This window comes from Microcebus murinus, chromosome 10 (genome assembly GCF_040939455.1).
Source record: "Microcebus murinus isolate Inina chromosome 10, M.murinus_Inina_mat1.0, whole genome shotgun sequence".
Lineage (NCBI taxonomy): Eukaryota > Metazoa > Chordata > Mammalia > Primates > Cheirogaleidae > Microcebus > Microcebus murinus.
The window spans coordinates 32,812,320-32,884,408 of NC_134113.1; positions in this window are offsets into that span (position 1 = coordinate 32,812,320).

Sequence of the window (72,089 nt, forward strand, 5' to 3'; positions counted from 1 at the left end):
GTTCAAAACAAAAACTATTTTCATAATATAAAAAAGAGCCATCCTGGTCTCAGAGTAAAGGTCAAGTCAAGAACATGACTACGAAGCCTTTGTTAAGACTTCAGGATGGTATTATGTGGGTGTCATAGATCCACTCATGTAGTCAAAGACATTTTGAGGATATTAATGTAGTGCCTTGTATATCCTCTCCAGTAAATAGTGAAGCTTCCAGGAATTACATAGTGTTGCCCCGCTGCAGCTCCACAAGAAATCTAAAGTAGACAAGAATTAATTTCAAAGAGATTTCTGGGAATGACTTTCGTCTAATATAGTGGATTACAACTCAATGCATACTGAAGTGCACAAAATCTGTGAAAGAATTCTGTGCTATTTTGGACTGAAAAGGTCAGGAAGTACAAAATGAAAAAAGGACTTTGGACTCTCAAACTTCTCAAACTTCTATGGTCAGGAGCAAATTAAGAAATCTAGATAGTTAAAAAGGACTAAAAATAAGAATGACTTAGAAGAGAGAAGATCTCAGGAGATCTAGCCAAGGTCTAGGAAAAATTGGTCTTAGAGAACCTTACTGGGCCATAATCAAGGAAATGACAACATACAAGAAATGCTGTGGATTCATGTTTGCTAAATGCCTCCTTTCTACTGTCTTTTTGAATGAGAGTTTCTATTGCAGATATACTATGCCTGTTCATCCACATTTGTTGGATGTTTGTGAGATAGGCTAATAGGACTTCAAACTGATAAAAAAAAAAATGTACTCAAGGAATTAACTCTGAGGTACTTAGTCTGTTCCCTGATCACATCTAAACTGACAGTCTAGACCTCAAGGCTGAGCCTAATGCCAAAGTGATGGAAACATTCAGTGGACCTTTGGAGATCTGAATGCATTTTTCACATGAGAAGAATATAAATAGTTTGTAGCCAGAATATAGACTATACAGTGAAAAGAAATGGTTGACAAATTAGTTCATATTTTTCTAATTAAGTGGTGCTGTCTGCCCCTGTAGGCTTATATCTGCTTTAACCAATAGAGTATGAAGGAAATGATGCAATATTACTTCCAAGGCTAAGTCATAAAGGACATGCAGCTCCCCCTTGCATTTTTTGGTGTGTTCACTCTCCAGATGCTTCATTTATAAACACTTCTTCTTAGAAACCAGTCACCATACTACAGGGAGCCCAAACCACATGGAGAGGCCACATGTAGGAACTCTGGTTAACAATCCAGGTTGAGCCCAGCTTTTAAGTAATCCTATTTTGGATACTAGAAATAAAGATAAAAATAGTTCTAAATGATTGTAGACATCTGTAGTTCCCTCAACTGTTTATGTCATTTCAGCTAGGGCTCAAGACATTGAGAAACAGAGACAAGTTACCACCACTGTGGCTTGACTAAATTCCTGAACCAAAGAATATGACATTGTTATTGTTTTATACTGCTAAACTTTGGGGTTATTTGTTATATATCAACATTGGGAATTGGGCTCCCCAGCAGTCTATGAGACAGGTGGGCAGGCCCAGGAGGTCCCTTCTTTTGTCACTTACCAAATGGAGTACAGTTTTTGAAGGCTCCTGAATTTTGTATTCATACTACAAATAGTACTGCAGGTAACTTTGGTAGAATCAGGCCTGACAGAGTGTGTAGGCCCCTACAGGCATGGGGATAGGCCTTGAATCACAACCACATTGGTTATCGTGAATAAGGTCAGTATGGTGTTCTGGGAAGGGGTAGAATATGAGATTTTGTTGGTTCACAGGGGACAGCAAACTGTTCTCTCCTCTATGGACAATGAAATAGAGGGATCAAGTTTCTAACAATTGATAACATATTAGAAGTGGATGCTGAGCAATAGACTCAATATATCTAAGACTTAGTTTTTAAGTCAATAGATGGTCAATTGATCTTTCTTGAAAGGTAATAGCATGAGAAATAAGAAGAAGATAATATGAAGGCAAGCTAGGTGTAATGGAATATCAAACACCGATGTACTAGACAGTGAGTGATCTCATATTACTCCTTTTAATGGAGTCTTAGCAAGGGAAGTAATTCAACAGTGTTTTCACTTGAATGAAACTTCAAACTTAAGCAATCAAGTTCCCTTACAGAAGGCAAAATAAAATACAATTTCTTTTTCTTATTCCTGGGAACTAAAACATGTTTCTCTTTAATCTCACTCTTTAGACTTTAATAGTATTAGATTACTTTCCTTTCTCTATTGTGTGCTATCCCAGAATATTGCCTCTCTGTGTCTAAGCATAGATGGGAAATGAACACAGCCCTACAGTCAAAAGCCATCCAGAACTTCTTACATATTTGACAGGTATCCACCAATTTTCAGTCTCAGCTATGTTTGCCTTTTCAGAAACTTTTCTCAAATAAGGCATCTCATTTTTCAGCCTTCATTACACCCAGCATCTTTCATGATTGTTTGTAATACTATTAGCAAGCATTTATAGAGCCCTTACTATGTGCCAGCAGTGTATTAACTGAATTGCATCTAATATTTCATTTGTATCTCTCTAGTAATTCTCTTAAGTAGGTATTATTGACTCTCTTTTATAGATGAGGAAAGTAATCACAGAGAGATTAAACAATTTTCCCCAATATTTGAACACAGAAAATCTATTGTGAATACTCTCTTAAATACTTATTTCCCTATACAACTTACAGTTACCTGTACTTGTGTATATGTGTTTCTACTTGGTATGATTCACGCAAGATTCACTGTATGTACATAAAGTATGACAACTTATGTCATTAAGGGTTTTTATTTATTCAAAACATATAGCAAAAATAAAGAACTAAATTTAGTGTTACATATATAATCAAATTTATTAGAACCCATAAATTAATCATTTCAGTCATGGTAGAGAAACCTTAAGAAATGGGAATATTAATCCAACAGTTCCATTAAATCTATGCAATATTAAAATTTGATTTTTTTATATGTGGCTACAAACTTTGTTCTTTTGAAAGAACATTCTCTAGAGAAGGAGAGTGAATTTCTTGTACTTTCTAAAATAAATTCTAAGAAGGAGACAAGACAAGAAATAGGAGAAGGCAAAGAAACATGCTCAGTGGTTTCCAAACTATGCCACTCAAAGCCCTTGGGTTCCCCAGATGCAAAGTCAGGGGTTCAATGAGAGAATTAGAAGCTGAGAAGAACTCTCTCCTACTTTTTTAACCACCATAGGTCTCTTTCATCTATTTTATGTTTTGAGAGGATATGGACCTCTGTCCAGAGAAGAAAGAGCTATGAGTGTGAAGGTATAATTCTACTAGTTACTTGAAAGCAGAGTAACTATTAGGTCCAGGGTTGCAATTTATGAAAGAATAGAACATCCTTTAATCTGAAAGGTTGCTCTCAACAGACAGACTCTTTTAGGAGAATCTGAGAAGGGATCAATAGATAATCACCAGGTTACAATTCAATAAGAAATCAGTTACTCTGGGAACCTGCGCCTACTCTCTGTCAGGGTTCCTCTGTGAAAAAGCTCGTAAGACCCATTCCTAATTCTGCAAAGGGAGAATGGTGGTTAAATGATCCCTGTTTTTACACTTTACTGAAAACTTGGTACTTAGCACCTGACAGTTTCTCTGGGTCCAAGTCCACAATTAAATCATCTTTCAAAAGTTAAGCAATAAAAGCTTTGTACCTTTTAAAGAAATTATTTTTTTTAAATATAATTGTAGTCCTGGTAACAGAAAAAAATAAAAAGAAAGCATACTTCCTCTTCCTTATCAGTAGTGAGGTCAAGTTATCAACAAAATGATTTTATTATACACTCTTCCAGTCTTACATTGTTTTTACAGTTCACTTGGATGGAAAATGCACAATTAAGGTCTTTTCCAGAGTCATTTAAAGGAAAACCTGAAGCATAATGTTAAACTAATTAGTCATATTTTAAATGAGCAGTTTAATGATGATCCTAAATGCTTTTGATTCTCTTTTGAGAGCTAAGTGGGTGTTAAATTACACATGAAAATTACTTCTTATAAAAAATATTTTATTAAAAATCTTTTAAAAGTTGAATATATCCTCATAATTAAATTTTATAAAAGACAAATCTAACAAATAATGATTTAAGATTTCTACATTTTAGTTTTTATTTTTATTTCTTTATTTTTTTGTTTCAGAATATTATAGGGGTACTAATGTTTTGGTTACATGGATTGCTTTTGTACTGCTTGAGTCAAAATTATAAGTGTGCCCATCACCTAGATAGTGTACATTGTACCCATTAGGTATGATTTCACCCATCCTCTCCACTTCCCTCCCGTTGCATAATTTCCATTGAGTGTTACTGCTGTCTGTGCACATGAGTGCTGATCAGTTAGTTCTATTTTTATAGTGAGTACATGTGATATTTATTTTTCCATTCTCGCAATACTTCACTTAGGAGAATGGTCTCCAGTTCTATCCAGATTGTTGCAAAAGGTATTAATTCATTTTTTATGAGCGAATAGTACTCCATGGTGTACATACATCACATTTTATTAATCTATTCATGCACTGATGGGCACTTGGGTGATTGCATATCTTTGTGATTGTGAATTGTGCTGCAATAAACATTCTAGTGCAAGTATCTTTCTGATAAAATTACTTTTTTTTCCTTTGCATAAATACCCACTAGTGGAATTGCTGGATCAAATGGTAGGTCTATTTTTAGTTCTTTGAGGAATCTACAAAGTATTTTCTATATCTGTTGCACTAGTTTGCACTTCCACCAACAGCATAGAAGTATTCCTTTCTCTCCACATCTGTGCCAGCATCTATTTTGGGGGGACTTTTTGATAAAAAGCCATTCTCACTGGGCTTAGGTGATATCTCATTGTGGTTTTGATTTGCATTTCTCTGATGATTAGTGATATTGAGCATTTTTTCTTATGTTTATTGGCCATTTGTCTTTCTTCTTTTGAAAAGCTTCTGTTCATGTCTTTTGGCCACTTTTTAATAAGATTATTTTATTTTTTTTCTTGCTGATTGCTTGAATTCTTTATAGATTCTGATTAGCCAGTAATTGGATATATAGCATGCAAATATCTTCTCCCATTCGATAAGTTGTCTATTTGCTCTGTTGATTGCTTCTTTGGCTGTGCAGAAGCTTTTTAATTTAATCAAGTCCCATTTGTTTGTTTTTATTGTTGCTGTGTTTGCCCTTGGGGTCTTCTTCATAAATTATTTGCCTGGGCAGATATCTAGAAGAGTTTTTCCAGAATTTTCTTCTAGAATTCTTATGATTTTATGTCTTGGATTTAAATTTCAGATGTTGTAAACACATCGAAAAACATATCATGCTCAAGGATCCGTAGAATCAACATTGTTAAAATGTCCATACTAGCCAAAGTGATTTTCAGAGTCAATGCAATCCCCATCAGAGTACCAATATAATTTTTTTCACAGATGTAGAAAAAATAATTCTGTGCTTCATTTGAAACCAGAAAAGAGCCTGAATAACCAAAGCAATCTTAAGCAAAAGGAACAAATCTAGATGTATCACTTTATCAGACTTTAAACTATGCTACAAGGCTATCGTAACCAAAATGGCATGGACTGACACAAAAATAGAGACATACGCCAATGTAACAGAATAGAGAACCCAGATATAAAACCATCCACACATTGCCATTTGATTTTTGACAAAGTACACAGCCATATACACTGGGGAAAGAAATTCCTATTCAATAAGTGGTGCTGGGAAAATTGAAGAACCCTATGTAGAAGGCTGAAACAGGATCCATATCTCTCACCACTCACAAAAATTAATTCAAGATAGATAAAAGATTTCTAGATTTTAGAAAGAATTTTCATCAATTAACTTTTACCAGGCACAAAATTCAAATAAAATACTTGAAATAACTCTGGGGTAAAATATTTAATTTATTTGAGAAAAATATTTTTTTATATTTATAAAACAATTACAAAGAAGGATAGGGGCTTTTTAAACAAATTTTCAGACAGCTAAAGAGAAATATGACATTTCAAGGTAAATCATCCTTGAGATTGACAGGATCTGGGAAGAAAACTGGACACATTTTTGAAGCCAAATCTTGTTTAGAAGGAGTATGGTGAAAATTCTACTGTTGCATAATTTACAACTTATTGTTTTCTTCTTTAGTCATGTTTCTTCATAAATCTTTTATTCTGGAGCTAAAAATATTTAGACTAGTAAACATTTAACTTTGCAAGGGACACTTTCTAAAATGAGTAAGTTTTTTTTTCAGCTAACTGAGGTCCTTTCTCCAGTTTTTACTAGGAGGTCTGGAGTTTAGTGGGGTGATAAATGACTGACATTAATCAAATAAATAAATGTGTGTTTAATGAAGTCCACTAGTAGAGATCAGATATTTATACTATTTTACATCTTTCCCATAAATTCATTTTCCTTAACAAAAATATGTATTTTGTATTGAAGTATTAAACCTCAACTTGAGGTTTAAGAGATAAATAAGATAGAATGCCTGCTAATGCGGTTTGCAGTATAGATGGGGGGAAATGTTTTAAAGAAAAGTGGCTCTATCCTCTGTTATTACAAAAATAAGGGTAGGGAAGAGAAATATTATTTTAGGATGCATTCAAAGGAGAGGGCTAGGTGCCTTATCTCTGTTATTGCTAATTGCATGAAAACCCTGCAAAATAAATATTAGATTTCATGATTAGATTAGATTTCATAATTGAGAAAAATTATGATCTTAAAGAGATTAAATAATTTACTCAAAAATCACAGTTTTCCTAGAAAAGTTCTGACTTAAACCAAGGTAGATTACCCCGATCATGTGGCCCTGCTGTGCTTATCTTCCTTTGAAGCAGCATGTGACCAAATCCCTGGGAACTTGGCAGCAGAGGCAGAGTCTAAGCCTGCGCCCCTCAGGGGACTAGGTACAGAACCTTCCAAATGTCAGATTTTGTGATTGGCAGCAATTCATAACACTACACCTGGCTTAAATTTAAATTTTAAAAGAAGAAAGGTGGGAATGAGATAACCATAGAGTTTTTTTCATCTCAATGGTCTGATGAAATGACAAAGGAATGAGTTTGATTTTTGTGTGTGTGTGCATATGTATGACAAAAACAAAATCTTCACAGGGACGTATGTAAGAATGTTTTTTAATGTAGACTGCTTCAAGGTGGAATGAGTTTTGGTTCTCTTAGAGTTGATCTGAAGATCACACCTCCACACTGACTTAGGACTTACTGATAGAGAAATTACATGAAGCTTATTTTAACAATGTCCTTATAAATTAAAACTCAGTACAGATATAGGTTGTAGTGAGGTGTCATGATTAAGAGCCCTCATAGGCTTTGCCATCAAGTTAACCAGGGTTCAAATCTCAAATCTTATATTATTAGTGATCTTGAACAATTAATCTCCTTGTACATGTTTCCTCATTTGTGTAATTGAAGAATTACTAGCCATTCCACAGTGTAAGTTTTTGTGCAAATTTAACAATACATGAAAATCTTAGTGAATGCCTGAAAAGGTGTTAATAAATTATTTTTGTTATTATTGTTACTGTTGTCTTTATTACAACTAATATTATTGTTGTTATAAATACTCTAATACATGCAGTATTATTGTTGTATGAATCAGTATTGATTATGAACCTGGATAAAAGGAAATGTCAATTTTTTCTAAAAATCTAAAAAAGAGCATGGGTTAAAAGGGATTGAAAAATCAACTTCAACATTAAAGCTTTTTAATTATATTTCATTATGGATTGTATTATGTTTTTCAGAAAAATCTTAATAAAAATAAATTGAATTATAAGGTTAGAGTCAGCTACCTATTTTGGGTATAACTAGGATTCTAGATAATTAAGTATGTTGGCAGAAGTGAGAAGCTTATAGAACTGGCATACTTCATTATTCATTGTCTTATAAATCTCTGATATATATACACACAGAGAAACACACATACTTGGGAAGCTTTATTGGTACTAGTACTTTTTTAAGGTTCTATTTTCATTCCTAGAAAGTACTTTTCTACCTCCTACAAGTGTAAATCATTTTGGAAATAAATTTATTTTGGAAATACAGAAGCTGTGTAAAACGATTTGATTCCTTTCTTTTCACCAGAGTTAGCAAGATTAACCAGAAAGTTAGAAGAATTAGAGAGGGATAACATAGACAGAAGCTGCCATTTAATTAAATTAGAACTTTTGTTTATGTCATAATTTGATACTTATACCTCCATGGTATCTTTAATAAGTTAAATGCTTAAGCAAACTCTTATGTATAGGAAAAACATTGTTTTTCCAGGTGCCTGAGCATAGATTCCAGAATAATAAAAAGGTAAATATATTAAATAAATAAATGAAAGGGCTGATGTACTGGAGAAAAACTAGAGTCCATAATATGGATAAAAACCATACTATAGGAGTGAAAAGATACGAAAGGTAACCAGTCTGAAGATTCAAGTCAGACTGTTGAGTTTAATCCTGGCACATGCTCCACATGCAAAGTGGAGCCTGCAGACAAAGTCCCTGAAGTAAAGAGGAAATGGAGATTAGCGGATTCAGGAACATTAAACAATTTTGGAGTCAGAGTGTCAAAGAGGTCATCAGTACTGATGCAGACATTCTGTTGTCAATGACAGAAAAATAAGGATAAAAGAAAGATTATGGATGAAGTGTCCAAGCCATCGATGGACATGGGAGAGGGTTTTTGCTGTTGGCATATGGCTGCAGTGTGATGGGGTAGTGTTACAAGACAGAAGAGAGAAGCCATGGGCTTAATATAAAGAAGAAGTGATGATCTATCAATAATAGTTTGAATCAAAGAGCTATTTGATCCCCTCATTTTGCCCCATTGACTAAAAGAATAAGAAAAATAGATGAGAACTGCTGCCCAGCCAGGGAGTGTACTAGGTTGGATAGTGTCTTCCAACAATTCATGTCCATCAGAAGCCTCAGAAAGTGACCTTATTTGGAAATAAGATCTTTGCAGATGTAATTAGTTAAATTCAAATGAAGTCATACTATAATAGGGTGGACTCCCAATCCAATGACTGCTGTCCTCATAAGAAGAGGAGAAGGTACATAGAGATAAAGAGAAGAGAACACCACGTGAAAACAGAGGCAGAGATTGGAGCAATGTACCTACTAGCCAAGTAATACCCAGGATTGTCTAGCAACCACCAGAAGGTAGAAAGAGGATGGAACAAAAAGGAATAAACCCTGTTAACATCTTGATTTTAGAATTCCAGCTTCCTTAACTTTGAGAGAATTAAGATCTGTTCATTTAAGCATTTAAGCATTGGTTTGTAATAATTTGTTACAGCAGCCCTACTAAACAAGCAGTGCTATTAATAGTTTCCTTGAACTTGTACAAGGAAAACTGGATTTATAGCCACTCCCAAAAAAGATTAATGGAAAAGCTTAAAGATAGGCATCATAATTAATAGAGACATGGGCAGTGATAGATTTAGCCTGAAAAAGGGAGGAACTAATTTGCCTGAGTAATAATGACAGAGAAGGAAGTAATAGGAAGGTGCCTTGACCTAGATCATTAATTGTCCATAATAGGAAATTAGGAGTTAAGAGTTATAAAGAGCATGCAAAATAGCACTGGAAAAGCCAATCGAACCAATTAATCCTACTGGAGTAGAATTCTAAAAACTTTTTCTTAAACTCTTTTCTGAGAAGCATCAGGATGTAACAGAACTCAGCATTTGGAGTCAGGCAAATCTAAATAATAATCTTCATTTTTCCCACAAACAAGGTATGCATATTTGGAAAACTTCTTTACCATTCTTAAACATCATTTTCCTTATCTACAAAGTGAGAATATTAACTCTTTGATAGAGTTGTGAAGCTTTGCATATTATATTTTGAACTCATAGTGTATTGCTATCTATATAATGAAGCTAGAGGAACCACTCCATATAGTTGTTGTGAAATTGAATATATATATTAATAAAATTCATAGTAAACATTTCATATTTGTTAGTGATTATATTAGCTTTTCATCTCCCTTTTTTAATATTAGCTTTTCATCTCCCTTTCTTAGGCCTGATAATTATAAACTCTTAGACAGAAGAAGCATGAGTTGGTGTTCAGCCATAGCAGACATGCCTATCCAAGCTGTCCACTTGAGTTTTGTGACATACCAGCTGGGAAACACTAGTTTATTGTGTTTTCAAAGAAAATGTTCTGAAAACAGTATCAGAACACATTTTAGCATACACCCTTTTTGAGGTGTGGCCAGCTCAGTGAAAATATGCTGATGACACAGGAGAGAGTATGTTATTAATGACATATTCTTGGAACATTATTGTATTGTAATCACATTTTGTCATTGCATAAGTGTGTACATAAAAGTAACAATAGATTATTCATCATGAGAAATCCCAAACCATAAGCACTTGTGCACTATCTCTGATTTATATTGCTCCCAGATGTTCATGCACAGTAAAAGAGGGGAGAAGCAATGACTTTGTTCAGAGTAAAATAAATAAAACTTCTCTGATAATCTTGCATAAATGAATGACATAAGAACTGCAATTTCTTAACTATATTCCATATTGATAAACATTATCTCCAGCTCATATAGAACAGTTGATTTCTATATTGTATTTTCTAGTTTCTCTCTTAAAATTTTGATCAAATGAATAATTTTATGGCACTTTCATTGAGGCTAATTTTCACAAACACATTGAGCACTGAACGGAGTCAAATTCATTTTCTCCCTCTCTAGGATTTCTAATGTGACATGCTTGAGTCCTTTTACTCACTTGTTCAAGAAATAATTGGTAAGCAATTACCATATTCCATGCACTGTTCTAGACACAGGCTACAACTGCAAACTAGCAAATGACTTTGTTGTCCTCATGAAGATGACATTGAGTAGGGTGGACGTGGGATAGGTTGGCTGAGAAGACAGACCAAAAACAAATAAACAAATAAAATAATAAATAAATGTGCATAATGAAAGAAATATAGTATAAAGTGAGTAAGTGGTGCTGTTTAGAGGATGCCTCGTGGAAAAAGTGAAATTGGAGGAAATTCCAGCAAGCAAATATTCTAATTTTGTTTCTGTTTCTTTATCTTGCTCATCAACAGGATAACCCCGAAAATGTAAACTAAATATTCAATGTTTAATATGTGACCATTGACATTACACCATGGTGTCTTCTTTTCAGAGAAAGGAATATGTTCACATGAATATAAAATTGTATATGCTTCTTCTTCTAAGTATGCTTCCATTAGGTCCTAATATATCAAGTCTAGAAATTCCACAAAAAAAAATTCTTAAGAACATTGCTTTCAAAACATGTTTAATTTCTACCCTTGTAAAAAATGGCTATTTTATGGTAAATTTGTTCAGTTATTTTCAGTCAAACTATTATAAAATTACATAACATACTGACAGTTTCATTTCTGAAATTAAATGTAGCCTTTATTTTTGAGTGCACTCACTACTCCAATTACTCTTTGTTTTATACATTTGGATATCAGTGTTCTCTTCATACCACTTACCTAACTTTGTGTTAGCAACTATAAAATTTAGTAGAAAGAGGCTTGAATTAAAATCATACATTCTATTTCTTATTGTGTCACTGAATCAATAGGTGTTCTTGTTCTGGCAAAGTAAAGAAATGTTTGCAAAGTAATGTTACTCTTCAGACAATGGATTTTTCTTGGCCAATAGCCATTACCAACACAAGCCTCTCCACTTGTCACTTAGCGAAATTTCCAACAAAGAATATTGCCCTAGTCGTTGGTGATACGAGCTAGTTAAATGGAGTAGGAACGAAAAAAAAAATGAGTGTGTCAATAGCCTAATGACTTTACAGCTACAGAGTCATTGTGTAAGTAGAGCCAATCCTAATATCCAGTTTTCTTCACTTTTCCACTTTTTTCCTCCCTGCTTCTTCCACTGCCCCCGTCTCCTCTTTCAAATGTAACAATGTAAGATTTAGCTGTTAAGAAATGTTTAACCTATGCCTTATAACTATCATATAATTTATGGTCAAAACCAAGACACTTTTGACGGTAAAAGGTAGAGATATTAATAATTACCCAAGGACAGCTGGTGTAAACAGGACTGGCCCAAACTGAAACACATGGTTTCGCTGCCCTTGGGGTTCCTTAATGTGATGCATATTCTGCCACTTGGGCTTCAAACTCTCTAGTGCAACCCCTGATAATGTTTCAAACATCAAAGAATAAACAAAAAACAAAATAAAATAAAACAAAGAGAAAAGTTAAAAAAAAAAACATTGCATCTATTATTAATAAAATACCATGCATCTCTCAAGGTTAAATACCTCATTAGATATTATTTCCAAAAGAATGCCCAAGGTAAACCACATTTTTTTCTATTAATATAATGATACATAATTTGAAAAGCATGTAGCATATACATAATTAGTGCTTACCAAAAATCTGTTTCTTCACATTTACACATTGCAAAAAGTATTATTTACATTTGTTTTGTTTACTTTTATCAAATTCCTTATCAAAACAATGAAGATGAAAAATTAAGAATATTGTCCAAATATTAAGTTCATCTATTCACTCCTTCAATCATTGATATTTATTCTTTATTCATTTTAAAACCGTCTATTTTGTGCTGGCAACTATGCTAGCTTGCAAGGTGACTTTGAGTACCCTGCCTATAACAAATACTTTGTTTATAATACAATATTTTTCAAATTGTAAGTAATACTCTATAGTAGATTGTGTGGATAAGGAAAGGTTAAGATGTTGCAACAAAGACATCACTGAATACAATAGCTTAAACAGTCAAGTTTATTATTGTCTAGTATCACAACAAAGCAAATGGTTCAGAATCTTTGTTGTACATAACATAGGACTTCCAATATTGGGAAAAGACCAGAACAAAAATTTTTAAAGAATGATATGTGGATATGAATGTGGACCTGTCACTTCTTTTCACTTTCCATTGGACAGAAAGTTTTATGGCCACACCATATAGCAAGGAATGCTGGGAGATGTAGTCTATAGTTAAGTGGCTATCTGCTCAACTATAACAGTCCTATTAGTAAAGGGGTGAAAAAAGGAGAATCAATAATGCAGGTCACTTTGCAGCCAAACCTTAAAACAATAATAAATGCTAAGGCTTTGGTATACTTTAATGAGTTTAGAACACCCAGTCAGATATCAGAAAAGTACATCTGCATTGGTTTTTAAAAACAGAAATCATGTGTTGCAGAAAATATCTATCATGTCAAATATTAAGGGAAAATGATCAGTCTATACAGCATATAAAAAAGTATGCATAGTTTTTGAAGAAGAGAAGAACATAAATGATTTCATGTGGAATGAAAGAGGATACGGTAGTTTAAAAGATAGTCTTATTTAGTCTACCAGAAAATCATAGGTGACAGAAGGGAGAAAGGAGATGATACTTATCATTTATCTACCACATATAAGAACTCATGAAAAGTACTCTTATGCACCCCCTTTCACAGAATAGAATTCTGAGGCCCAAAGGAAATTAAAAATTTGTTCAAAATCACATAGTTAATAAAAAATGTATACGTGCATGCCAGTCTTTTTCTTTACACTCTGACATATGTTGATATTTCTAAGACTATTTCACATTATATTTAATGTTTTAATTCTTTGATAGAATTTTTAGAAAAGTAGAAAGAAATTATTTAAATATCACTAATCTCTATGTTTATCATATTTATCTCTTTAAAAAATCTTCTGTAAATTTGGTTGTATAGCATTTGTATTTGTGAAGACTACTAGTAGATTTTTTTGATAAAATATTTATATTAAAATCCTTAAAAAACTGTAGGATTTCATCTACCTTCCTTCTATTTTATTTTAAATAATGGAACTATTTAATTATAGATACTAGGATTGATCCAGTAATATATAGTGAATCATTTCTGAATTTTCTGATTAATAAAATTAATCTAATTCTTAGCCCTATTGGTGGGAGCCCTTGCAAATCATATGGTAAAACATTGTCATTAACCTAAATCATAAAGGCATACATAACAAGGAATGTAGACAATTATAATTTATCTCCCTCTTCTCTAAAAATCCATACCCATTTCATTTCAAATCTTTATATTAATATAATCAGGGCTTTTGAGCTAAATTCTACAAATTATCAACATATTTCTTCACTTGCTAATTGTGTGCAGACACATTCCTGGTAATATAACAAATACTATAAATTAGTAATTTATGCCTACTTTATTCCATAAATGATCCATAGTGGTTTATATAAAGGTATGTAGTACATAACTGATAAAATAATTAATGGGAATAGTATAGAGGATAAATATAGATAACACAATGAAACAGTATGGAGGGTCCTCAAGAAATACAACTGGAATACCATATGATCTAGCAATCCCACTACTAGGAATATATCCAAAGGAAATTAAATCAGTATGTCTAAGAGACATCTGCCCTCTGATGCTTATTGTAGCACTATTCACAATAGGCAAGAGTTGGAATTAAGCTAAGTGTCCATCAGTAGATAAATGGATAAAGAAAATGTGATATATATACATAATGAAATACTATTTGCCCATATACAAGAAGGAAATCCTGTCATTTGTGATAACATGGATGAACCAGGACATTATGTGAAGTGAAATAAGCCATGCACAGAAAGACAAACACTACATGATCTCGTTCATATGTGGAATTTAAAAACATTGATATCATAGAAATAAAGTGTACAGTGGTGTTTACCAGAGGCTGGGACTGTTGGGAGGTGGGGAAGACATTGGGCAAAGGATAAAAAATTACAGATAAATAGGAAAAATAAGTTCAAAAAATCTACTACACAGCATGGTGACTATATTAAATAATGATATATTACATTCTTGAGGAATGATATGAGAGTAAATGTTAAGTGTTTTCACCACAAAAATGATATTTATATGAGGTGATGCATATGTTAATTAGCTAGATTTAACCATCCCACAATGTATATGTGTTTTAAGGCATCATGTTGTACAGGATAAATACATACAATTTTATCTATTTAAAAAATAAAATTAGAAAAAATAGGGACACTTACATAATAAGTTAGGAAACAGCAATGTTGGACAAAGAAATTTTGAAAACTGTACTTAATCTACATGGAAGATCTTTTTCCCTGCTCAGAACTGCAGAGATACGCAAAATCTGCTAGCCCAATAATCACAGAAGCCATGTTTACATTAGAAAAGAGATATTTACATATTTCCTGTAATGTCTAGCCTACACAAATTTGTCCAATAATAATTAGGGACAGGAAAAAGAAATTGAAAGACAGCCCTAAAATCTGGGTAGTTGTAACCAAAATTCTATTTTTTTTTAAGTAGCAAGTTCAAGGATACAGCATGTGCAATATGCAGAGAGAACAATCCATAGAGAGCATATTAATTCTGGATAAAAGAGAGCTAAGCCGACAACACAGGTTGAAGGCAAGACAAAATGAAGAAAAGTGATCAAAATGGGATAAGAGATTAACCAGTTAAGAAAGATTTAAAAAAATGATCACCAACCACTTAAAACTGTTTACAATCTTACTAAGTTGCCATTTTAGTAGATTAGATGTGACCAATTTCATGATCTAGGTTTTATCTCAGTTCATCTCTAAAAGCAATATCTCAGATAGATAAACTAGCTGTATGGCCTAAGCCAAATTGCTTTTCCTATGTGTGCCTCAGTTTCCTTACTTATAAAACAGCCCAGTTTACAGTGAGAGAAGCTAGTTCCCAGGGCATGGTTTGGGGGCCGATAAGCTAATATTTGTAAAGCACTTAGAACAGCATATGGCGTGACATAAGCGTTACATAAGTGTGTGCTGTCATAATCTTTAAAACACTGGGCAAAAAGAATCTTGTGGTTAATGCATGGATGCATTAACAAATACATCAGCCAATATTTCGGTTATCTCTTAGATGTTAGTTATCATTTTAGATGCTAAGGAGGAAACAGTGACAGATATAGTTCATTTCTTCAAAGAGCTTAAAAAGTCTAGAATGGGTTAGACAGACAAGTAACAAAGAAATGTCAGTATCATGTAAGAAGTGCAACAGAATATATAGGGGAATAATGATAATACCAACTTCTAACATTGGCATGAAATTTCAATATTACTTTGAACTTCTGACCTCAAGAGATCTTCCCACCTCTGCCTCCCAGAGTGCTAGGATTATAGGTGTGAGACACCCCACCCAGCTAAATTTGTATGCTTTAAAATTACAACAAAATGTGGCAAACACAGTTGCAGTGATATTATAGCAATTAACTGTTGAAGTCTAGAGGATGGGGCAACTTTCTTTGAGGAAACCAGAGATTTCATAGGATTGATTACCTCAATCCTATGAAATTCTTAAAATGAAGGCACAAGTTTTCCAGGTAATGAGTGAGATCGAATGAATGATGTAATGAAAGGATCAGATCCATCCAGAGGTTTTAGGGAAGATTTCCAAAGGCAACAGAAAAGAAAAATGAGGGAAGGTAGCTATACATTTGAGGGCAGACATATGGTCTGGGGCCACAAGCTCTGGAGTGATTTGTACTTCAAGGTAAGAAATTTAGACCGTGTACAGAGAGCAATATGAAGCATTGGAACAATGTCCTTAACCTTGCATACTTTTTGCATTCCTCTTTCTACTTAAGCATATGTAGACTATAACCCTCATACAGTAAGCTTTGTTTTAAGGAGAACTCTGAAATATTATTGGTGCAAGGGTCTATAGGTTGATTCCTGCACCTGATGTTAAACTCCATCATTGTGCTTAAGGAACACTGTGTGCTCTGTAAACATTTGTGGAGCTAAATTGAAAGCATGGGCTTAGCCTGAGACTGTTTCTTACTGACCTCAGAATAAAAATCACTTTTCATAGAACAGTCCAGACTTGAATATATTTAAACCTGTGTCCTAACAGGAGAGCTCTATTATCTAACAACTTGATTGTTGTAATCAAGAAGGTGACTCAAATTTTTGACTGTTGTGAGGATTGACATGTGATCTTGTAATAAATGGGAACAGATTTTCCTCCATGGTAGATGAGAACTTCCTGTTAGAAGTTTTTGCTTGTTGAAAGTGTTGATGGAGAAAAATATTTTGGTCTATTTCTGTTTATTTTGATATCAAAGAAGAGAGCGATTAGGTATGCAATTGTAGAAGCTGTAGGAGTTAGAATATGTTGTTGTGAGTTTCTATATTTGTATTATGAAAGTCAATAGTGCAATCAGTTCTGAATTAATCATCAAACTAGGAAAATATAAGCCTGGAAAACTAAGATTTTAAATTTAAAAAGTGGATTTTTTCTCTTTATCACAACTATCCTAAGAATCTTTTCTAAAATATTTTCTCAAACATATAATAAATAAATTTATTATCCAGTTTTGCATGATCACACTGTATTTCTAATCCATTATTTGGCCAATGTGGGTCTGAATTTTGTAATGGGTGTGCCTTGGTATATAGTAATTAAATTATGATTAAGTCGGTTTAGATGAGTATCTCCTTGTGTTTATGTTTCATTTTGAAAGTAATAACAGTATTACTCATAGTAGATGTTAGGCACACCAAATTTCCTAATGAGGTATTTCTGTTTAAATATAGAAATATTGAAAGCTATAATTTAGTAAAATTCAATCCTAGCAAAATACATAAATCAAGTTATGATCCCTCTAAATGCAGACCACTATTTTCCATTATATATGGGGTGTTTTTTTTTCCTAAAAATCATGTGCTTCAGGTATGATTTACATATTCTTTCTACTTGCTATGACCTAAATTACCGTAGAGTTCATTTCAATTCCTAGAGCATTGAGCTCATTCACGCACATGGGTGAGGTGGGCAGGAGAGAAGCAAAAGACCAGTTGCTGATACTTTCCATTTAATTAGAAAGTAGCTCATTGTTTGTTTTCTAAATTAATGGGTTCTCTCTTTTTTGCCATTATCTATAAAGTCCAAACATACTTTTGTTGAATATAATTCATACTCAACTGGGGATTTTTATAATTGCCACAGGAGGTTTCCCTCTATGCCCTCTTAGCCACAATAATTTAAAACATTCTTATATAATATGGTACAGATAGCACATGTTTATGTATTCACACGGTTTATTATTTTTTAAATTGTTAGCATTTAGTAATGAAAATCCCCAATAATGAAATGTGCTTTTCATTAATATTATCCTCTGACTTTCTAATGCAGTTGGATATGATCATATCCATTTAGAGCTGGAGCATTTATTACACTTAATTTTCACCAGCCTGAAATAAAACAAAATGAAATAATAAAGGCATTCATTGTCTCAGTTTTTCTATGATTGGGCAGGAAAAACTCTATTTTATACTGTGACTTATATAGTTCATGTCATCAAGTGGCTAGTTCTGTAAATTAAACAATATAAAAATATACTCTATGCTTACATGAGAATAAACTGTGAAAGATATAATCAGGCAACAATAACCATTTTTCAACTCTAAAAGAAATGAATTTGATCTTATGTCACATTCTTCAAATCATAATAGGCTAATGTTCCACAGTTTGTCTCCTCACTGCTACCTACTTTCCATACTTTTGTAGGAAAAAAAACAAAACATGTTTCTCTGGACTTAAGCACTATTTAAAATTTATGTTCAGATATTCAGTATTGATAGCCATACTGAATTGTTCTGTGTGAGTAGAGCACTTCAGCAGATTTCCAGTCATTGGTATTTTGGTGCATACAAGTAGAAATGGAAGAGTTTTTTTGTTTTTGTTTTTTTTTAAAAAAACTCTTTACATAAAAGCAGCTTGGCTTTTCATACAGGCTTTTCAGAAAGATGAGACAATCTACATAAACTCTAAAAAAATAATTTTCTTACACTGAATATCACATAAGGAATGTCTTTATTCTAATCAAAATGATGTTAAACATGAGATGAACAGGAATTCTGAGGAATTAGTAATTATCCTTACAGGATCTCTTATATCATTAATCTGGACAAGTGTATAGTACAATTTACATGGAATACTTCAATTAAAATGCTGCATTTATTAGCTTTGCTTTTAAACCTCTCAAATATAAAGTGCTGGTTTTTCAAAGATCCAACAGGAAAAAAAAAATAAGATGCTCTATATTTTATCTAAAGACTCTATTTCTTTTATAGTTGAAAACCAAGTAGTACAACCTAAGAGACACAGGGTGCCTAGGAATGTGCTCTCATTCCATCATTCTCAAAAGCTATCCCATAGAACCAGGCCATTTAAGGACATATTTAAGGACATGAGGAATGGCTCAGAAATTTCTGGTAAAACAGCTCTGCCCTGAGTTTTGACAAGAATCTGGCCCTAGAGGAAATTATGTAGGCTGTTATATTACCAGTGAAACAGGTGCCCCAGATAGTTAATTCCCTTCCAGGTCCCACTGTGGGGAGAAAGGAGAGGAAGTAGAAGGCGAAACAGGGACACAGAAGCAGAACTAATTGATAATAATGACTGGCTTTTTCCTCATGAGAGAAGGATTACTCATTCCACTCCTGTTTCTTTTCTACTTGGATTTCTATAATATGTTTTTACTATCTTTTATGCTACAGTGAGCTTATACCTTTACTTTTTTAATATCCACCTTTTAAAATTTGTTGTGGTTTTAGAAAATAATGCATAGTTATGTTTCTATAATGTGCTAACACTGCCTGTTAATGTTTCTCACATGCCTCCTTCATTTTCCTAAATCCTGGACAAAATCCTCAAAGGAAATGTCAGCTACTTATAGTGTTTCCTCTTCAATAATTTTCTAACACTGAAACCTTAATAACCTGACAGAGAATTTTCTGCAAATCATAGCACAACATTTGGAAGAGTCAATAAAAATTCAATGTTTTCTAGAAATTTAGGTTTCTACTTTTCATTGCCTTTCAAAAAAAATCATCACTAGATTTATAATTCAGCTTTGTAACAATGCGTAAAATGTCCCGACCAGAAATTTGCCAGAAACCTATCCTTCAAAGGATAAGGAAAAGAAAGAGGGAAAAGAAGAGAAGTCATTTTAGACTATTGTATAGATTAGAAAACCTAATACATTTTTAAGCTACTATTCTTACTTTTCATAGATTTTATGCACAGCACACACAAGTTTGAAGGGCAAAAATTAGGAGTTTCAGAGACCAAAAAATATTTGCACAAGGTAACCGTCCCTAATGATTCTCTTAAAATCACAATAAAAGAAATACTTATATTTCTTAGGGCTTTCAGAATTCTTCCAGGTCAACAACTACGCAAAACTTGTGGAGAAAAATAGAAAAATAGAATCCTCTTTCTCCTGAAATGTTGGCTTCCCAAGAATGAAAGTAGTGGAGGATATTGGCTACACACATATTTTTCCTTCTCATTTTAATTTTCTCAGAGAGGAAATGACTTGAGTGGCATCAAACGTAGAGAGTATCACAAACCTAAAACAACTAGGATGTTCAACTCTACAGTTATTTCTGGATTTGGCATGGGCAGAATACTTTGAGGCCTCCATGCAAGTGAACAGATCATCCCAAAAAATTTTGTGTAGAGTAATGCTTTCTTGAAGTTGCTATAGAGGGTTCTGACTCATGGGCCCTCTGTAGTACCTCTTATTTTACTCATCCTTTGAGTAGTACTGGGTGTACTTTATCTTAAGAGACTCTTTAGTAAAGGCTGGGTGGTGAAGGGTAAGGTCCAGACAATACATGGGCAGAATTGGTTATTTGAGTCTGACTCTTGTGTGAACTTTTAATGTAAGGAGATTAAAAAAAAAAATAGGGGGGTTATTGACCGAGAAGCTAGTGCTAATTACTCTCAAAAAAGCTACAAAATGTGGTATATGTATATAATGGAGTTCCACTCAGCCACAAAAAACAATGGTGATCTAGCACTTCTTTTATTATCCTGGATAGAGCTAGAGCCCATTCTACTAAGTGAAGTATCACAAGAATTGAAAAGCAAGTACCATATGTACTCACCATCAAATTGATATTAATCGATCAACACTTAGGTGCACATATAGTACTAACATTCATCAGGTATCAGTTGGTGGGAGAGGGCGAGAGGATGGGTATATTCATACCTAATGGGTGCAGTGTGCATAGTTGAGCGGATGAACACACTTGTAGCTCTGACTTGGGTGGGGCAAAGGCAATATATGTAACCTAAACATTTGTACCCCCATAATATTCTGAAATTTAAAAAAGCTCTAAGTACACACATATACACACACACAAAATATATAAACACATATTTGAAGTTTCCATATAACCTATGTAGTAGGTACATTACTAATCTTATTTCACAGGTAAAGAAAAGAGGCACTTAGATATTAAATAAGTTTCCCCAGAGCTTAAAGCTAATAGCTGATCCAAGATACAAACCCAAACTGTTCCCACATTAGCATTCTTAAATATTATACTACTAAAAGGATAATACCCCTACATTAAAACTCAAATTAATAGATCATTGCTATCCAATTAAGAAATGTTCTAGGAATTTGAGTTTTCCTGGTTGCCCAGTCCTTATCAATGAGGTAGGAAAATTTGCATGAAATTTGGCGTAGGCACCCTCCCAAGGAGGACAGATATGCATTTTACATACATTTTAACTTTGTTATATTTCTTATAAATCTAAAATTTAGAGAAATAATTTATGCAAATTTGGGCTTCCTTGTTTTCAATTAAATCCTGAATGCATCAATATTTTCCAGTAAGCCCTAATACTATCGTATGCTTTATGAAAAAAAGAGGGTTTATTTTCATTAAGCAAATCTTGAGAACCAGTGGATACTCCATTCACTTGTTGGAGATTCTTAATGTATCTCAGGTGTTAAAGGCTCTGTGCTGCCCCATAATAGAGTTAAATGTTGTTTAATTCATCTTTCCCAAACTCCTTTGAACAAAGAATGTTTTGTTTCTATGTAATTGTTGCTGTTTCTTAGACACACCAATTCAAATTCTGCATAGATTTTTATTCCTTGAAACACTCCATAGAAATTTCTGGGCTTAAGATCTACTCAAATATACTTGCCTATCACATTACCCTTGTGAGAAAGATGTACCATAATTCACATTTTTTTCATAATTAACAGAGACATTTTCCAGAAATTGTCATGTGCATTACAATCATAGTTTGTCATAGTTTAACTGGCAGCACTTTTTCTTTCCTCATGGTACATACAATAACGGTGTATCCTACAACAATGGTAGCTTAGGCTCAATGAAATAGCCACGGAAAGATGGGGCATACAACATTTATGTTTTGTTTTTCCTATTTGTATCTATCCAACACAAAATTGCAAATCAAGGGTATTTCTGTTATCTAGCTTGGTGTCTGGTATAAAATAATCGCTCAAGTTTTTGCTAAAGTTAAAGAATGAAGACAGCCAGTTTTACTTTTCTTACATTTTACTAAGAATTAAAATCTCTTAGGTTTCCTCACTGGAATGAACACACATTCAGTTTCTGGAATTGGGCAGGGTTTCTATGGCAAATTATTTCTTTCCAGTCTCTGTAAAGAAAGTATTTGGCATCTCCTTTGTTGACATTAAACAATGTCACTTCCCAATTTCTATGCAAGAGCAGTTTGCTGTTGCCAGTTGAGATTAGCTTTGCATTATAAATGCTTCTCTGGTTCCTGTTTACTCCCCCTGTGTATTTTAGTCTCTACTAAACACATTCATGTAATTCTAAGATTCAATTTAATTTTGATAGCTTCAAATTATATTGAAAAGGCAAGAAAATAACATTGCATCTTTCATGTTCCCTTCTAGCTGGATAGCTGATCGGTTCACTATTAATTTGATACCTTAGCCAAAAAGAGTGAGTACTAATAAGCACTTTCTATTGTAAAACAACTTTTACAATGATGGCATTACAACTAACGGCAGATTTTCTGCCATCTAATACAAACTCATTATACTTTACTATTAGCAAGTACTTGTCAATATCAAATTATCCTAGATTACTGAAGATATAGTGCTTAATACTTAGTCTGATATTTCAGATAGTCAGATTATTTTTAAAATTGGGAGGGGTACCAAACAGCAATTTCATTATTTTAGAAAAAGTAATGAATTACATAAGCAGTATAAAAGGTTATTTGTTAACTATCTGCCTATAGAGACACAGACTTATAAGGTCCCCAAACCAGTAAATCAAGATTTTTAGATTTAATGTTACCAGTAAATTCCATTAGGTAACCCCACCTCACTCTTTTCTTTTCTTATCATTATTCTTAACTTTACACATTGGAGGTTCTAAACTCTTCAAGTTCTTGCCAGAATGACAATTCAGTTCTCTCAGTAAAGGTTATTGTCTTACTTTACAGTGTAGGAACTAAATCTCTTGTCATTTCCCATATTTATACTGTATATTGTAGAAGAAAGTTTGGGAAGAGGAAGGAAAGTGTGACCCATGTAAATAAACAACCATTATTTCAAAATGATATTCGTTTTTTAATCTATTACAAATGATGGTTAGAAGTAAAGTGGTTAAAAATAAGTTTTTATATGCTTTTCTAAGATATTCATTCCAAGAGCATTTCCTTTATTATATAGTATTGTGGTTTAAAAGGTGGTTACCTAAATAACTATTAAGTTACCAGAAATGGGTGACTTCCACTTGAGAATACTTGTGTTTGAGGGATTATCATACGGTAAAGGAATAATGGAAGGAAGAGTTTATGTTTTGCCCCCCCCCAGGAGAGCACAGAGATGACTAATTATCAGAAATACTTTCAGTCAAAGAAATTATAGACAGCTTAAATTCCTTAAAAAGTCTACTACAGTACCTCAGTGAAGACTGGATAAAGGATTAATGAAGATGAGGCCCTAGAATCTACTTAGGACAACTTGAAAAATATTTAAAGGGCATCTATGGGATGAAGAAAGAGAATATGAACTTTGTTCTGCATCATTTTTGTTCTAAAATGCTAACATAATCGGTTTCTCTGCCAATATAAAATAGAAAACATACATCTTTATCCTCCTTCCCTTCCTCCGTGGTAATTGCTTCTTTCTCTCACCTAGCATAATAATGCAAAGATCATTGTTTTTGGACACAGACCAAAATTTTTAGTAGACTTTAGTATTAGACTCTAAAAGAGCATTAAGATAGACAAAATCAAGCTTCAAGCTTTGCAAGCCTTTGTTTGACTCCCATTTTCCTCCTTAATGCTCCCTTTCTCCAATTTTCTCTCATCTAGACTTTCCTTCATTATTCAAGAATTAAGAAACTCAATCTCTCTGTTTCAAAGCCTCCCCTAACTGCAGTGGGGGGACATGGTGTTTTCCTAGTACACTTGGAGAGCTCCTGCATCAGCTTGTCGCTGCCATCAAAGTCACTCCCGAAAGTATTTTCCCCATCATCAATGATTTAAAAACATGGATATCTAACTGGGTGAGTTAAATTCATTTTTTAAAATTAAATTAGCACAAAGTTCTATATGATAAGAAACTAGCAGAGTTGTTCTTGATCCTATTACTCTCTACTCTGGGTTTTCAGAGCCAGGAAAATGCCTGTCTGAGCCAGCTTTCCCCTTGAGTACTTCCATGCCCAATCCCATCCATTCTTCCAAGGTGGAGATGCTTTCCATGTGGACTCTTCCCATGCGAGCCTACACCAATTAGGGGTCCCAAAATATTCTCATGAAATTTATTTTTAATTTCCTCTCTTTCTACTTTATGGAAAATATTGTGGGAAATTGTACAAATAAAATATTTAGGCATGTGTGGCTTTGGGAGAAAGCACCTCAGCTTTTGAAGTCATAGGCTCTAGCACTTATGAAAACCATATTCTAAGTTAACAAAAGATAATTAGGCCACGTTCTCCTCCCAGAACTCTCACCATTGAGCCTCCCACCTAGTTTTACCCAGGCTACAATTTGGGTAGAGATCACATGACAACTAAGTCATACATTTTATTAAATCTCACTTATCTTTAAGTACATACCCAATGTAATACCACCAAATTCCTTCTGTCTTCTTGAACAGCTACTTTATCCCTAAACTCTCCTAAATATGCTTCCAGAGCCGGCTTAAATATTATCCTCTTGATGTAGCATTATGCTACCAATCTGGGCACCCTTTGTCTATTCCTGTTCTTCATCAGACTCTATTCATACTTCTAGTGTAGAGTTTATAAAGAATAGTACTTGTCAGTTTACACGAGTTAGTGTAGTGCCTTTCACACAATAGTCTCTCAATGAATATGCATTGTACCATTGTAAGAATGGATGAATAAATGAATGAATGGTTAGCTGAACAAGGATCTTTTTTCCCAGTGGGCTGTAAACTCATCCTGTACTGGCATTTTGACCACAAAATCCAATTTCATTCATCATCCTCTTCCATTGTATTTTTAGTATCTCTTTGTCATATGATAAATGCAGCAATTATATGCAAATTGCTGGGAACAAAGATCAAAGTGTGTGTTTCCACCAAAGACTGTTCAGTTCTTGAGAACATGGTGCCCTGTTGCTCATAATTGTGTTGATTGCCTGCTCATGCTTTTAACAGTAGTCCCATAAAACATCCTGGTCTGTCTTCGTGTAGCCTGTCATTTCAATTTCTAACTTTTTAGAGTGTATTTTTACAAGAATAAAATCTATTCACTCTGGACACACATGAAAGTATTATCTATGTACTGGTAAGAGACACATGCTCTGTGGAGCCAAAAATTTTCAGACCAAATGTCTAAAGATTGTTCATTTAAGAGAAATGGAAAAATTTTATAAAATTTGTTAGTGCTTAACCACCTGTATTCTTTCTCAGATGGTCTAGTCAACTCTCAGAAACTTTTATTAGATATTTTATTTACATTTTAAATTTGTTCATATTTTTAAATGAATATATAATGGAAAAACAATATTTTTCCCTTCAAGAGGTTCCTTAGGTTAAGAGGCAGATAACTTTCTAACAGGGAGCTCCATCTAGTGGTAAAATTAGAAATACATGGAAGACGTATTTTCTATAACAAAAAATATTGTTGCAAATTACTTTTCTTGTTATGTATTTTAAATATCTGTGTGTGTTAAAGCATCTAGTTATGAAGTAAAATTCAACCTCCCATATGATAACACTTTTGCTGTATTTTATAAAAAATGTCTGTACCAAATAGTGAAACTTATTTACTAAATTTGAGACTTTTTTACTAATGTATTTAATTGATATTTAAATTATTATTCGAGACCACTTTTATATATCATACATATCAATACCAAATATAAAGGAGGAAAATTGATGGATATTTTTGTTTTCAATCTCTGGAGACATCATATTTTCTTTTTAAGTTGGATCCATTGAGATACTACTTCATAGTGGGTTTCGACCTTCTAGATTAGGTCTAGAAAAATGTCCTAAATTTTGCAGCCCTCCCTTCTTTCTTGCCTTTCTGTTCTTGTGAACCAGAATTCAAGTTCACCACACAGAACTTTAGGTAGGTAAGTTAATGGGATCACAGAATATACAAACCTAAATGCCTGCCACTTCTCGACGTTTGCTACTACAAAGCTAAAGTGATATATTTTCTATTTTTGGCTGAAAAAATCTTGTGGGTCAAAGGATACATTGGCATGTAAACAAAGATGGGAATTTTGTTTAGATGACTGATGCTCATGTGGGTGGATAAAAAGATGCTGACACGTGTCTGTTGCTGAGTAACTGACTACCTCAAAACTTAGTAGCTTAAAACAATAGTCATATTGTTCTATCTCTCGGTTTTATGAGGGAGAATTTGGACAGAGCCTGGCAAAAGTTTCTTCTGTTCCATGTGGCTGTGATTGTGAGAACTCAGTGAAATTCAGCTGTTCTGCAGGGTGCCTTTGTAAAGATGGCTGGCAGGTGGAGCTCAGCTGAAAGTGTTGCCTGGAACATCTACACGTGGCTTCATCAGCATGGCCGCCTCAGGGAGCTTGGACTCGCTACATGGTCAATCAGGACTATAATACCAAATATTCCAATGGACACGGAGGAATCTGCATGGATTTTAAAGAACTAACCTTGGAATTCACATAGCATCACTGTAGTCACACTCTCAGTCATAAGCTCACTCAGGTTTACTTAGGTAAATCCCCTATCTACTGATAAATTGTCAAAGAATTTGCAACCTTATTTTTAAACCCCTAGGCATCTAAAGGGAATAGTTACTATGGATGTTTCATCTGCAGAAGAGACAAAGTTCTGATAACTGTTTTCAGCTATCTGAAGGGTCACAAATGAAATTAAGATGTAGTCCACATACAGTAGTCCTCCACTATCTGCAGTTTCAGTTGCCGACCGTCCACGAGGGTGTGAAAATATTAACTGGAAATGTCAGAAATAAACTATAAGCTTTAAACTCCACGCTTTTCTAAGTAGAGTGATGAAATCTCATGCAGTCCTGCTTTGTACTGCCAGGGATGCTAATCATCTGTTTGTCCAGCATATCTTTAGTAACTAGTAGCTGAGTTATCAGATCAAAAAACATAGAATGTATAGGGTTCAGTACGATTGGTGGTTTTGGGCATCCACTCAAGCTTTGAAACATATCCCCCATGGATAAGAGGAGACCACTATATTCAAGAAAATTGATATCAGGAGTAATGAGTGAAATTATAGAGAAAAGCATTTCAGTTTAACATAAGGAAGAAGAGTTTTCTGGTGGTTACAGCAATTGGCTGCCTTGTGTAGACTATCAGTGTGCAAGCAGATGTCATAACTGTTACAGACGTGATACCTACATTGCTAAGTGAATCTCAAGATTCCAATAATACAACACAACTGTATTTAAAGAGATTAACCTATTCCTTCATGGCTAAGAGGGTAAACTATGTGGGTTTGGCAGAAAGATGAGGTTTTTGGATTAAGAGTTATATAATTTATAATATGACAAAACACTCACCTGGTTTCCACATTGCTTCATGTTGTAGCACAATATCTAGCTAACTCTTTGAATGAAATAGTGATCTGATTCAATGTAGTAATTGTGGATATGTCTATAGCAGTATTTCTTAATTCCTCTGCATATTAAAACCTCTATGGGAAATTCTATCTCTAGAGCAGGGGTCCTCAAACTTTTTAAACAGGGGGCCAGTTCACTGTCCCTCAGACCGTTGGAGGGCCGTTGGAGAGTGCCGCACACATTCCACACATGCGCACTGTGGGCCGGGAAGAGTTGGCCGCTAAGCAGGACAGACGGCAGCGGCAAAAACACCTGGTGGGCCAGATAAATGTCCTCGGTGGGCCGTAGTTTGAGGACCCTTGCTAGAGAGTCTGATTTACTTAATTTGGAGTGGGTCTGGCTATGGATACTTTTTAAAGCACCTCAGGTGATTTTGTACAGTTAGGGTTGAGGACTAATGCCTAGAGCACGGTGAGGTCAGGCTCTCTGGTCTCACTAACTGTGGAAAAGCCTGTGCACCTAAGCAAGTCCACTGGAGAGTCGGGGTAAGCAGGTTATATAACTTGAAACACCAGCAAATCCAAGAACCAAAAGTAAATTGCACTAGGTTTTTTTATGCCAATAATTAGACCTTCCTAAAACTTTATATAGAGACTGCAGAACTTTTACCTTGCCTTTTCAGTTAAGGAAAGACTGTACATTCGTAGCTCCCATGTAATCCACATGGAGAAGTCCTTGTTTTATATTGGTTTCAAGTGACAGATCTGTCCTTTTTATTAAATTCAGATAGACATGACCAAATTGAGGATAGAGATAATATCACAATTATTTTAGGGATTATAGTGCCTAGCACTCTGCCCCACATTGTAAGACTTCCAATTATTGTTTGTCAAGTTGAATAACAATAAATAATAGAAACCTGATGATATATTTTAAGGACACGTAACAACAGGTAACATTGTAGAGGCTCTTTGAAAAGAAACTGATATTTATAAACAGTAACATTTCTAAAAGCATGTATAAACTATAAGCCATTTTATTTGAACTTAAGCAACATTTTTATATTAACCCCGGTATTTCTTAGATATTCCCCTCAACCACTCTTTTTTTGCTGCAATTTTAAAATGAAACAAATAATCTAAATAGTTTGATGAGGCCAAAGCTATGATTTTTAATATATTTTCAATTAGATTCTTCATGTGTTATTCAACACGAAATTATTTCAGATTCAACTGAAGGGTAAAATTAAATTTGCCGTTTAAAACTAGTCAGCAGAAAATTTTAAGTCTCTCAGGAGGCATGTCACATCTTAATTTCTGGTTTGATTTGAGAGTAAGCATAAGAGACAGCCTACTGTGAATGCTAATGTGAAAACTAGAATCATTTTTCATTTTTGTTTCAAGGGCTGCAATTGCTAGCTATGCCACTGGAGTGAATCATTAGTTCCAAGTATCAGAGCAAAGTTCAACCAAAATACCTTAGGGTTTATTCATGGTAAGTCATCACAGTGTGATAATGTAAGACTTAAAGACAGGGATCTCTAAAAAGAATGTTTGACAGTCTTTGAAATTTTCTCATAACTTTAAATAGGAATTATTTTGTACTGTGATCCATAAAAAATTGGTACACTGCTGTGCTAAATTCATCTTGTAGATCACTGCACATGACAAATTACTTGACAATTTCACTTTCTACTTCTGAAAAAAAACTATAGAAGCCACCTAATTTTCTTTTATTTTTGTGAGTTTCAATTTTTCCTTTTTTAATATGTTTTACTAACTAAAAAGATTTTATGCTTAGCCCTCACAGGGATGATATCATAATGCAAAAGCAAAACTGGAAAAGCAGGAGAAAAAATGCCTGTATGATAAAGTAAATAGCCTTTATTTCTTGTTCCTAAACAAAGTGCACTTAGCATTGACTGTTACCTTCTTGAGGGCAGATATTCATCACTGCATTCCCAGCACTTAGCACAGGGCATAACATAAAGCAGAAATTTAAGACTTTAAAAAAATAATAATTAACTAACTCATTAATCATAAGATTGTAATTTTCCAATAAGTATAAATTGCATTTTGGGCAGGACTAGTTATTGTTATAAGGGCAAAATTGCTTCTTGATGTATACAATTTCTTCTGGTGCAAGTATGTATGTCAATATGATCATTTTTATAATATCATGAGATTTTATTTTCTATTTCTGTAAATGCCCTCATTTTTATTGTAAATGCCAATTTTAAATTGTGAAAGTAAGCAGATACTGCAAGATATGATATCAACTATGGTGATGGTGATATTAGTCTAACAAAAAACGAATTCCCAAATATGTTTGTTCCTTTTAAGCTCATTTATTTAGGGGGGAAAGAAAAGTACACACCAGATCCACATAATAAATGATGAGAATAACCTTCCACTGGTCTTTTTCATATAAGCAACAACAGTTGTAGTGACTTCTTACCAGGACAAATAAAAGAACAAACTCTTAATTTTGAGAGTGAAAGTAGAATTTAATTTATCATCTCTTTTTCAGATTGACACTATCTCTTTATTCTCTCCCAGGAAAACTTACTTTCTTTCCTCTGTGCTTCCTATCATCATATCCTCTTTGAGTTTTTCTATTTCTGTTCTTGGTCTATTTTATAAGAAAATAGGATGAATTAAGAAGGTTAGCTTCCACTCATTAAGCTTCATTTAATCTTAGTAATAGCCCCATAAAGTACAGCTAGGACATTTCAGAGTGATTATGTAACATAGTGAACATTATTCAGTAATTTGCAAAGTTGAGATTTGAAAACAGGTTTGTCTGACTTTAAGCCTGTATACCAAGCCGCCTCTCCATAGAGATAGACACATCTGGGGTTAGGAACAGTCTCCTTTCCATTTTCTAACTAAAGAATTCTTAATTTGGAATTCCTGATATTGGAAAAGTGACACACTACCACTTGTTCCAATCTTAGGAGGTACAAATATTGCTCAAGGGCGACTGATTTGACCTGAATAGCTTCATTGCTTTGGACCAGGAGCTGCTGAAAGGGACCCATGTGTGATACCAAGTGGGAGACTAATTTGGGGTTTGGGAGTCAAGATGACAATGAGAGATCTGAGGCTGGGCTGCTCCATAGTGGTGTTCATTCTCAGATCTGCCAACGTCCCCCTGCCCCCAACATTACAAGGTAGCTGATTGTGAAGAGAGCGATGTCCAACTCAGAAAATTTATTTTCCCTCTGTGAGAAATTTAGTGGTTCTATGCTGAGACTATTATTAATATGTCACCTACACAAACCCCATTATACTTTGTAAATAAAGACTAATCATTTTTGTATATTTTAATTTAATACATATTGACTTTGCCAGGAATGCAACTACTGTATAATAAAGGAGAATTATACTTTCTATTTTCTCTGGAGCTTTAAAGACTTATTCACCATTTTAGAAAATCATGTCATTGTTCAAAATCACTCATGGTGTTATGGTATTTTAGTTGGCAAAACGAAACCCCTTCATTAGTTTACATTGTTTAACTGTTGCATTAGTGGTAATTCTGTGTTTAGGTGCCAACATCTAACTACTTGTTATGCTTTCTAGTATAGTTGTGCCCAAATATTTATGTATTGAAATGTAGACCATTTTATTATCTATTTATTACTTTTTACTTTTCTTTTATATAACAAATTGGGTATTATATGGATTTATAAATTATATTTGTAGATGAGCTATATTACTTAAGAATTTTATTTTAGGATATTTGTTATGAAAAGGAATTAGATGTGAGAGGAATGAGAATTTCTGCTGGTTCGTGCTGTCCTTAATATGAAGATTTTTCTTTTGAAAGCCTGAGCTGAAGAGAAAAAATATTCAGAAGATAGCCAACAATTTACTAGTCTACTGCTCAAGAACTCAGAAGTATCTACAATGCTCCCAGATAGTTATTTCTCCTACAATGTTTCTAGGGGTGTAGGAGGGCATAATGGTCCTTTGAATCAACCTCTTTTTCCTAGAGCATTCCCCACATGACGCATGATGTATCCTATTTCCATGAAGATTTATATAATTTATCTAATTTCCAAAATGTATTTCTACCCATATCTGAAGATATAGATGGATTTAAAAGCAGCCGATGCTCAGAGAACAGCTGGAAAACATGTTCTCTAGGTATGAGGCTTCTTAAATGGATTATTCAATGTAGATTAAGAAAAAGATTTCATTGGGAGATTTATACAAATCAGCAGCATTTACATATTTATGGCTTAATTGCATTTATAGTTCATCTACAAAACACTCTTGTAAATTGTCCCACATAAAAAATCCTTAAGTTGGGGAGCCTGCTACTGTGTAAGATAAGTAAGAAGATTATAAATTGATGTGTTCAGTCATCATCAAGACTCTTTCTGTGCTCATATCAAGAGATGAGAAAGGAAGAAATGAAAACATTTTCCCTTTGTTCCTTTTTTCTTCCTTTCCTTCCTTCCCTTTCCTCTTCCTTCCTTTCTTTCCTCCTTCCTTCGTTTCTTTCTTATCTTTCTTTAGTTCTAAACAGATAACTAAGGTAAAACAAAAAAAAAAAGAAAGAAAGAAATAGAATAAAGGCTATTTGTCCTACAGTCTAAAGTGATAGATTCAGACCAGAGTACGAAGCCATAAAGATATTTAGATTAAAAATATGGCAACAAACTTAGTTGAACTTAATATTTAATTAAGGCTTGAAATGAAAACTAGAGGCACATCTACAAACATCAGGAAAGTGGAGAATATATCAAATGAACTTAGCTGTTTATATTTCTTGAAAAACTTTATTGAAATTGAGGCTTACATTTAAATATGGTGTTCGTAAATACTTATGCATAGATTGGTTTTTATGTAAACTTTAAAATTGAAAAAAATATAATAGAAAACTCTCTTCATGCTCTCAATCATGCCTATACATAGTCCAGCCTTTAAGGTCGGGGCCATAAGGAGCATATAATTACTGATAGCTACTGGCAAAGTTTCCAAGAGAATAGAAACACTGATACTAATTTTGTGTTGAGTAAAAATTATAACCAATTCTTAGATTAGTGAGATACTAAGGTTTTTTTCTGGCTTCTTAAAATATTCTCGTTTATTTCTCCTAAATCTGAAATTTTAAAAATGTGGGAAGTGCTCCCTTAAGTGAAACCCGTCAAACAATTCTAATAGTTTTCATGTCTCTGCCAAACCCCATACAAAATCATTAATGTTTAAGGATTTTTTTCTGTGTTTTTTTCCAATTATCTTGATGTCTGGCCTTCAAAAATTTTACAAAGATTAGAACTCTGATTATTTCAAGTGTCAGTGCTCTTTTATCTTGATTCCAGTAAATGATTTTTATTTATTTATTTATTTTTTTTGAGACAGAGTCTCACTTTGTTGCCTGGGCTAGAGTGTCATGGCATCAGCCTAGCTCACAGCAATCTCAAACTCCTGGGCTCAAGCAATTCTTCTGCCTCAGCCTCCTGAGTATCTGGGATTACAGGCATGAGCCACGATGCCCGGCTAAATTTTTCTATATATATTTTAGCTGTCCAAGTAATTTCTTTCTATTTTAGTAGAAACAGGGTCTCGTTCTTGCTCAGGCTAGTCTCGAACTGCTGAGCTCAAACAATCCACCTGCCTCGGCCTCCCAGAGTGCTAGGATTAAAGGCGTGAGCCACCATGTCTGGCCCAGTAAATGATTTTTTTTTTATTTTATTTAACATGTTAACAAATTGGCTAAAAACTATTTCATTTCCATCAATTGTCATTAATAGGGCATTGTCAACTTATAGCACATGTTCATGGAAGTGAGCCCTGTATCCTGTATCTTAATCAGTTATCTTTTCCTCATCTGAATTATCATTATCGAGTACAAAACATTCTTATTAAAGTTACAGATAGCATCAACTTACATGGTCTTCTTAGGGGTGATGGGAATTCAGAATGCCATTGTAAGACAGAAAAGTGGTCAGAAACAAAGAAAAGGAAAAACATCTCAAGCGAATCCATCTCAAACTATGCGTGAATTAGCAGCAAGCCTTGACATTATTATTCTAACAGTATTGGACCATTTGAAACAAATCGGCAAGGCAAAGAAACTGGACACATGGGTTCTGCATGAATTAAATGATTGTCAGAAGAAGAATGGTCTGGAAACTTGCCTTTCTTTGCTGTTGTGACATAAAGTTGAACCATTGAATCATATTATTACGTGTGATGAAAATGGATTATTTTTGACAATCACAAGCATTTGGCACAATGGCTGGATAAAGATGGAATGCAGAAACAGTCCAAAACCAAATATTCATTAAAAAAAAAAAAAAAAAAAAGCTAATAATGTCTGCTTGGTCTAGGGGTAGTATTATCACTACAGCTTCATGAAACCTAGTCAGTCAATGACAGGGGATGTCTACTGCAACCAGCTGGATGAAATGATGAGGATGTTTGTGATTTAGCAGCCAAGATTGGTCAACAGAGACAGCCCATCCTCTTGTAGGACAAGGCCTGACCACATTTGCACAAACAATGCTGCTCAAACTACAAAGGCTGGACTTGGAAACTCTCTGTCATCTACTGTACTCACCAGCCCTTGCACCAACTGACTACTACTTATTCCAGGCTTTGGACCCCTTCCTGCAAGGAAAAGTATTCAATTTTCCACAAGCTGTGGAAAACACCTTTTGCAATTTCATCACCACTCACTCTCCAGGCTTCTTCATTGCTGGCATAAAGAAGCTACCACTAAAATGACAAAACTGTGTTGATAGTTTAGGAGCATACTTTGATTAATTATACTGCTTCTTGTTTGAGATATAATCAACTACACTTTTGATTCAAAATCAGGCATTTCGCATTTAATGACATAATATATGTTTGATTTTTATTGTCAAAGTTATTTATAAATGAGTTAATCACAAATTTAATACATGACAAAAAATAAGGTAGGTTGAAGAGTAAGCCCATACTTTATTAATACATGAATCTGGTTTCTGAATTTGTTTTTTTACAAGGTGAAGGCCACTAATACCCATTAATTCTTTTTTTTAAGCCCCTTGGTTTGGATTACTCCTTATCATTTTGAGGTACTAAAACTTCATTTGGTATCCCAGTCCTGCATCTACCCCAACTCTGCCATCTTTTGTTCTTCTCTACAAGTAGAAAAATAAGAAACCTCTTTCCCAGGTAAATGATGTGCAGGAAATTAGAGTTTTCTTGCTAAGAAAAAAGTTTAAAAGCAAGGTGATCCGGTATATTTATTTACTAACAACTACTGAAAGAAGACTAATTGTAAAAATATGAATGCCTCCTGCCATGGAGATCCTACTATTTCGATAACAGCACTGTGTTCTGATGCTCTATGCATGCTTTACTAACATTGTATAATTCAAACCTCACCAACACCTTGCTAGACTGTCATGATCACAATTTTACAGATGAGAAAAATGAGGCTTATAGAAGTTTGGTAATTTACTCAAGAACCACAAGTAGATAGCTTGAGAGAATGTTTATAGCACTTTCCAAAAGAGGAGATAGATGAAATATAAGACAGACTCCTGCCTTCCAGGGTGTGCTATTTCTAAACAATGCCACAGATAGCATTGCTTTAGGTTAAATAAATCTTATTGACTATTTATTTTCTTCTGTATAGTTCTTGTATTATCATTGTTCTCACAATTTGAGCATGGTCCAATTACTAATGTAATTGAGTAAAATTGGAGATTTGCGACAATATCCCTCTGTGTTACAATTCTATTCACACATTTGTATGTATTTTCAACACTTTCTTAATAGGAACATCCAGCTTAACATCCTCTTATACGTTTTTATGCCTTGAATTCTACTTGTTTATAGCTATTAGTTATGTTTTTTCAGGCTTCCATTTCTTCTCCCTGTAAGTTCTGGCACTTGCTAAATGTCATTTTACTATGTTAGGCAGGGTATTTAAAATTAAAATCATCTTTCTCCAAACCCCTGGCCATATATTCTTCTGAAAATATATCTGTTTTTATTTAAATTGTCATTAAATGGAATAGCAAATATCGAGCACAACCAGAGTAATTATTAATATTTAGTTTGTGTAAGCAGAGAGGGTCCAGAGAGTGGGCCAAACCTAGTGAACTTGTGCAGAACAGAGGCTATGCTGTTTAAGAGCTGGAAGAAAAGAGAGGCTGTAGGTGGAAATAGAGTTGTCTCAGTGAGGGATATAGTAAGGGTCAAGCTCTGTCTTTGGGAAAGAGGTGCTTTGCTCTTTCTAGACTCCTTAATCTACAGTAACATATAGTTGTGGGATCCAGTAAAGGCATTCACCTGCTGACCACTGTTCGCTTACATTATAACATGCCCCCAAATATATAGCAATATGATTACCTCAGATTCAGCAGTACAACACACACCTTAATTTATGAAACAATATGAAACACTGCAGTACTTCTAATCAGCCAAGTAAATTGTGAAACCAATTACAGCTAGCTCTGTTTTTTCCTTAATGTGAAAATTCTGCGTTGACGGAAACTGAAAACAAAGCTAACCTAGGAGTGCCATCTAGTGGCTAGATTTATTATGACAGATTGTTCATGCTGCCAGACGTTTATTTTCTTAAAATAAAACAATGAAAATAAATTGGAGGGAGAGAGCTGTCCAGAAAATGGAATGCCTTCCCTAATACTTAGCAATTACAGGAAGAAGCTTAAACCTAGAGATAAAGGTAGGAGGCGATGCTAATCCTTGCCTCCTGTCTCCTCTCACAGAAAAATGTACTACCCAGCCCAGAGGCAGGGAAGGAGGAGAAGGGGACTTGTTGTCCCTCTCAGAAGAGTTGTACTGTGCAGACACAGGGTGAAAAGTACCATTACACTGTGCTCAGATTCCAGGGTCAGAGCGCCCTCTCACTGGGATAACTATTAAGAGACAGAAGAAATGACAAAGAAAATAACCAGGAGTTGGGGGAAAAAAACCACAAAAATACAGTGCAGCTCTCCTTCAAAAGAATTTGATAGTGGTAATGATGTGACTGCAATAAAGGAAATTTTAAAATGGCTGCTATGGATGATGCAAGAGAAAGGAAGGCTGATTGGGAACCTGGACTTCCAGTGACTGCCCTGGGATGGGGCTTGGGAGACACCAAGACAATGATATTTGGAATCCCATTTACACACCAAACACTTCTACTGTGAGATTTGGCAATCCCATTCTATGTTTTTGGTTCATTGATATGCTCATGGTGGAAGACCAGACACACCAAAGTAAGCCAAGCATGAGGTGAAACGTATTGACAGGGAGCAAGATGGGATTATAGAGCAAAAGTAAGATACAAGTTTCTAGTTTCATTCATATGCCACAGATAACAACCAGACTCCTTGTTGTAGTAAAAGAGACCTTGGTTATGTTGATGGTCTGAGTCTTGTTTTATACTGTCTCGACAGGGACCTCCCCATGGCTCAGATGTCATTGTTGCGGCTAGTGTGTAGCTAGTGTTACAGCTCTTGACCCGGAAAAGAACCGAGCAGCACAGGAAGAGTGGGAGAACAGCCTTTATTCCTCCACAACAGACTCAGCACATTCTCACCCTTCCACCCCCCCTTCCTTGGTCTCCTCCTGCTTTCATACCCTTGGTAGGGCTCAAAAAGCGTCCAATCAACTACAGGCTTTAACATCCAATCAGCATCAAGCTTTAACATCCAATCAACAACAGTGGGATTCAAAAATTACCCAATCAGGATCACGCAAGCAGCGCTGGCAGATGACAGGAGCAGGTGGTCCAGCACTGAGCACGGGCCTGGACAGCGGATGTCAGCATGCCGCCCAGACAGCAGGCCTCGGCACAGCACTGACCCTCAGGGACGTGAGCCCCTGCCCCAGTAGCGTGCACTTGCTGCGGCTGGAGACCCACCCCGCATAGCACCAGCCCACGGGGATGTGAAGCAGCGGGGAGGCAGGCAAGCAGCTGCGTCTGTCCCGGCACCCGATGGTTTCCCCTTCATCACCATAGAACCACTTTGATTGGACAGTTGGGAGTTACAGGACCTGAGTCTTATTGCAAATGCAGATCTCCCATTTTCTCTCTGAAATTCGGTTGTTCTAGGTGCCTTTCCAGACTCTATGTACCTATGCTGCTTGGCCCATGGGCTAGAGAGCCCTCTGCATTCTTTTGCAGTTGGCGCACTAAGTTCTGATTGGCAGATTCATGGAGTGTTCCCTCCTCCCCCAGGTGTGGCAGTTGCTCAGGAGAGGATTAAGGCCCGCTTTCATCCCTAGGAGTCCTGGAATTCCTCACTATTTACCTAACACTACTTGGGTAGGATTTCCGCACCCGCAGGTGTGTGACTGTGAGGTGGGGATTGATTTGCATATGTGCCTGTATATCTTAAATAAAGTTGAGTGCATTAAAAAAGAAGTGTGAAACTATTGCCAAACTCTGTAGTTACCTAAACTTGATCCAGACAGGTGGGAAAAAAGGCTATCTCTTGCTAATTTATGAAGGGACTTCATAGAGAAATAGAGCCTAAAGTTTAGGGCATCCAAATCTCACCCATAAGGTACTTATTGGAAATGTGGTTTTCCAGGTTCCTTCTGCTGAGATTTGAGGGTTGATCTGAGAACTCAGGGATTTGCATTTTAAAAAGCACTCCCATTCTGATGCAGGTGATGTGGGGTCATAATCAGAGAAATACTTTCTGCTGAGCCAAGGGCAAATCAACACTGAAAGTTGATTATCTTGAAGCAAGTAAAAGTGATACTGAGGGGAAAGTGAAGAAGTATAGGATTTTTGGCAGCTGTTGTTTCCTGGCTGCTCTCAAGAACCATGAGATTATAAAATGACCAACTCCTCTGGTTTGCCTGAGATTTTCCCATGCTTTAGCAATGAAATTCCTGTATCTCAGGAGACCCTTCAGTTCCAAGCCAACTGTACCATTGGTCACCCTACTGAAGAAACCTTAAAAGAGCTGTGCACAGTTGGAGCTACCAGAAGAAAGCTCTCAGCAAAAATTCAGAAGTCTTCCTGAGATGACCCAGACTAAAAATACTGGCTGCTGGGGAATCATCATTAGGAATTACATCGAGGGGAGAAGTCAAAGCCCCACCTGGAGTGGCTACCTTTGCTAACAACAGGGAAGAAGCCATATTCAGCAGTGCTCATTGATTGGAGTCACCACAGAGGTAGCAGATGGTCTGTTTTGCCAGAAGAAACAATTATTTTTAACTTTATCATTCTCTTATTTCCCAAATCAGTAAATCAATTGACAAAAGTGGGAGGAAGGGAATGTGCAAAAAGAATTTGGGGTAACTCACAGGAAAGCTAAGCTGTGCTGATTTCGAGTAATGTGAGACTTGAACTTGTATGGAATCTTCTGAAACCTCTGATTCCACCAGTGTCATTCATTTGCATTCTAGGGACACAGTTGGTGATTTTTCAGTATAACTCTTCCAACAGAAAATAAAAACATCCCATTAGGAAACCTGATGAGTTTTGAAAACCAAACACTCAAGCCAATTCTACAGACCTTGAATTTTCAACCTAGCACTAAAATTGTCAGCAAAGAGCGTGATAGAAGAAGACAGGCTTACACATGAATAGAGGTGGTTGACTCTTTCCAAATACACGAAATAAGGTTACCAATGTTGTAAAATTTCTTATAAATTATATCTACTTGAAGATATATGTTTGATAGCAATGGTCTCAAATTCATTGAAAGAAATCAGGTTTCCCTTCTCGAATTGAAAATTGGAAATTGCCTGGCTGGTTTTCCTTTTAAAAGACAAAGGCTTTCTAGAGGTGAGCTGTCCAAGGATAAGATATGCCTTGCTTGCACCAACAGAGATTGAATGAGCTTCAATAGGTATGGCAGAATGACTAACTGATCACCCAAATGCATCAACATCTCCTCTTCCTGGACACAGAGACACAGACCATGTTTCCTTGCCTCTTTATACTTACATGTGGCCGTGTGCTGAGTTCTAGCCAACAGAAGGGAAACAGAAATGATACATGCTGCTTTGAAGGCTGATCCATGAAATCCTACTACACGTTCTCCTTAATGCACGTTTCCACTCAAGCCAACCAGGATGGTGGCCCACAGGTATCCTCAGAAATAAATACTTGTTGAAGATGACACAACCTCCATTCACCTGGAAGCCCAATGACTGTGAGGAAGGCAACCTGTCTAATCGTTCACCTGACTGGCCTATGTGGGAAAAAAAATTATATTGAGCAAGAGCTTGTATGCTTTGGGGAGTACTGTTAGAGAAGTAAGCCTATTTTTACTAATTTAAACAAAATCCTAAAACAGGCTGCCTTATGGAGGTATTGATTCTAGGGCTTGCTATGAAAGAAAATAACCAGGGAATGAGAATGCATGAGAGCAGGTGCTAGGTGCTATGTGCTCAGGCATCTCTATGCAAAAGGCAGACATAGTTCCATTAAAGCCGTCTTTCCCAGCAGAGAGTGTGCTTAAGTGTGAAGGGATATTGCAGTGGGAAAGCAAGATTTCTTTTTAATTTATTTCTGCTAAAGGTAATAATCATTAAGGTCTCATAGTAAAAATAAATAAATAAATAAATTGAATTACAGGTGAAAAGAAATGTGTCCTGCTGCTACTTAACATTCTTTTATTTCCCCAAGTTGAAATTTTAGTCACGCATAAGTTTTAAGTTACAAGTCATTTGAGAGGCTTCTGAATGTCGTCTCCATATTTGAAGAAATACGTATGTCTCCTAAGGACTCATAAAGTGGAGAGTGGGTCAAATGTGCCAACAGCTTAAGAAAAGGAAACCCCTTAAGTGAGGGAAGTGTTGCTAATAAGTGGAAAGGTTACATTTTTATTGAGTATACACATTTATGGTCACAGTTTTAAGTTTTGCTTCAAGCAGCATTGCCAAGATTAAAGTTATAATTAAATCCTCATTTTACAAAGATGTCAGTTAGTTTATTCAGTGGTTTTATGATTTAATTAATGACTAAGACAACTTATTTTAGGCATGAGTAGTTTTAATAGTAAAGTATAGTTTAGATTACTAACTTGATGTTCCAGAGGGACTGCTTCCTTGTGAAAGGGTAATTCACTATAAGACTTCCTTATGTTCAAACCTGTTCTCTCTTCATGTAGTGTGTTTTATGACTCAGTCATGTGGTTTCCACACAACTATCTTAATAGCAGCTGCTTCCCAACCTCCTCCTGCCCCAAAGATAGACAGACAGACAGACAGACACACACACACACACATTTTCTGTCTTACAGATTTAGTTCTGTATTTGTGGTAAAACTATTAGAAGAGAAGCAAAACTACGCATGAATCTACAAAGACATACCACCTCCAATGAACACAGTGACTACCTCTTTTCACAATTTCACAGAAAGAACAAATCTAAACCAGTAAGAAGTATTAATAGACCCGAGAAAAAAGAAGGAAAGTCTTGAGGATGGGAACATTTGTAGCTCCAACTTGGGGGGCGAGCGCAAAGGAAATATATATAACCTAAACATTTGTATCCCTGTAATATTCTGAAAGAAATAAAAAATAAAAATAAATACAGAACAAGGAAAGTCCTAAAAGACATATAAAAAGCTTTGTTACAGTGAGCTCTCTGGCCTTTTGTAGCCTCCCATAGAGATTTGTTTTGGTGGAGAAGAGGGGGGAGTACTTGTCACATACAGATGTTGGCCTTTTTCTACTGCCAAGGAAAACAAAAGAAAGGAAGGTGATGAACCTGATTAATAATATTTTAGGGTAGCATAAATAGAAGGGAGTCAGAGTCATCAATATATTTTTATTATCTAATATTGGTCAAAACTAAACACTTATAGAGGATCACAGAATTCCTTAACAGAGCCTACATTGGGTACACAGACTTGATGATAAAAACTCTTAAAAAATAGACATTTGCTAAGTCTATGATTGGTATTAGAGTACCATTCTCTCCTTCTCTCTCTCTTCTCTTCTCTCTCTCTCTCTCTCTCTCTCTCTCTCTCTCTCTCTCTCTCTCTCTCTCTCTCTCTCTCTCTCTCACATACATACACATATACACACATACAGAGCACAAAACAGCTCAACAGATCTATGGCTTGGATTAGGTTAGGCATTTGCAGGATATAAAAGTATGGTCCTAAATTTCAAGAAACTTCTACCAGATTGAAAAACAAGACTCATGCAATGAAACAATAAAATCATATACAACTAAATGCAAAAACAAAACCACAGTGTATTGGGGAAAGAACACTGTCCTGTGATATAAAATTAGGAGATATAAATTCTAATCTCAGCTCTGCAGCTACTTAGCCCACTGACACTGATGAATTCTGTTAAATTATGCAGACCTCACCAAGGTATTGAACTACATGATCTCTAAAATTCCTTACACCTCGAAATTCTAAGACTTTAATTTTAAATCAGATTTGGAAGAGAACAAATGGGTTCTCAGAGGGCATTTAGAAAATATCAGACTTGAAATGAGGCTTAAAGCAAAGGTAGGTCCCACAAAGTGTCTAAGAACAAGGTAGGCATCCAAACATGGGTGAAAAAAACTGCAACATATTAATCTGATATGATGAATTACATGGCATGTCCATTTAACCATGACAGGTCATCTGAGTGGAACACATGATCCATGTCAGAGGCAGTAGCCAAATAAGATGAGATCCTGACATGTTTTCAAAATCAGGATGAGAATTTTGACAAACATCTTTAAAGGACAATAGAAAGGACACAATTAGAAAATAATAGGTAAGGAACCAAGTATTGAGGAAGTAGTTGAGGGAATCAATGAAACAGAATTATAGAGGGAATCAAAATGGTACCTTAATGGGCCAGGGCTATCGTTGAAAAGAATAGTCATATAATGTTTTCAATAAAAATATAATTGTGTCAAATGAGATAGAGATATACTGGTTCTAAGCTGTTCCCAAGGCAAGCAATGCAAGTTTAAGGTATATTGCGTTTGCTTATTTCATGAAAAGTAGACTCTTGTAAGCTGTAGCACCTCTGTTCACCCACCCTGCTTCCATATGCAAAAGCAGACACTGGGACAATCACTGTTATTACCAATATTGCAGGGAAACAATAATACAAAATAGTCCCTTGTATTTGCTAAATGCTTGCAATGTATGTATTAAGAAATGAATTTACACTTTTGTAATAAAAAATAAGTAACTTTAGAAAGTGTTTAATACAGGCTGCAATTAAAATGCTGAAGTATATGAGGCAACGGTAGCCACATAATTATGGGTGAGATGTTTTTGCTGTAGCCAATAGTCTGATTTTTAAAATCTCTAAATTGCCTATAGTGTTAACCATGAAAGGATCACTTTGTGTGAATCAGAGAAGGAGAGGTTCTTGCTTGCCATTATACTGCAGAAATTGATACATTTTGGCCCACTCAGAGATAGCTCAGTGAAGAATGTATGTTAATTTACAGCTCGTGGAAACAAAAAGAAACAAGCAATAGAGGAAACAAAATTAATCTGACACAGAGGAACTAAGAGGAAATTTAAGAATTTAATACTTCCTCCATGTGAAAAATTACTAAGCCCAAAGTGGTTAGCAGCCGTTGTTTTCTGTAGACAGGAAGCAGCAATGCACTTAAATTGTTGCATGCTATTAAGTTAAATATAAGGAAGTGTTCATCAACTGTATGAAATATTTCTGAATACAGGAAAGAAGTACAAAATGTACGAAAATTATGGAATGAGTTTGCATAGCCATATTGAGAGATGACAAAATAAATCACCTCTCTGAGACATGAATCTGTCAAATGTAAAATGACAGAATAATAGCACTCAGAGATGTGGATGATGAATATTAAATCAAGAGCCTGAATAAGGAAGAATTATAAACTATAAAAAATTAGAAATGAATATTGAATACATTATGATATTCAAAATTCCTCCCTCTAAGAAATTAGGATAAATGGTTCATGTTGATCTTATATACTCATTATAAAAATTCTAAACAATGTAGAAAATAAATAACAGTTTAATTACTCAACAAAATGTTAGTTAAGCTATAAAAATGTCACACAAACTACCACTATTCAGAAATAACCATTTTTATCATTAGGTGAATATCATTGCAAATATATTTCTATTTATTTAATAGACATTTAAAATTTTTCAGCTTTGTTGAGGTATAATACCATACAAAAAACTGCATCTATTTAAAATGTACAATGTGGTAGTTTTTTATATGTGTTTACCCATGAAACCATCACTATAATCAATGTAATGATACACTGGAAAATTTGGGGGGTAATAGAGATGATCATCATCATTTTGATTGTATATGTAAAAGATATTTTTAAAAAATTAATAAATGTTAACTCAGATAGTCATCCTAAAAACCTTATAAGGTTGATATTGTTTATATCCCTGTTTAAGAAAAAACTAAGGCATAAGTGGGTTAAATCAACTGATCAAGGTCATACAATTAGTAATTGTGAATCTGAATTTGAACATAGGCATTCTGCAGTATACATTGTTCATGCAAATATAATGTCTATATGTATATATGGATAGAAGTGGTAGATAGAATTTCTTTCATAAAAGTTAAAGCACATTAAAAATTATACTTTAAATAAAATAGTCCATTTTATTTTACTTGGATTTAATAAAATATAAACAGATGTAAAAATGAAGGAATCATTGAACTTTAAATAAATTCATCTTCATCACTAAAGATATTTCTTCTACTAAATCCGTTAAGTTTGAAAAAATAAATTCTTATAAACAATAACAGAATAAAGGGAAACTATATCTTTAATTTGGTTTATTTAGCATCCCTTAACTGCTTAGGCTAAGATATTTTTTTAACTCTAATGGAGAGGCCACGTAAGATAGTGGCTGGGCATAATGCCACTTTCTGGGAAGCTCTCTTTCTCCAAAGGTGAATTTAACTATGAGACAGGGGGCAGGTGGAGGGTGGAGATCTGACACATAGGGAGAAATTGTTAAGTGTAAGTTAGTGATTGAAAGCACTTACAATTTTGCCCCCCATGGAACATTTAGCAATGTCTGGAAATATTTTCGGTTGTCACAATTGGGGAAGTGTTTCTAGCATCTAGGGGGCAGAAGTAGGGATGTAAGCCTCTTACAACAAAGAATTATTTGGCCCCCAAAACCAAAGGTACCACTGCTGAGCAGGTCCTGAAGGAGGCAAAGTCATGAATCAACGAAAGCCTTGAACAATATATAGGAGATCAGGGACACTTAGCTTGTAGAAGCAGTAAAAATGAAAGCCAAAACAGGGGGTAGCTTAGCTGACTGTAGACAGCGGCAGAGATCTTGTAGGTAACGATGAAAGCCTACTTTTAAGAAAAAGGGGTTTTCAGAAGAGAACCAAATGTCTAGAATTATATCCTGGATCTTGACTGATATTTGAGTTCTCTCCAAGACCTACTGAGTCATGTTCCTTATACTTATTTACTGATGAACCTGTGAAATAAACTACTCTCACTTGCTATACAGTAGGCATGCTTCTGGTTTTTTGTTTGTTTGTTTGTTTGTTTTTGTAGAGACGTAGAGATGAGGTCTTGCCTTTTGCCCAGGGTGGTCTCTAACTCCGGGTCTCCAGCAATCCTCCCTCCCCAACCTCCAAAAGTGCTGGGATTATAAGAGTGAGCCACTGTTCCTGGCCTGAATATATGCTGAACTACTAATAAAAATATTCCATCATTTAATTCTTTAATTTAATCATTTAATCCTTTATTCCATCATTAAATCCTTTAATTTAATCATTTATCCATCAAATAATTCCTTCATTTCACCAAAATATATTCAGGTTGTTTCCCATACATGTTGTTGTTTTCCTGTATATGGTAAAAGTAAACTCGTGGTATTGGCACTGTCTGAACTTTAAGTAGACTATTCAGTAGCTAATGAGTTAAAATAGTTAAGATTATTTAATACAAAGACAGATGAAGGTTACCATCTATACCACTTTTATTTAAATATTATCAATGACTGAAACAAGAAGAGTCATTTATTAAAACATCAAACCTTTTAAAAATTCATTAATATTGCCTTGATTATAAAATAAAATAATATATACATAATTTTGAATGCCAAGTTATAAGAAAAGTCCATACTTTTAATATAGTCTTGCCTTTTTTTATATTTTTTAAGTCTTCAATGAAATTTTATAATTTTGGCAAATTAAGTACATAAACAATCTCAGTTCTCCCTTTGAGATAGGCCTGCCTAATTCTTCATATCATTTTATAATCATCCATTAGGATATAGTTATTTCAATTACACCCAAAATTTTAACTTGGAGTTATATTATAAATTAAATTTTATAAATTAAACAACGTAAAGCCAAAAATGGGATGGAATCTCAGTTATAATCTACCACTTATTAAATGTAAGAGCATGAGAAAATGATATAATCTCTATAAATCTCAAGATTTGTTTTACATAAAATAAAAATAATAGGGCCTACATCATAATAGTTGTTAAAATAAACTGAGATAATGCATATAAAGCATGTAGCAAGGTTATCAGCAAATGTTAAATAATCAAAATGTTGTCAATTATTATTGTTGCTGATACTATTATTATCATGACATCAGAAAATAATTTTTATTAAGTCAAAAGTTCACTCAGTTCAATGACAATAGCCACAAAGCTGCAGATTTGGGAATATGGCTAATTTATTACATTTTTGTAATTCTATAGCTTATCTTAAATTAACTCATATAAATTGGATAAGAAACTTCCAAAGTTGAATATAAGTGACTAGTTTTTTAATATCATTCCATTTACTTATTGGAAGCTTGGGAAATGAAAGACCAGCAAGAGCTAATTCTTACTATGCTTCTTTTTAGACTGACAGCAGAGAAGAACTTGAGCCACAAAAGTGCAATTTTTAATGATGCTGGAAGTAATTTCCATTTTCATATGACAAATAAAGATGTTAAAGTGGTTGTCTCCAAAATGAAAACTTTAACGAAACAGTGTTTATGAAGACAATTGCTCCAAAGTGTTTGAATAAGGCACTGATACCTATTACAACACTGAAGACAGAGAATAAATATCAATTGCTACTAAAAGAAGATTAAATGAAAAACATTCAAGTTAATTATCACAGCATTGCCAGATTCTGGGCTGAGCTGGACTTCCCATTTTAGAAATTAAGTAAAACTCTAAGTAATATTACAACATCAGCACAGGCCATAGATATAGCTCTAAATATTCCCAACAGAAGCATTAGGAGTGGGACTCTAGGGAGAAGCCTATGTAAATTTAGAACTAATTTAAGAGTCAAAGAATAAAGGAATTAAAGAAGAATTTTCATTTATTTAAGACTCCATTCCTTTAGGTTTCATTTTTGTGGATAGAAACACAGAGAAAATTTAGTAGATATTTCTGATTTTAGCCAAAGGAAAACTGTGGCAAAGTGAGTCATTAAATGACTTGTTCAGATCATTTGGCAAGAAAGAAAGGAATTTGAGCTGTTAGGTTTTTGGATGACTATTCCAGTGTGCTGCCATTCAGTGATTTTTTTTTAATTTTTTTTTTTTTGCAAGAATTCAGCTTCTTCTCAGTGGAAGAAAATTTTTCAGTGCATTCAAAGTAATTGTCAGGCAATTATGTTATTTAAAATCTTTCAGAAGGTGTTTTCCTCAACAATTTAACAATTTAGGAAAAAAGTCTAATTTCAAACTCCAGATTAAAAATTGTTAAAGTTCTAAAAGATTTCAATTGGATCTGGAAGGGTAGTCCAATTCTTCCCTATTTTCAATAAAGATCTTTTAAGGAAGATAGATTCTGTATACTCACTGATCTCCCTACATTCTGTAGAATGAATTAATCTGACACTTGTCAGGTTAGGGCCAAGTTTATTTGCCCAGAGTCTGTATTTCTCTGTTTAAAGATAATTAACATTGTTAGGATATGTGTTATAAATGTGAATGACTTCCCAGGAAAAAGAATGAAAACCACTTTAAATACTTTCAGTAGGAAAAAAATGATTTCAATTTTTTATCTAGCACTTGTTTTTAATTTGTAGTTCATTAAATAATTGATTTAATCATTCGAGTTTCTTTAGTTCTTCAATAGCACCTCTGATATTTTATCCAGTGAGGGGAAAAACACATATATAATATAAAAGAAGACTATAAACAATATACTGAAATACAGTTAATTACAAAGTGCAATATTAACTTTAAAGATGGAGCCATTAAGTCTTTCTAGTGAAAGAAATGATGTCTTAGGAAAGATTAATTTGATTTTGGTGTGACTTGGAAAATTAGTCCCTCAAACATATAAAACAAGAGACACACATTTAACACAATGAAAATAGTTTAATTCACAGGCATACTCCAAAACTTTTTTTGAGCACTTACTATAAGACATGCACTGCTCTCTGCATGGGGATAAAACAGCAAACAAAATAAAGTCTCAGCTCTCAAGGAGCTTCAATTCTAAAGTGGGAAATAAACAAATAAATAATGTGTTAGGTGGTAAGAAGTGCTACAAAGTTCCATGAAGAAAAATAAAGCAGATAACAGAATAAACAGTGTCGTGGAGAGTATTGTTATTTAGACAGGGTGGTCAAGGAAGGCCTTTCTAATAAATTGACAATTGACACAATGCCTAAAAAAAGTGAGAGCAACCTGTGGAAGACAGGATATATGGGGGAAGTACATTCAAGAAAGAGAGAAGGGAAAGGGCAAAGAGCCTCAGGTGGGAGTATGTTTGGACATTTTGAAGAAAGGGTTGGACAAAATAATGCAAAAGATGGTATAAGTTTTGCCTGGCTGGCAAGTGATTAAGGTAGGCTGGAGGCAAGACTAGCAAAGCAAATTTCAGACAGACTATGTATCATCTACTAATTTTAGTTAGGAAAGGAATACCATCTTTGTCTTAGGCAAACTAGTTGTAATGTAGACAATTTTCTTGAAGCAGAAAGACCAAATATGAGCCCAATGAAATGGTCCAGGCAAAATGAGTTGAGGGCTTGAAGTCAAATGATGGCCTTTAGGCTGCAGAGGGATTTAGGAGATGGGAGGGGGGCAGAAGGTATGGGTATATTCTCACCTAATGGGTACAGTGCACATCATCTGGGAGATGGACACATTTGAAGCTCTGACTCAGGTGGAGCAAAGGCAATATATGTAACCTAAACATTTTTGTAATATGTAATATTACATATTACAAATATGCTGTAATATGCTAAAATTAAAAAATAACAACAAATCAATCGATATGATACATCATATCAACAGAATGAAGGATAAAAACTATATGATCATTTCAGTTGATGCTAAAAAGCATTTGATAAAATTCAATATCCCTTCATGATAAAAACTCTCAAAAAACTGGACATAAAAGGAACTGACCCCAACATAGTAAGAGCTGGTATTGTAATGAATGGGGAAAAACTAAAAGCCTTTCCTCTAAGATCTAGAACAAGACAAGGATGTCCACTTTCACCACTGTTTTCAACATAATACTGGAAGTTCTAGCTAAAGCAATCAGACAAGTGAAAGAAAGAAGGGCATTCAAATTAGAAGGAAAAAGACAATTCTTCCTTGTTTGTAAAGGATATGATCTTATATCTAGAAAAACCTAAAGACTCCACAAAAAATCTATGAGACTGATAAATTCAGTATAGTTGCAGGATACAGAATCAACATACAAAAAATCAGTAGCATTTCTTTTTTTTTTTTTTTTGAGACAGAGTCTCACTTTGTTGTCCAGGCTAGAGTGAGTGCCGTGGCGTCAGCCTAGCTCACAGCAACCTCAAACTCCTGGGCTCGAGTGATCCTTCTGCCTCAGCCTCCCGAGTAGCTGGGACTACAGGCATGCGCCACCATGCCCGGCTAATTTTTTATATATATATCAGTTGGCCAATTAATTTCTTTCTATTTATAGTAGAGACGGGGTCTCGCTCTTGCTCAGGCTGGTTTTGAACTCCTGACCTTGAGCAATCCGCCCGCCTCGGCCTCCCAAGAGCTAGGATTACAGGCGTGAGCCACAGCGCCCGGCCCAGTAGCATTTCTTTATGCCAACATAAACAATGAAAAAGAAACCAAGAAAGTAATCCCATTTATAGCAGCTACAAACAAAATACCTAGAAATAAACCTAACCAAAGAAGTGAAAGATCTCCATAATGAAAACTATAAAACATTGATGAAAGAAATTGAAGAAGACACATAAAAAATGGAAAGATACTCCATGCTCATGGATTGGAAGCTTCAATATTGTTCAAATGTACATACTATCCAAAGCGATCTACTAATTCAAAGCAATCTTCATCAAATTACAATAATATTCTTCAAAGAAATAGAAATAATAATCCTAAAATTTACACACAACCACAAAAGACCCAGAATAGTCAAAGCCATCCTGAGGAAAAAGAGCAAACTGGAGGAATAACATTACTTGACTTCAAATTATATTACAGTGCTGGAGTAACCAAAACAGCATGATACTGACAAAAAAACAGACACATAGACCAATGGAGCAGAATATAGAACCTAGAAATAAATACATCCATAGTGAACTTATTTTTGACAAATGTGCCAAGAAACTATAGTGGGAAAAGGGTGGTCTCTTCAATAAGTAGTGCTGGAATACTGTATATCCATATGCAGAAGGATAAAACTAGACCCTTATCTCTTGCCATATACAAAAATCAAATCAAAATGGATTAAAGACTTAAATCTAAGACCTAAAACTATGAAACTACTGAAAGAAAACATTGGGTAACAGGGAGGGAAGGATAAAGTGGGAATAATTAGTGGGTACAAAAACATAGATAGATAGAATGAACTATATTTGATAGCACAAAAAGTGACTATAATCAACAATAAGTTAGGGTACTCTTTAAAATAACAAAAAGACTGTAATTGAAATGTTCCTAACACGAAGAAATGATAAATGCCTAATGGATGGCCCAATTACCCTGATTTGATTAATTCACATTGTATACCTGTATCAAACATCACATATACTCTATAAATATATACAACCATTATGTACCCATAATTAAAAATAAATAAAACAAAAAACGTTATAGACACTCATCTCCAAAATACCTTAAAAATAATGCAATCTTTTGCTGATCATTTCTTGCAGAGACACAAAAGTGGATTTATATCAAACTACTCTTAAATCATTGCTTCCTCTCCAAAAGTTTCATGCTATTAATGTCCCTCAGGTCTACCTTCTCTTACCACAGGTTCTCATTTCATGCTGAAGCTAGACTTTACCTGACCCCACCACTGGAATTTCTGTTCCTTCCCCATCAATGGAATTTCAACCTGTTCAAGATCAACATGTTGATACAGCACTATCAAGCCTTTCTCCAGGATTCTATTATTGGCCTTTCCATCCACCATTCAGTTCAACAAAGGAACAGATTCTTCTATCAGACTCCCCCTCCTCATAGATCAGAGGAAACAGAGATTATAACTTCTTATAATTTAAAACTTTTGCCTCTCCTCAGTAAGGAAAGCCATATCAGAAGACAGTATCAAAACAGCATCTTTGAAGGAAACAGAGATAAGGCAAATGCATTATTTTTTAAAATACTGATTTTAGGCTTACCTCTTTTATCATTCAAGAGTTTTTAGATTATTTTATCTTAGGCCTATTTACCATTAAACATGTAATTAAGGCCTCAACTTCTTTCTTTAAATTAAATTTGTAGAAACTGAATGAACACAAATTGTAACTTACAGTGATAGCCTTTTGATTTTTAGATCTTTGGTGAAATTATTTGCAGCGCTTTGTGTACACATCTGAGTTTTTACCTTAATCCATTAGACTGAGAGGCCACAAAAGGGGTCTAAGAAACAGAAGAGAATCACTTTTTAAAGCCATCATGCATTTTAAAATAGCATGAAAACTATTTGTGCAAATGAAAAATAACAAGAGGTATATCATTTGGTCTTCTTTCCAGAAATAAATTGTGACCAAACCCATTTTCCTGATGTTGCTCAATATGTTTGCTTTATCACAGTATTTAAGGCAATAATTTTATAATATCACCAGGGTTGTTTAACAATCATTTTTTCTGAAAGGTCTTCCTATGTTGACATTTCTGCCATTTTCCATATATTGTTAATCTTGTTATTCATTTGCTTATCTTTAAAAAATTAATTTGACTTCCTTAGAAAAAGAAAGAGCAAGTAGGCTAAAGTGGCGCAGCACTATTAGCAACAATATTGCTTAATTTTACATGCTACATATTTGAATTAAGATAGAAGGTGACATCTGAGAATTGTAAGAGTAAAGCTACCATTAAGAAAAGGCTGAAATGCATTTCTATCTACATGATTAAAGCACATATAATTATGAATTCCCAAGAAACACCAGGAAATCACCTTCTGCTAGAGGAGGAAGCACAATAACCAGTGTGTCTCAATTTTTTTTGCTCCAACATGAGGGCAATGGTTTCCTTTCACAGACAGTAATTTTCAAGCAGCTTCAAAAAAAAGAGAACTCAGGGTGTTGGGTAGAGGGGTGGGGATTGAAACCAACAACTTTCTTATTTTTCAAATCTTTGCTCCATCAATTTTAATTTGACTAGATTTTTGTATACTGAGAAAATTTTGCATTGGAATTTAGCCAACGTAGTCCCATAAATTATACTGTCTTTACAGAGTCCACAAAATTTCCCCACCCAAATTAAAGTGATCTCAATTTATTACACCAAAACATTGTGCCCATTCTTTATCGCATTTGTTGAGTGTTTTTCCTGTTTATATCTACCATTCCTCTCCTTATACCATTCCTCAATGCTTTCTCTGTTAAAGCAAGGTGGAATGTAAAGCAGGTTTGCTGAATGTAATTAATGCAAAGGAAATGGCTGTCCTTGCAAAAGAAGCAAAGTAAAAGCTTTCAGAATTCCCTCACTAGTGAACGAGACTTTCATGGCAAGATATAGATAGAGACTAGGAAGCATAAAGGAAGATAGAAATCCATTCATAGATAAATTGCTTGAAAATAATTTTAAAATTATGGAATTATCTAAATAAAATCGTTTTGAAATCCTTATATAATTTCAATTATAGAAATCATCCATTTCTGAAATCTCAATTTAAAAAACCCATAAAAATAGCAAAAGCTGAAATCTCTAGAATGAATAGAGATTTGGATACATTAAATAATAGAATATATATGAATTATACTACTAAGTCATCAGAATATAACATATTTACTATTAAAACTTAATAAACTTAAATGTATATATTATTGTTAATTCAGAAAGCATTTTATGGTCTTTCAGGTTTGAAGACCATGTATACATATAATATCAGATCTTATTTTTCTGTACTTGAGATGAAGAATATGTAAAAGCCAAAAAAGTCTAAAATCTTAGAATTAGGGAGAACCTAAAATTCCATCTAGTCCAAACCTCTTATTTTATAGACTAAAAGTACTCTAAGAATTGATAGTCCAAAAGTCAATTAAAGTAAGAATATAATGTCAAAAGAGAGATGTGATTGGGAGATAAAATAATTGGAATTAGTGTTTTCTGAGCTACTTTGAATATTGCAATATAAGTTGGTGAAGTGATGGATATATTAATTACTGGATTTAATTACATCTAGTTATCTTTTTAGTTACTTTAATCTAGAACAGCTCTTGTATTAATAGTTTATGACACTCACATTTTTACGGAGTCTAGGCCAGTTGCATTATATAATAGAATGTCTTATAGATTGGGTAATTGTATTTTAACAATTAGATTCAGATTAAATACTTTTGTCAACAATACCATTTTTAGATGATGTTGTGTCCTTCCAAATGTATCATATCAGGAGAAACACTAATTTAAGTTTGTCCCTTTATTGGTCATGCTAATCTTAATCACTTGGTAGATAGGATGTCCACTAGATTTCTCCACTGTAGAAGTATCCTTTTTCCTTTTTAATTCATATGTATTCTGTGGTGATATTTGTGACCAACTGAACATAATACTCCCCAACAACTTTTTACTCAATGACTTTAGCATGCACTGATGATATTAGTCTGAATTATTTATTACATTGTTGGTTATAACATAGTGATTTTTTTCCAATTCTATTATTCCTATCATTCCATCTAATTTATTACATCATATTATTCTGTAATCTATTATTTTATTATTCTCTTAATTTTCACACTGTTCCATATTTGGACAATGAGTCTATTAGACTGGCTGTTCTATCATTTTCTTATGACCCTGTTAGTCTTTGAGCTTTTCTTTCGTTTCTGACACAAAAATGCTTCAGATTCACCTTATTCTTTTCCAGTCCAAACTCAAAATCATTAATTTCCGCAAGCTTTCCTGATTCCTTTAAATGGGCATGGTTTTTAGAAACGAAGATCTAGGGACTGGGGTGCTCATTGCTACTTAGTTTATGAGATATATACATATATATGTACACATATATGTATATCTGTGGTGATGGATTGTAATCAAAGCAAAAAGAAAAAAACTAATGTGTTAGAAAGGTAGTAAGAACATACACTGGGGATAAAAGCAGTCTCTTCAATAAATGGTGCTGGAAAAACTGGATATCCATATACAGATGAATGAAACTAGACCTGTATCTCTCACTGTATACAAAATCAAATCAAATGGATTAAAAACTTAAATGTAAGACCCAAAACTTGAATCTACTGAAAGATAGCATTGGGGAAATGCTTCAGAACATTGGTCTGGACAAAGATTTCTTGAGTAAGACTTCAAAAATACAGCCAACCAAAGCAAAAACAAACAAGATCACATCAAGCTAAAAAACCTCCTGGATAGAAAAGGAAACAATCAAAAAAGTGAAGGGACAACCTACAAAATAGGAGAAAATATTTGCAAACTATTCAACTGATAAGGGATGAATAACCAGGATATATAAGGAACCCAAACAACTCAATAGCAAAAATATAAATAATTCAATTAAAAAATAAGCAAATATCTGAATAGACATTTCTCAAAAGAAGACATAAGACGGCCAACAGATATATGAAAAAATGCTCAACATTTATCTTATGTTAATCATAGAAATGCAAATCAAAAGCATAATGACATATCATTTTATCCCAGTTAAAATGGTTTTTATCATAAAGACAAAAAATAATGAATCCTGGCAAAGATGCAGAGAAAGAGGGATGCTCATACACTGTTGGTGAAAATGCAAATTAGTATAGCCACTATGGAAAACAGTGTGGAGGGCCCTCAAAAACTAAATATAGAAGTACCATATGGTCCAACAATCTCACTGCTGGGTATATATCCAAAGAAAGGAAATCGGCATATTGAAGAGATATCTGCAGTCTCATGTTTATTGCAACACTATTTATTCACCATAGCCAAGGTATAGAATCAATCTAAGTGTAGATTAATAGACAAATGAATAAAGAAAATGTGATACATATACACAATAGACTGTTATTCAGTCATAATAAAAGAATGAAATCCTGTCATTTGCAACAACATGAATGGAACTAGAGGACCTTATATTAAGTGAAATGAGCCAGGAGAAGAATGACAAATATCTTAGGTTCTCACTCAGGTGTGGGAGCCAAAACACTGATCTCATGGATGTAGAGAGCACCAGATAGTTACTGATGGTTACTAGGGTCTGAGAATGGTAGTAGGAAGAAAGGAGTAAAGAAGTGTTGGTCAATGTATACTAAAATACAGTTAAATAGAAGGAATATGATGTAGTGTTTGGTGGCACAACAGGGTGACTGTAGCTAATAAAGGTGCTTTTATGCTTGTTATCATTATATCCCATGTACTTCATAAATATGTACAACTATTTTGTGTCCATAAAAATTAAAAATACAAAAGTTAAATGTAAAAATAAACACATTTATTTTTAAAAGGAATTACATTTCTTTAGAATGCAGGAAAATATGCCATTCCACCATTTTCACATAGATTTTTTTAAAAAGAAATCTATATATTATTGCCCACAAGATGGTGCTATTTCCCCACCAGCAAGACTAAAAATAGTCATATATATAAATAGTGTGTATATACAAAAATATATATATACACACAAACAGCTGTAAAATGAAGCATATTGGAGATAAGGAAAATATTTTCCTATTTGAAATGGAATAACATAAAACTATTCTTAATAACTGCTCTTAATGTCTATCTTCCCCTAAAGTTCCTTTTATTAGAATGGAAGTCTATTTCCTAATACTTCAGCTTCATATTCAATTACTCAATGTTTCCACATAAATGCCTAACAATCATCTCAAACTCCGCACATTCAAAATGTACTTTCGATCTTCATCACTCTCCCCAAACCTGTTTCATCTATTGTTTCCTTATTTCATTTAATAATAACTGCATCATTCCTGCTGCTTGGGCCAAAAAAACATTCACCATCCTGTTTTTTAGCAGTTTGATTTTTCTGTTCTCAATCAATCTCTCTCTCTCTCTCTCTCTCTCTCTCTCTCTCTCTCTCTCTCTCTCTCTCTCTCTCTCTCCTCTCTCTCTCTCTCTCCACCCCCCACAACCAATGTGTCAGAAAGTCCTATCAACTCTACCTTCAAAGTATTTCCAGAATCTAACATCTCTTCACCTCTCCTGCTATTACTCTGCTCTTAGCCACCAGTGCCTCACAACTAACCTCCTCACTTCAGCCTTGTTTCCCAGCAGTTTACCCTTAGGGCATCCTTTTAATCACCAATTAGATCATATCCCTGTCCTGCTTAAGACCTGCAAATGCTACCATTTCACTCAGAGTGAACATCTAAGTCCTTATTCCCTACTCCCCTTCTGGCTTCTACTCCTACCATTCTCCCCTTCTGTTGCTTGGCTCAAGCCACACCGGCCTCCTTTCTTTTCTGCAGGCACAGCAAATTCACACCTCTGCTCTAGTTATTTACTCTGCTTTGCTTGAAATGCTGTTCCCCAAATTATTACTTGGCTACTGCCATACCGTCTTCAAGTCTTTGTTCAAATGGTACCTTCTCCATGAGTCCTAACCTGCCCCACCTTCAGCCCCACCCTCAACACCTCCATTCCACTTATTTTCTAGCACCCTATACAGATTTCTTTCTTATAATTATTAATATCTGTCTTCCCCACTCCATGAGGACAGGAGTCTTGTGTGTTTAGTTGGCTTAAATTAAAGGTCTAGAATAATGGCACTAATAGCTGCTCAAGACATACTTGTTAAATGAATAAATTATACTCTAAGCAAGTAGTGTTCAATCAAGACAAATTTGAGGGTTTTCCATATGAAAATATGAACAAAAACCTAAATAAAATGTCAATTATATAACACAATTGGTATCAATCTTAATTCAAAAAGGTTTATTTATAGCCCATAATATAAAACATATTTTCAATAAATGGCTAACAATAAGGAAAATAGACAATCTCTAAAGTTTGCCAAAGCTCCCTTGGCAACACATGCTATAATTTGATCTAACTCTTCCTTCTGTAGAAGATGGTAGGAGTTAAATTAGGATGATGCAGTGAGTCAAGCTAGGCTTCCTAGAATGTGTATTTCCATAACACAAATGTATCTGTCACATAAAGGCATGCACACTTTTACATTTAATTTCAGTTTTTAGTTTTATTAACACTGTTTTAATATGACTTTTAAGTCTAGTCTGTACTGAGTAACTGTAGTGGAATCAGATGTGGCTAAAAGCGTCCATTTTTCTGATTTAGTAAGACATGCCTGTGAGAAGTCAATCTAGGATATGCTGGTTTTTAACAATTACACTGAAATGGGGTTGGGGATTTCAAACCAAAACAACTTTTGGTCACATTCTATTCTGTCATAGTCTTTTAGATATGATCTGAGGCTAAACTATATGTTCTACCAATTTGACTATTTTTCTTATTTTTACTAACTGCTTTGGCTAAACAAACTTGTTATTAGCCAGTTATTTGACTAAATTGAAAAATAAGCAGTTAGTAAGCTCTAAAATTAGGTAGAATGTCAAAACTGATTATATATACTCAGTGAAAGGCTCTTCATAAAAGCCCAAGTTCCCATTTCTATGAATAGTCACTTAGGTTCCCATATGTGGAACTTTGATTGCAACCCTGTCCCTCCACTCTCATAATCATGATCACAGCCTTCACTATGATCAATATGCTCTATTTCAAATATTTTTTTAAAGCAGAGTAGTTGAATAATGTTATCAAGTATTATTAGTTCATAATTTTTTAATGCATTTGTCACTTGAGTTTTTAACCTGCAAAAGTTATTTAAAGAAGTACAAAATCCTAAAATAACATAGAACAAGTATGTTTGACTCCTGTTTTCTAATGACCTATGCTACTAGTTTATAAATTAGCAAAATTATCATCAGATAAAGTTTTGGCCTCATCTAGTAAGTTAGTTCAAGGTACTTAGATAATATTCTCTGATCAAGGCCTATTGCTTTATAAGAATAAGCTTCCTACTTATTTATTATCACATATATAATTCCTGATTAAAACTCCTGAAATACATATTACCTAATATAAAAATTTGACTTAGGGGTAATTTTTTTTTTCTTCTCGACATATCTGCTTTGCTTCCCTTTCCTTTGCATAAATGAACAGTTTCAAGACCCCTGCACTTACTTAGGGCCATACTGCAAGTATTAGCCAAATGGCTGTGAGCAGAGTGGCACTTGTCATTTCCAGTCCAGAGCTAATGAAAGCAGGTGTGAGTTTCCTATGCCCTCTTTCTTTCCCTGTTGCAGTGGCCCCAGAACCCATGACTTGAGGTGGTGTGTCCCAACATGATGGAACTTTAGTCAGAGTCCTTGAGTAACTTTTTGGAGCAGTGGTTTCCAGTGCCCTCAATAGACATGTGTTAACATTTGAGAGGGAAATATTTAGTGCAGCATAGGCTAGCCTATCCTGATTAATTCAACCAGTAAAGTAGATAATTATAAAATTATGTTTTATTACTAACAATCTCAAGGTAAAATTTGCTACTTTCTTACTCTTCATCCTATAGCTATTAGTATCTATCACATATTATCTTATTCTAAAAATTTTAGTACAATAGTCCCACTTGAAGCAGGCACCCTAGTGTTAACTACTTAGAGAACAAATTCACAGTACCTTCTATTTACTATTTGCCAAGTAACATGATAGGATTGGGATAACAAACTGGCATGGACCCTACTCCAGCCAAGTTTAGAATCTATGGGAGAGCCAGCTAATAAACAAAAAACATGTCAATCCAATTATGACAAATTCTCCAAGGAAGAGAGTGGAGGGCAGTGAAGGGGTGTGACCTTCTCCCGGAATGCAGGGAGGGCTGGAAAGGGAAGGCTGAGTAAGAGCTGATACTTGATGTTTCAGGCAGGGATTGAGAGACTTGATGGAAGACTTAACCTTTGCAAAGATCACCATCTTCCTAATGAAATATATCTGCAATTACATCACTGTCTGGATCATGAGAACACAGATCATTTGTAGCCAACATTGTAATTGCCAACAACTTGATCCAGGGAATGAGTACTTAAACCTAACATTTTAGGTAAGAAAAGAAAAGCTTATTTTCATGCCTGTAAATTGAAGTCTAAAGTTGGAAACAAGCATGAGCACAGAAAATTAATTCTCTCTCACCAACTTAAAAAAATTCAAGAAACTGAACATTTGGCAGGAAAATTCTAAACAGCCTACAAGTGCCAATATCAGAAGAACAGTCTTTACACTATGTAGAAAATTGCTAGTTAAACCTTCTCCAAAAATTTAGTCTTATAAAATGAAAGCAAGTTCTATGTTTTAGCTATAGTAAAAGAGTATACAGTTCTCTCAAATTGTTGGAAAATGTAAGTGAGATTTCAAACAAATTATTTCAAACAAATTAAAAATGCAATCTTCCTAATACACTACTTAATACTTTGCATTGATAGAGTGATTTAGGCTTTCCAAAGCTTGTTCATATACATTTGATTCTAATTGATATATACAAGTAAATAAAAAATGTAAAACCTATGACTTCAATACTCTCAAAATTAAATGTTAAAAATAAACCCACTCTGTCTGAAGCCAGAGTAAGAAGAAATCAGACTTAAGATAGTATTAAATGGCAAAAGACATTTGATAGTATTAAATGGCAAAAGATAATGTACAAATCAAGGAAAACAAGAGTTGTAGAGGGTCTTTCCAGATCAGCTAATTCAAACTTCCCAAGTATAATAATGATCATAATAACTTCATATAGTTTATAACAAAGTTTTAAAAATATGGTGGGGTTTTAGATCCCAAATCATAAGTAGAACATTGATATGAGAGAATCCACTTTCAGGGCCTGCATCCCACCAGCAAATGCCACTTTATAACAAGGCTTTCTCCCTTTTGTCCCTAACTATCATCTCAATGCATTTAACCAATGCATTTAAGCCTTTAATTAAAAATGTTGCCAATGCAACAGTATTTTAAATTTAGGACCAAATGTTATCCCCACCTATAATTCTTGCTGAGATTTCACTGCAGTGGTTTTCCTAAAACTAATAACTCTCTCTCTTTCTACTTTTGATCCCTTCATTCTATACTCTACACAGCAGTGGTAGTGATCCTGTTAAAACATTATTCAGGTCATTCAAGGTCAAATAAGATGTGTTCCCTCACTACATTTCTGACATCTACTACTCTCCCTCCTCCTCTCTCACTCCTTGCTAAACATGAGGACCTCATTGCTATTTTCTTAACATGCCTTAAGACCACGGTTGGCTACATAAGCTGTGGGTCTCCCTATAATGTAAAAATGCAAATCCCCTTGTTCAAAATTTATTAAGAATTTCAAGATAATGAGAGTCTTGTGCACAGGGTCTTGTGTGACAGCACAGGTTGCACACTTAGAAACCTGCCTGCTTCAGGGATTGGAATTTATCGGAACTTTTGTCTGGACACTCTTCCCCTAGATAGCTGCATACTAAACTAGTCCCTACCTTCATTTTTCCTTCACTCCTATTCTCCAAACCTCATTTTTTCCCTTAAATGCCACATTCTCAAGCCTTTCTGCCACCTTATTTAAATTTGTGATCCCTATAAACACACACCTAACCTATTATTCTCTACATTATTTTTGTTCGTAACACACATTTCTATCTAACAATTTATATATTATGTATTAAACCTGTTTAATTTTTCCAACCTCCATGAAAATATAAATTTTAAGAGAGAAGGTCTTGAAATTATTTTTAATTTTTACTGCTATATGTCCTGTATTTAGAATAGTAGCAGATAATAATGTGGGGGATTAATGAGAATATGATTGGCTTTCAGCAATAAAATGCTAAAGCACAGTGCATTGATAACTCATGGGCTTAATGCCAGTCGTCCCTAAAATGCCAGAAGATTCCCAGGGTTTACTTTGGAACAACCCATCTACTAGCCAACTGTGCCCCACTCACTCTGGAATAATGAGATCTGAAACCCTTAACTTTTCCCTGCCTAGGAATCTTCACCTTTTATCCCTTCATGTAAGTTTGGCTGGTAGGCAGCATTAATTTAACTTTTGGGGTAACTTTTGTTTTTCTTATATTAATTTTTGATACATCTATTTTTTCTAAATATATGCCTACTTATTTAGAAGATAAAGAAACTGCTCTCTATACCACATTTATCATTAGGAACTTAGATTTAACCAGACTATTACAAGTGTCACAGATAGCTTCAAACCCAAGTATGGAGTCTCAGCTCTGGTTGTTTTCCATACACGAGAGTGCATAAACATAGTTGTCTAGCATCTCCCTCCCAGTACTTCACTAAATAGCTCAAAATCATCTGGGAATAACTTTTTTATATGGTAAACAAAACTTAGACTTCCTGTAACTTCTAACCATTAACCCCAGATCAGCCCTCTGAACCATTAGATGGCACTACAAATCTCTGGACAGTTGTCTGGTCCTCCTAGAGTCTGATTAATCCTGTTTTATTCTTCAATTACTTATGAACTAAGATCATCAACCGAGAATGAGAAGATTGTTGGAGATTTGTGCAGAGGGGAAAACGTGTGCCATAATACCCTGAGAGAATGAGTGGGAAAGAAAACATACTAAGAATTTATAATGGAATGAATTGTCAGTGTTAAGTGCACATTTGGGATTTACAGTGAAGGAAGATGAACTCAGCCCTGATGTGCTGAGTGTATGTGTGTCATGAATGTGTGTGTGTGTGTGTGTGTGTGTGTGTGTGTGTGTGTGTGTGTTTCAGTCCCATTTATCTGCACAGGTATGGATATAGAACATGCAGCTTGTTGGATAGTGTTTTTATTATGATGGGCCATAAACTTTTTGTAAATATTAATTAAACTCTTGTGGTTTATATTCATGAACTAAAAATGAAATCACTTGGATTATGGTTGTTTTTTCTCTGTTCCCACAATGTTTACATGTGATCAGTCTGTTCAGGCTGCTATAAAAAATATCTTAGACTGTGTAATTTATAAACAACAGAGATATACTGCTCACAGTTCTGGAGGCTGGAAATCCAAGATCAAGGTGCTAGCAGATTCAGTGCTTGGTGAGGGTCTGTTCCTCATAGAGGGAATCTTCTATGTGTGCTTACATGGCAGAGGGGTGAACAAGCTCTCTGGGGGCTCTTTCATAGGGTCACTAATCCCATTCACAAGGGCTCATGCCTTATCACCTTCCAAAGGCCCCACCTGTTAATACTATCAAGTTGAGGATTAAGTTTCAACATATGAATTTGGGAGGGACACACACATTCGGACCATAGCAGCAATGGATTCAGCCAAAAATGATAGTGAATGATCCTAATTATAGATTATAGAAAGTAAACTGTGCCAGTAGGTGATAAGGGCATTGTGGTTTAATACATAATGAAAAGTGATGGGAATTATTGGATTGGAAATCTCAAATAAGGTCAAAGAATTTTTGGAATAGGAGTGTTAAAATATATTAAATAAAAATTAGGGCATAGGTCAGAGAAAAGGGTGATTGAAATCAATATATCAAGAGGGGCTATTATTGGTGATAACATGGTAGAATATTACCAGAGACATCCCCTAAGGCTTTCACAAATTAAACAATCAGTATCCCATATGCACCCCTTCAATCAACAACAAATCCACCCACTGCAACATCTATTCATCTATACAGCTTTCTATACTTCATATGCAAGCATGCCAGAAGAGATGTTATCAAATGATAATATTAACATATATTTTATAAGAATTTTGAAAGAGCATGTCCATCCAAAGAAGAAAAAGACCTTAGTCTAACATAATTTTGTTGAGAGATGACTCTGCATGGGTCCCTTGCATTTCTACACATTGTACAAGAACAGCATAAACTGCCTCTTGTTCTCTTGTTTTAGGTAATCTTTTCAAGAGTTTTTTGAAGGCCTCTCATCTCTTTTCAGTCATCTTCCCCTTTAGAGCCTCAAACCTTCGTTAGTTCAAATTTAGCTGAACTTTCCAGAAATTCTATTTTCTAAAATCAGGTATTCATTTCTGACTAGGACTTCTTTGGTTAGAGTCACCTTATATGATGTTGTAATTTTCCTTAATAATCTGCTAAATTCTACTTTACCAACCAGTTCTTTCTTATTGTTCAAAATGAAGTTCAGAGGAAAATTTGCATAAGGAAAGTTCATGAGCTTGGGTGCTCAGGAAATTTGTATTTCTATCCCAGGTTTGTTTCTATACATCAGAGTGGTCTTTTCTTGCTTGTCTTTCTAATAAATTGGGAAGGCACTCGCTCCTTCAAGAAATATCCACTGAATGTTTTACCATGTGACAGTCACATTTTTGATCCTAGGAATAGAGCTATAAACAAGATAAGCAAAACAGGTGGACTATACAACGTGCTTATAATTAAATCCCTAATTTGTATTAGGGATGATTTGCATTTCTTCTTATGACAGGAAAAAATCAGTAAGGGAAATAGGAAAACATAGTCAGTGAATTAACAGGAAAATAGCTAAAATGGAGCTTACATTCTAGTTGGTGTAGACAAACAATAAAAAGAAAGCAATAAATAAACAAGAAAATTTCAGATAGTTTTAAGTGCTGAGAAGAAAATAAAACTAAGATGGTGATGAAGATTGAGATTAGTGGGGGAGATTGGCTGGTTTTTAGAAATGTTATAAAGATTAAATATACTAATATGGTAAGAAATATGAGGATTGAATTAAATGTCTCTGGCTTTGAGCCTAACATGGTGTGTTTGTGTGGGAGGTGCCAAGAGGCCCCACTCATTGACAAAACCATCAGGGTAGTTTGCTGGTGGTGCCCGTGGGTTGACTATTATGTGTTTCCTGGGACAAGATATTGTGTGCTTTCATAAAAGGGCCACTGGGAATAAGAAAACAATTGTTCACAAGGCAGTAAAGTCCGCTTTCGATGTTAGTTAGAGTAAGACGCAGGGAACTAGTCGATGGAGTGGTCCCCTGCCCTCCAGGAAGGTCTGTTCCGTTCCCTGCAATGTGGTGGCACACAGATCTTTTGAAGAAGAGCAGGATGGCTCTGTTCATAAGACTGGGTGAATTCCTAATTCCCTCAAGCACTAGATAGGGCTCGATTGTGCTTGAGTTTATATCAACCATGATTGTGAGTATTTATGGTTTCAATCTGTATTCTACTTTGAGGTAGTAAGTTCTATAGTTTTGTTGCTTCCATATGAATTGATTTTTTCTTTAATCATTTTCAATCACTTTCAAATGCTAGGGGAATACTGGGCAACAACATTTCACAGTGAAAACAAGACTCAGACTTTACTGATAGCATGGCCTTAAATCTTAAATCCTTAAATCAGGATTCAAAAAGGATGATTTCTGACCTGTTTTCCCCCACATGGAATTATGAAAATCACATGAAAATAATGTGTGTAAACTCATTTTTCAGAATGTTAACATGCTATTTTTTACAATTATTATTCTCTAGTTCTAGAAATAACTTATAAAAAACTGTTTTACCTAATAAATTCGTTTTCATTAATTTATTCATTCCACATACATTTCTTGAGCATCTACTGTGTTCCAGGAACAGTTCTGGACTCTTGTGATTCAGAAACAAATCAGACAGCAAAGTCTCTGCCTTGCTGGAGTGTAGTTTTTCAGTGGAGGAAGACAGAAGATAAATGCATAAACAAATATATAATGCATAAAGGAAAATTGATTAATTGGATTTCATCAAAATTAAAACCTTTGCTCTACAAAATACCTTGTAAGACAATGAAAAGACAAGCAACAAACTGGCAAAAATATTTGCAATCCACGTATTCCACAAAAAAACAGTACCTAGAAGATACAATGAACTCTCAAAATTCAACAGTTTAAAAAAATTCAGTAGGAAAATGGGCAAAGGATATGGACAGAGATTTCACTCAAGAGGAAATGCAGATGATAAAACATGAAAAGATGTTCATTTCCATCAACTATTAGGGAAATGCAAGTTAAAGCCACAATGAACTGTTACTATTAATACATACCCAGAATAGCTAAAATTAAAAAATAATGACACCACCAAATTTTGATGAAGATTCAGAGAAACTTAATCTTTCATACATTGATGGTGCAAATGTAAAATGGTACAGTCACTCTGGAAACCAGTTTGATATTTTCAATAAAAACCAGACAAGCAATTACCGTATGATCCAACTATTGTACTCTCAGACATTAGTCCCAGAGAAATGGAAATTCATATTCACACAAAAACCTGTACACAAATTTCTACAGCAGCTTTTTTAGGTTAGCCAAAAACTGGAAATACCCCAGACGCCCATCAGAGAATGAATAAAGAAACCCTGGCACAGCTATACCATGGAATACTACTCAGCAATTAAGAATAAACGATTCATATACACAACAACCAGATGAATCTCAGAGAATATAGACTATCATCAGCCACCAAACTTCAGATGATTTTAGCCCCCAGCCTGAAACCTGCCCCAGCTGATCTGTGCTCACTGGAGCAGAGACAAAGGTTTACATGCCAAGGCCTGACCAAATTGCAGATTTGTAAGAAAATTAAGTATCATTACCTGGAGTCACGAAGTTTCTAGGTAGTGTGTTTTGCAGCCATAGTACCTGGGAAGGAAAGTAAGCAACTTGTCCACGCTCTACCAGCTCTGACAAGCTAGAAAATGGTAAAACTGGAAAATTAACTCAGATCTGCCTAAATGCAATCCCAGCATACGAATAACTCTGCATTATTGTCTCCTGTTATGAAAATTTTCCTGGAGAATTAAGCCCTTGTTAGTTCAAGACTTCTCAGATTTCTACAACAACATTTTACTAAAACATTTCTGTGTCTCTAGGAGATACTCAAGTGTCTCAGGTTTTTACTTACTTTTCTAGAAAAATCACTGTGAGTTCCTTTTCCTTCATCAAATTGACTCCTCCTTTATGAGCACAACAGCAAACACCTGCCTTCATTTCACCCATCTCATTGCTCCTCCTGTTCTTTTCAGTCTTTTAGTATCTAAATCCTACACTTTTATGGAAGAAAAAGCAACTCTATCTTGGATATTAATATACTATATTGACTTCCAATTTACCCCAGTTCTGAGAATGCTTCTAAGATTTCTACTTTCATGTAAAACCTACCCTTAGGTCAAAATGAACTTGATTTCCTGCGGCTTCTGTTCGTAAGTCTTTATGAAATGCTTCTGAGAAACTGGACTTGTCAGCCTCTGTCTCCAGCCTGACTTCAGCTTCAGCTTCCTCAGCCTTTGGGGCTAAGGTTTGCTAGGCCCTGCTCACCGAGGGACAACTTCCTTCAGGGTTCAGCTCAAATCACACTTGCTCTGAGAAGCCTCACCTCAGGATTCCAGCCCTCACTCAACTCTTCCCTGGCATTCTGGCACTTTCCCCTAGGATAGCAACTTGGAAGTGAGCTTGAGCTACCAAGTATGATATTTTTGCTTAACTTTTTTATGAATATGACTAGAGGCAGATTTAGTGAAGCATACTAAAAATCTTCCAGGCATTCTATATGCTGTTATCTCTGTTTTGAATCTTCCTCTCCAACTCATTACACATTCTTCAATTTGAGGTTTCAATGTCACTTCCTCAGGAAAGTCTTATTTCATCTTCCAGTCCAGCTTAGGTTCACAAAACAAAAACAATAAAAGCATAACAAAATATTCCCCAAACTATAAAAATTCAAACAAAAAAGGCTTTTCTCAACACATAATCCTTTGAAGTTCATCTGGCTGATTCAAAGTTGCCTGTGCTTCTCTTTTATGACAGGGTAGATATTCTGTTTGGTTAGAATGGCCAAATGACTTTTAAGACAAGGACATCTAAGATTCAACTTTCAGTTGCTTTCTGTGTGCTATGATGCTGACCCCATTACTTATGTGAGTGATGTTTGGGGTTGGGGAGGAAATCAAGGGGAAAAGGCTGTATAATCTGTCTTGGGCTACAAAAAGCAGAAAGAAGAAAAATACTGTAGCAGTTAAGAATGCAGAGAAATAAAGATTTTAGTAGGAATATGACATTAGAGAAAGGGGTGACTCTCAGAAAATAAGTCCAGAGTAATCTGCACAACTATGAGGAGAATAACAGTTTTTTTTTCAGACAACATGACAGGAAGGGTTCAGATTAATATTTCTTTTTAATTCAAAGTACAGGGTGAACCATCTGACATCTAGGCTTTAACTATGCTATACTTTTTTTTCACAGTACTTATCAAAATGTAATTAAACAATTATTTGAATAATGTGTCTTTCTTTCCCCCTTTCTTTTTTTTTTTTTTTTCTTTTGAGACAGAGTCTTCCTCTGTCACCCAGGCTAGAGTGCCATGGCATCAGCCTTGCTCACAGCAACCTCAAACTCCTGGGCTCAAACAATCCTCCTGCCTCAGCCTCCCAAGTAGCTGTGACTACAGGCACAGGCCACCATGCCCAGCTAATTTTTTCTAATTTTTGTACAGATAGGATCTTGTTCTTGCTCAGGCTGGTCTCCAAATCCTGAGCTCTGGCTATCCTCCCACCTTAGCCTGCCAGAGTGCTAGGATTACAGGCTTGAGCCACCGTGCCTGGCTGAATAATGTGTTTTTGTTTAGGATTTCTTTCTCCCATAAAACTGTAATCTCCCTGAGGGCAAGGTTCATGTCTCTTTAGTTCATTGTAATGTAAGTTGAGCATTCCTAACCTGAAAATCCTCAATGCAAAATCTTCCAAAATCTAGAACTTTTTGATCACAAGTGGAAAATTTCACACTTGACCTTAAGTGATAGGTTACATATATTATTAAAAATATTGTATAAAATTACTTTCAAGCTATGTGTATAAAGTTTATATGAAAAATAAATGAATTTTGTGTTTAGACTTAGATCCCATCCCCAAGATATCTCATTATGTATATGCCAATATTCCAAAGTTAAAAAAAAATCCAAAAACACTTCTAGTTCCAAGCAATTCAGATAAGGGTTAGTCTATAATATCACCATCAGAAACAATTTCTCTTATGTAGTAGTAGGTGTTCAATAAATATTTGTTAGTAAATGAATAATTATCCTAACTGGACTGTATATCAATATATCTTAGGCAGAGAGTATTCTTTCTGTTCTTTCCACTTCAATCTATCACAGAGCCATATAAACACAGTCAGGTTTTTGAAATTTTACTATTGATGACAACAGCTACTCTTTATTGAGAAATTAACATGGGCAAGACCATTAGTGCTTCATATATTTTTCTGACCCAACTTAATCTTTAAAACCACTTTTAGTTATAGGGACTATTATCATCATGTTCCAAATTACATAATGGAAATGCAGAAATAGTAAGTAAATTGCCTCAAATCATTTAATCTATAAATAATGGTATCCAGATTCTAACCCTTGCTGGGCAAGGTGGCTTATGCCTGTAATCCTAAACTCAGGAGGCCAAGGTGGGAGGATCACTTGAGCCCAGGAATTGAAGCCTGCAGTGAGCTATGATGACACCACTGCACTCCAGTCTGGGCGACAGAGCAAGACCTTCTCTCTTAAAAAAAACAAACAAACAAACAAACAAAAAAACACTAAATAATTTTTTTTAATAAAAGATTCTAACCCAAGCCTGTTTAATACCTGTGTTTTTGTTTTCTCATCTACACTGCATGTAATGTGGAAATAAGGTCAAGGAAAGAGGAGCTAATTATCAATCAAAAACAATATCACCTATTTCACAATTTTATATACATCTGGCTTTGGTTAGTGATAAAAGGTGTATGATAGGGTAGGGGACGCATAAGTAGGTCCTAGAGGCAGCAAAAGAGTTTGGCCCTAATGTGCATTCTACTTAAACTAGTTTTGCTACTTATTTCTGGATACTTAGCCAAGAAAGACCTGAAATAGGATTTGCATATGCATGTATGCAGAAAGATACAAATTAATGCTAGAAGGAAGAAGAAGTAAACACCAACTTGGCAGGCTAAAAATGCAGAGACACATATCTAATAGGAACCTTGACTACATTCCACTGGAATCTAAATATTCTACATAAGATTTCCTATTTACAGTGGATGGCTCATGTAGCATACAATAAACATTAATAAACTGAAATAGATGTCACATCTAGTCCCCAAAATTTCAGTTCCAGAAATAATCATCATAGGTTATAGGAGTTTTTGAAAATAAACTATAACCAAGGAATACCATTAAATGAAATGATGTTTTTCTGGAATTTTAAAAGGTAATTGTGGCAAGAACTACCTTAAAAGCCATGAAAGATGCAGGGAAGAAGAGGGGAAAAAAAACCTTGATCTTAGAGATATTATGGTCATTTGATGATTCAATGCATATATTGTAGAAAATATTTTATTCCTGATAATTATTCAAAATTTCATTTGCCAGCACAGAAAAACTCTGATAGCTCAAAAGTTTCTACATGCTTTCTGTAATGCAGAATTATTGACCGCTCAGCAAACAGAAGTAAAATCTGAATGGGATTAGACACTAGAAACTGGTAATCTGATTAGAGGAATAGTCGTTCCGAATTAACTCACCCTTAAGAGATATATTTTTAAAATTAGATTTTCAGTTTCCGGGCTGAGTTGTGTTCAGTGTTATGGCCTTTGGGCGCCACCCAGTGGACAAACAGGTATAGTCGGCAGAGCTTTAAAATAGTAATACTCTTTACAGTCCAAGACTCATTATTTAACATATATAACTTCATGAGCATCTGGATGAAATCTCATAATGGGAGAACTCACACTTTTTTTCCCTGCAGCCTAGGAAGCCGGTAAGGACACTTGTGGGCACCCTAAAGGAAACTCCTCGATGTACTTCTGCAGCGGCCATATGGTTAGAATCAGCGGGTTCACCCAGTGCCAGTTTACAACAATGGGCGTGTATATGAATAACATGCAAGCAATCAGACTAGCTCTGGGTTTCATATGCTCCCTCTGTAGAGGGTGCTTTTTACACTTTATGGAAAAGGTAAGTTACACAAGAGCTAATATTTTTCTCCCCAGTAAGGCAGCGGGACTGCTGCTAAAGTGATGTCAGAGTTTCCATTTCAGCTTCTTACTTCCAATGCTTTAGCCCTCTGCCGTAAACATTAACTCTATGAAAAAAAAAAAAAAATATATATATATATATATACATATTGCATCTCAGGCCAGGAGAACATTCTTCTTATTAAATAAATGGTCTTGAAAAGAAATTAGATTGAGTGTCATAAAATTCTATTTTAGACGAGGCAGACAAACAGGCAGGGGGAGGAGTTTTCTTTTTTTCTGAACTCCAATGTGTTTTCTTTCAAGTGTTTGGGAAGAAAACTGCAAGAGAAGTCAGAATATCGAAAGTTTGTCCAACCCTGCTTATAAGAACATATCTAGTTATTCAGATTATTATCATGCTGCACAAGGACTTTATTCTGTGAAAATCAGGTCAAAGCAGCATTCCTCCATTCTATCCTCTTAATGGACACAAACAGGTAATTTAGAAAATATGTTTGAACAAATAAGCAAATGCTACCCTCACCCTAGCCAGTGCTACTTGGGCTCTCAAAGTCACGGCCCAGGCAGATTGAGGTTTCTGAGGTATGGCCTTTCCCCATGGAGTACCTGTTACCATGATTTAAAAAAAAAAAAATAAAGTCAATCTTCCTTTTGGTATAAAAGGTCCAATTCTGAGCACTCAATTCATTGCGGGGAATTTTTTTTTTTTTTTAAGATGGAGAAAACTCAACTGTCTGATTAAGGCCATAGTTCTTTTTTATATGATCTGTATTCCCTGTGTGACAGGGGGAATCTCAGGTCTCTGACTCTGGAGGTTAAAAAAAAAGGAGAGGATAGAAATAAATGAAAAAGAAGGAGAAAGAGAGGAAGATGGAGAAGAAAAGAAAGAAAAAAAATCATGAATTTAGTATTAGGCAAAATAAAATGTGGTTTTGGCATGGAAACTACCTTTTTAACTTGTGAATAATTTTTTTGTTTGGCATGGAAAATAAATAGAGCAGTTTTTTCGATGAAAGGATTTATAGAGAGGGCTTTCTTAGCATTCTGAGTGGATTTATTTCAACTTCTATTTAAAGAGAGAGAGAATATTTGTCATATATTTGACCTCTTTTATAATAGAAGGGATATGCCACAAACAGACTAAAACAATTACATTGTAAGAATAGTGTCTCACTTGCTACCCACCCCCCACCTCAACCTCAAGAATACCAAAGTACCAGACATAAATTTATATTTCCTGACTTGTGAAGAAGGATGTTAGTCACGGTGTCATCTGTATTTTTTCCTCGCGTCTCTCTGTATTTCCTCACACTCACCAATGAGGCCTATAGAGGCTTTAAATTTTTTAAAATGTGTTTTGTATTTTCATATCACTTACTTTTCTCATCTTTCTAAGAAATGAAGAACCTAAATACTTTTACTTGAGATCATAAGAATTAGGGTTATACAGGAAGAGTGATTCAAGACTTCAGATTTGGGGCAGGCAGTTAGGACACAATACTTATTATCATCTTCCCGAACCTCAGACGTTATCAGTCTGCAAGGGAAACTTAATCCTGAACATAAATTGCATTTCCTAAAAAAACATAATCTTGCCTTAAGACACCAACCTCCCTGATTACAGGGAATGTCTGTGTTTACACATTTGTACAGAGCATGCTGACTGTATTAGTGTCCTAGGAAACAAACTGTGCTGCTCACAGACCTGCTGCAAGCACTAAGGAGAGTAAGAAAAAGAAATTTTGAAATCAGACCTCCGATCTCTAACTCCTTTCAAATTCCTGAAGCACATTAGCTTTACTACTGCATCATGTGCACGGTAGTATTTCTTCTAATGAAATCTGACTAAAAGTTTAAATGAGTTTAATGCATGAAATGTATAAATAAAATGTGGCCTTGATTAAATTTAGACTTGATACATAACTTAAATGGGTAGCCCAAGAACAGCACTGGTAT